This window comes from Pseudoliparis swirei, chromosome 21 (genome assembly GCF_029220125.1).
Source record: "Pseudoliparis swirei isolate HS2019 ecotype Mariana Trench chromosome 21, NWPU_hadal_v1, whole genome shotgun sequence".
Taxonomy (NCBI): Eukaryota; Metazoa; Chordata; class Actinopteri; order Perciformes; family Liparidae; genus Pseudoliparis; species Pseudoliparis swirei.
The window spans coordinates 13,829,960-13,898,751 of NC_079408.1; the positions used below are offsets into that span (position 1 = coordinate 13,829,960).

At 44.3% G+C, this 68,792-nt stretch overlaps 7 protein-coding genes across 10 annotated transcripts in view; 5 read left to right on the plus strand and 2 right to left on the minus strand.

The window, feature by feature from the left end:
* The first annotated feature begins 648 nt into the window (after positions 1 to 648).
* ndufs2 (NADH:ubiquinone oxidoreductase core subunit S2) lies at positions 649 to 8,581 on the plus strand. Its single transcript, XM_056442903.1, has 14 exons — positions 649 to 769; positions 1,595 to 1,698; positions 2,358 to 2,548; positions 3,205 to 3,325; positions 3,897 to 4,009; positions 5,106 to 5,180; positions 5,315 to 5,392; positions 5,483 to 5,568; positions 5,707 to 5,826; positions 6,795 to 6,924; positions 7,511 to 7,606; positions 7,841 to 7,924; positions 8,281 to 8,338; positions 8,402 to 8,581. Exons 1-14 carry the CDS (start codon positions 663 to 665, stop codon positions 8,437 to 8,439), a joined length of 1,401 nt encoding a protein of 466 aa, XP_056298878.1. The 5' UTR covers positions 649 to 662; the 3' UTR covers positions 8,440 to 8,581.
* A 227-nt stretch (positions 8,582 to 8,808) lies between these two features.
* On the plus strand, positions 8,809 to 16,107 carry fcer1g (Fc epsilon receptor IgFc epsilon receptor Ig). The gene is made up of 5 exons (XM_056442905.1): positions 8,809 to 9,007; positions 13,236 to 13,327; positions 13,978 to 14,025; positions 14,491 to 14,514; positions 15,101 to 16,107. Exons 1-5 carry the CDS (start codon positions 8,938 to 8,940, stop codon positions 15,152 to 15,154), a joined length of 288 nt encoding a protein of 95 aa, XP_056298880.1. The 5' UTR covers positions 8,809 to 8,937; the 3' UTR covers positions 15,155 to 16,107.
* Positions 16,108 to 16,452: 345 nt separating this feature from the next.
* Positions 16,453 to 34,299, plus strand: nectin4a (nectin cell adhesion molecule 4a). 2 transcript variants are annotated; one of them, XM_056442810.1, is made up of 11 exons: positions 16,453 to 16,776; positions 20,350 to 20,532; positions 21,235 to 21,402; positions 22,226 to 22,504; positions 23,106 to 23,223; positions 30,073 to 30,227; positions 30,327 to 30,486; positions 31,129 to 31,204; positions 31,461 to 31,523; positions 32,805 to 33,014; positions 33,551 to 34,299. In XM_056442810.1, exons 1-11 carry the CDS (start codon positions 16,728 to 16,730, stop codon positions 33,941 to 33,943), a joined length of 1,854 nt encoding a protein of 617 aa, XP_056298785.1. In that variant the 5' UTR covers positions 16,453 to 16,727; the 3' UTR covers positions 33,944 to 34,299. The 2 variants fall into 2 exon arrangements, with proteins under 2 accessions (XP_056298785.1, XP_056298786.1); XM_056442811.1 differs by having other exon boundaries at positions 33,554 to 34,299.
* Positions 34,300 to 36,667: 2,368 nt separating this feature from the next.
* LOC130211703 (ubiquitin thioesterase OTUB1-like) lies at positions 36,668 to 40,967 on the plus strand. Its single transcript, XM_056442651.1, has 7 exons — positions 36,668 to 36,728; positions 37,702 to 37,763; positions 38,430 to 38,528; positions 38,677 to 38,795; positions 39,099 to 39,183; positions 40,178 to 40,372; positions 40,623 to 40,967. Exons 1-7 carry the CDS (start codon positions 36,683 to 36,685, stop codon positions 40,818 to 40,820), a joined length of 804 nt encoding a protein of 267 aa, XP_056298626.1. The 5' UTR covers positions 36,668 to 36,682; the 3' UTR covers positions 40,821 to 40,967.
* Positions 40,968 to 41,637: 670 nt separating this feature from the next.
* On the plus strand, positions 41,638 to 44,360 carry cskmt (citrate synthase lysine methyltransferase). Its single transcript, XM_056443129.1, has 2 exons — positions 41,638 to 41,756; positions 42,650 to 44,360. The coding sequence occupies exons 1-2, from the start codon at positions 41,672 to 41,674 to the stop codon at positions 43,342 to 43,344; spliced, it is 780 nt and encodes a 259-aa protein (XP_056299104.1). The 5' UTR covers positions 41,638 to 41,671; the 3' UTR covers positions 43,345 to 44,360.
* A 1-nt stretch (position 44,361) lies between these two features.
* On the minus strand, positions 44,362 to 47,791 carry epdl1 (ependymin-like 1). The gene is made up of 6 exons (XM_056443130.1): positions 47,682 to 47,791; positions 47,397 to 47,431; positions 47,056 to 47,190; positions 45,549 to 45,735; positions 45,354 to 45,441; positions 44,362 to 44,726 (listed from the first exon to the last, which is right to left on the minus strand). The coding sequence occupies exons 1-6, from the start codon at positions 47,746 to 47,748 to the stop codon at positions 44,594 to 44,596; spliced, it is 645 nt and encodes a 214-aa protein (XP_056299105.1). The 5' UTR covers positions 47,749 to 47,791; the 3' UTR covers positions 44,362 to 44,593.
* An 8,387-nt stretch (positions 47,792 to 56,178) lies between these two features.
* alpk1 (alpha-kinase 1) overlaps positions 56,179 to 68,792 on the minus strand; it is a 13,430-nt gene continuing 816 nt past the window's right edge. The window contains exons 1-16 of one of the 3 annotated variants that reach the window (XM_056443124.1): positions 68,559 to 68,792; positions 67,147 to 67,210; positions 65,632 to 65,738; positions 65,219 to 65,373; positions 64,931 to 65,129; positions 64,668 to 64,727; positions 64,488 to 64,574; positions 64,337 to 64,413; positions 64,106 to 64,201; positions 63,503 to 63,610; positions 61,337 to 63,011; positions 60,277 to 60,424; positions 60,026 to 60,188; positions 58,660 to 58,846; positions 56,435 to 58,067; positions 56,179 to 56,213 (exon numbers count right to left, since the gene is read on the minus strand). The exon at positions 68,559 to 68,792 is cut by the window's right edge and continues 816 nt beyond it. In XM_056443124.1, coding sequence (XP_056299099.1) covers positions 57,868 to 58,067; positions 58,660 to 58,846; positions 60,026 to 60,188; positions 60,277 to 60,424; positions 61,337 to 63,011; positions 63,503 to 63,610; positions 64,106 to 64,201; positions 64,337 to 64,413; positions 64,488 to 64,574; positions 64,668 to 64,727; positions 64,931 to 65,129; positions 65,219 to 65,373; positions 65,632 to 65,737 — 3,261 coding nt within the window. In that variant the 5' untranslated portion in view covers position 65,738; positions 67,147 to 67,210; positions 68,559 to 68,792 and the 3' untranslated portion in view covers positions 56,179 to 56,213; positions 56,435 to 57,867. Of the gene's footprint in view, positions 56,214 to 56,434; positions 58,068 to 58,659; positions 58,847 to 60,025; positions 60,189 to 60,276; positions 60,425 to 61,336; positions 63,012 to 63,502; positions 63,611 to 64,105; positions 64,202 to 64,336; positions 64,414 to 64,487; positions 64,575 to 64,667; positions 64,728 to 64,930; positions 65,130 to 65,218; positions 65,374 to 65,631; positions 68,537 to 68,558 lie in introns of those variants that run through there. The other 2 variants (XM_056443125.1, XM_056443126.1) reach the window with 2 other exon arrangements.

Consider the following 68,792-nt stretch of genomic DNA (forward strand, 5'->3'; position numbering starts at 1 on the left):
CGAACGTACACGGGGTGTAAGGCATTGGGTGAATTAAAATATTATTAATATTAATATATAATGTTCTGCTTCCTTATGTTTGTCTTTCTGACAAATTCACAGCTCCAATTATTAAAAAACGTTGACAGGTACAGTATGAGTGTGTGGTCTTTTAGTGAGGATACTTTAATACCGATGATATTAAAATTATACATAATAAGTCAAATATGTGTGCGTTGTGCACATGACCTTCTCAATCTCACCTAACTGGAACCGAACCTACCAACTACCAACTCCAAACACAGGGTGAGATAAACCGAGAGCAAAGACAAATATGTTAACAAAACAGTAATGTATGATTTATCAGTTACTTCTGTTACCTCACAATTTATCTATGAGCACACATGAACACAGGTGAGCGCACCAAATGTAACTAAATGTATTTTACTGTATAACTATTTCACTTTTCCTCCTACAACAGTATTCTTATCATAAAGTAGTATTCCCTTATTTACTGTAAATGGCACGCCACGTTATAAACAAGTGAGCTACTGCATGTGTTTGGTAAACTTCCCACCGATAGGGGGCAGACACGCGCCTCACACGGGTAAGTGCGCCTGTAAAACCACAGAAGAAGACGTCACTTCTCTACGTCATAAGCCAGGGGTTGTCCGGTAACCAAGATGGCGGCCACGATGCTGAGGTCGCTCACCAAACTAGGACGTCCTTCAACAACATTTATATTAAACAATAGTTTGCTGAGCCCCGGCGGCACTATCGTGCAACACAGGTAGGACGACCAAAAAAACCGTAACCTGCGCGTGACTTGTGTGAGACCAACGGTCGACGCGTGAGGTTCACACACGTAATGACACTGTAGGAAAACGTTAGCACTAATGCTAAAGAAACCGACGTTGTCGCTCTCTCTTCGGACTAATTCGAGTCGCCTGCTACACTTTGCATCGTCTCTCTGAATGGAAAACGTCGGAACAACGCGCGCGTACACGCATTATCGCAATGTCACCCTTTGAGCGCGTGCACGTTGCATAAAGCATTAACCTAGGTTAGCTCCAGACTAACGGCAACCTCAGATACGTCTGAACTCACAAATTAACTGTTTAACAACATAACAATATGTGTTTGAAGGGTAAACAGTGGCTGTGTGACACAGTTCTAGCTCGATTAAAGACCGTAAAAGCAAATGGCACAACAAGTAAAGAAAACACGTCTCTTATAAACCTGTCTGAAGCCAGGGTGAGACCTCTGAAGGGGTTTTGTTCTTCCTTGTGCAGACTTGAACATACAGGTTTGTTATTGATGTATTATGAGACCGCAAGGTCAGCGGATACTTATATTCTGATGTAGCGGTGTGTTGATGGTCCAATAATGTGCATGAATAAACGCATGTATTCATACTAACATGGCCCATATATCTTTGTTTCGTGCTTCTACCTTATCAGCCGTCATCAGTCAGACCATCAACATGAGACTGAAGCCTCTCTGGCAACATGCAAGAAGCCTGAGAGGTGCCACTTCTCAAGCACTAGGATTATATAAGGCTGACTAACACAACTCTGCCTTGTGTTAAGTATACTGTTGTTATTGTTTTTGGCAGGCATAAACAATGGCAGCCAGATGTGGAGTGGATGGAGCAGTTTGCTGGAGCAGTGATGTACCCCACCGCCCTGAATAAGAATTGGAAACCACCCCCCTGGAATGGTACGACCACCCACACGCAGTCACACTCAGTCAGGGCTACGAGCCAAAGGGTTTATCTTCCTAACTACTAAAAGCCAAGTGTGAATACATATATATATATATGTATATGTGTGTATATATGTATATATATATGTGTGTGTATATATATATACATATATATATATACACACATATATATATATATATATATATATATATATATATATATAAATAAATAAAACATACCAGACTTTGTCAGGAATAGAAAGCCCAGTGTTTCCCCTGTTGTTGACAGTCCATCAATCTTTATTAAGATAGAGTCTGGTCTTCAGTATCTAAATTAATGTGTGACAACCAGATTCACAGCACACTGGGTTGACTACTTGGCTGTTTGTGCAACTTATTGTATGTTCATATGGCTACAGGTGGGATGATAGGAAAATCAAGCCAACATATTGTTCTGGATGATTTGACGTGCAGCGCCAAACTAGAACAAAAGAGCATTACAAATGATTTCACTGCAGTTGAAATGGACATACAGCATAGTTTTAATTGTTAGCCAAAAAAAGCTTTGTTCTTATTTGGATTAGAAAATCAGATCATGAAGCAAAACCCAGTTTTTTTGACTAAATGCTTTCATTTACTTTACCCTGGCCTGTTGTTCCGTTTCCTTCTCGCAGACAAAGACCCTCTTGCACATAAGGGGGTGGCCATCACGACCCTCAACTTTGGTCCCCAGCATCCTGCCGCTCACGGCGTGCTGCGTCTCGTCATGGATCTCAGCGGAGAGTCCGTCAAGAAATGTGACCCCCACATCGGCCTGCTCCACCGCGGCACAGAGAAGCTCATAGAGTACAAGACCTACTTGCAGGTACTGACCCACTTAGGTGTAGCGAGCGTGTCTGTATTATGTAACTCATATCTCTGCATGTACAGAAGGCTGCAAAGTCAGAACGCGTGCAGTCTGGGGAGTTTTTTTTTTTCAACTCACTTTTTAATTTTAGTTTTTAACAACATAACAATTTGTATTTTCATACAGTCACTTTATTTGACAATTTCCCAGTTGTATGTATTTGTCCACATGATATACAGGGAGAGTACAACACGCAAAGAACAACAAACATCACATAGTCCTCACTTCCAAGAAAAGAAAAAGAACGGAAGAAGGATAATAGTGAATAGATTGCATAAAAAAATTCTGAAATACAAATAAAATCTAATATTTAATTTAATTAAATAATGATCCTGGGGCCGTTTTGACTGTTCCAAAAAGACCGAACAGGAAATGGCAACGCAACTTATCGCCATATCCCATTTCATTATGTTCGTCACAACAACACACCGGGTACAATGAGCTGGATTCACTGAGAACAAGTAGATGGTGCAAGAATAAGGGAACATCTCAACTCTCTTGAAAAAAGACCAAATTAAACTATTGGCGTCAACGGGATGCATCAAAGGTTAAGAGGGCCTTCTATGATGCGTCGTGTGTTACATCATTCTTACCCAGTTCCTCTTCTGCGACAGGCGCTGCCCTACTTTGACCGCCTGGACTATGTTTCCATGATGTGCAACGAGGAGGCCTACTCTCTGGCGGTGGAGAAGCTGCTCAACATCCAGGCCCCGCCCCGCGCCGAGTGGATCAGAGGTACACAGAGGGGTCGGGAGGTCCGAGTGTTTTCAGTCAACCGATTTAAGGTCTTGAAAATGATTTTAAATTGTATTTAGATGTAGAATTCTACACAGCTGCTATTCATATCATATCATATCATACTGATGGGGATGAATAAAATTGATTGATTTTGGAGCGTGTGACTCTGATATGTGTGGCATAGAATTACTCACACCCCATTTGTTGTGACTGAAAGAGGTCGTGCACACCGGTGTCTGTACTTTGAGCTTCACTCTAAATGATATGACGACACCGTGATGAAACGCATCCATGCTGGTGTTAGTATTTACATCTCTTAACACATTTAATTAAAAAACACCAAAGCATTTGACTGTTATTAATCAGCTCCAACACCAACTCTGAGATAGAATTGACCGTTTTAATGAACGTTATCGTCTTCTCCTCTGAGTGATGGCAGCCGGGAGGGGAGCAGGCGGAGAAGATCATTCACTCTACCCCAAATAAAATGGTCCGTCTGTCAGAGCGTTTTCATCGCTTTGAACGGTTGTGTGTGTGTGTGTGTGTGTGTTCTGTGCTTTGTTTGCAGTTCTGTTCGGAGAGCTGACTCGCATCCTGAACCACATCATGGGCATCACCACGCACGCCCTCGACCTCGGTGCCATGACCCCCTTCTTCTGGATGTTTGAGGAGAGAGAGAAGGTCCAAGTCGTTGTGTCTTGTCTTGATATTCATTATTTGTTTACCTCTGTTCTAATGTTTGTGATACTTAACCTTAAAGTACCTCAGGAAAAGTAATTGAGTTATTGAAAAGCAAACTCTGTGTTCTCAATAGTATGTTTCAAGTAGGCTACAGCCGAACCCTCGTTCTGTTTTGGATCAATAGTAATCGAGTTAATAAGCGTGTCTTGTCTGATCAATACGCAACTGTGAAGTGCACGAATGGACAGAGTGATACAGACCGAAAACATTTTTTTGGGAGCACCGAAGACCCATTTTGACCCAGGAAAAACCCTGTGACTTCATCCAGGGGCATTTAAAAAGAAATTGGGAGCACTTTTTAAAAACTTGTGAAATAACATTTAATCTTTGTTCATAAATTATAAATATACTTATTTAGGCTCATTGTATGTGAGCAATTGTCATAAAAATGGCAATAATAAGACTATTAGGCAGTAGTCTACAGATTAAAATAGTTTTCTTAGATTATTTGAACAAAAAACATAAATCAGACAATCATATTTAATTGTATTCTTATTTCTTTGTAGCTATTTATTGTTATTACATTTTTTTAAACGACTATTAACAATTATAACGTTATTTCATCTTTTTTTAATAATTACATGATATTTATAGATTTTGTTGTTGTTGGTGTACCTACCTAGTCGAAGGCAATACAGGACACACACGACAAAGAACGCAAACAAAACACAATTACATTATCAGAATTATTAGAGGACATGATGGGGGCATCTTTTGCCCCCCCCCCTCTAGTGATATCAGGGGCAACATAATATTTCTTAGCGGCAGTTTTGCCCTTGTGTATTCCTGACGCTGAGCTAGCTATGAACATATACTTAGGGCTCAGGAAATATTCATTTGAAATGTGTGTGTCGTCATGGAGCTATTGCTCTGCCCCAAACATTCACATGCCGGTCGGGTCAAAACATCCTCCAGAATCAGTTTGCCCTCAGACCCACTCGGATACCCAGAGTGTCCAAATAGAGCATCTATTGAGTAGATTATCTTTTTCAGCACAACAATATTAAATGTACTACTTGACCTTGTTTTCTCTCAGATGTTTGAGTTTTATGAGCGAGTGTCCGGAGCCAGGATGCACGCTGCGTACATCAGACCCGGCGGTGTGCACCAGGTAGGAGAACTCCCCGGATACGGCCTGTGGCTCATTTTTGTGACCAAATGAAACGATTATGTCGTTGGAACGGCGGCGAATCGGGTTCGTCGACGGTAATCGCCGACTTGCTAACGATGCTCAATGCGCTCCAGGATCTGCCCCTTGGCCTGATGGACGACATCTACGAGTGGTGCAAGAACTTCTCCATTAGAATTGACGAGGTAGAAGAGGTGAGTGACCCCTCCACGGGCCCTCGACGCGACGCTGCGGTGACGAGCCGTCGACGACGATTCAAATCTGTTGCCTTTCCCTCGACGCAGATGTTGACCTTCAATCGCATCTGGAAGAATCGTACCGTGGACATCGGCGTGGTTACCGCCGAGGATGCCCTCAACTACGGCTTCAGGTAACCCACTGGGGAAAGTCAGAAGAGCCCCCCCCCCCCCTTTTTACTTGTCTTTTTTTAATCCGATTGACGAGCGTGAATGTGTATGCACTGGGATGTTCATCGCCACTCTCTCCCCCCCCCCCCCCCCCCCCCCAGCGGCGTGATGCTGCGAGGGTCCGGCATCAAGTGGGACCTGAGGAAGTCTCAGCCGTACGACAAGTATGACCAGGTGGAGTTCGACGTCCCCGTTGGAAGCAATGGAGACTGCTACGACAGGTAACACAATGACTACCGTACCACTGAAGAGGAAGCCGTGAGTCAGACATTTGAATTGCAGTGGCGTCTATTTCTATTTTTATAAAAGCTGCATTGAACCAGCATATAAAATACATGTTTATGCTAAATAAATCCTAGTTTATACGCAGATGCAGCTGGACGTGTGAAATTACCGCGGCGCGTTAGGGCCGTTGTCGGTGTGGAAAACCAATACTGACTGGGAGAAGGGCGTTATATTTATTCAATTTGAATATTCTCTGAAATAAGAAAATAAAATAAACTCAAATCGGTCTGTTTTTTTGGTCTGAATGAGCTCAGTTCACATCAACGTCTCTTCAAAGTCTGGATGCTTCTGATATTCTGGTGATAATTCACAAGTATTTCCCTTTACAAAACAAATCAGATTACAAAGAGGCGTCTTTAGCGTGAGGTCGATCTAATCTCGAAAAGTGAACGAATCTCTGACCAAAGAAGGCGTTTGAAGTTTGAAGTTCTCGCGCGCCGTCGGCTGCTCTTTGTAAACACGGCATTCAAAGAGTCTCTGGAGGCGTCGCCAACGGATGTCTGTGGCTCATACCTGATCATTGACGTGGATTATTTTTCTATCAGTCTATATATTGTTTTTTCAGGAAATGTATGCATATATAACTTTTTTTTGATTTCAGAGAATATTCAAATGTGTTACTTAAACCTCATAAATTCTGAGTTTCTTTCTCAGAATATTTCCCCCCTTCCGTGGCTCAGGAACCCGTTATTTATTTGACCTACAAGGACCCTGATGGGATGTAAAAATGAGCTCAATGCTGCTGCTTAAACATCTTAATTGAGGCCGCCATACAGGAGTCAACAGCACAGTGTGTGTGTGTGTGTGCGTGCGCCAACATGCCCATCCTGCCTCGTGGCTGATTCGGTGCCGCGCGGTGTTATCGGCGTCCGTGGCTCACGCCGCTCTCGTCCCGGCGGCGCAGGTACCTGTGCCGCGTGGAGGAGATGAGGCAGTCCCTGAGGATCATTCTCCAGGCGCTCAACAAGATGCCCGAAGGAGAGATCAAGGTGGACGACGCCAAGGTGGCCCCGCCCAAGAGGTCCGAGATGAAGGTGAGCCGAGCGGGAAGACGGCAGCGGCGGTTTAATTACGCTGCACGGAGACAGGGAGAGGGAGGGAGGGAGGGAGGGAGAGAGAGAGACGGAGAGGGAGGGAGAGAGGGAGACGGAGAGAGGGAGACGGAGAGAGGGAGGGAGGGAGGGAGGGAGGGAGAGAGAGGAAGAGAGAGAGAGGGAGGGAGAGAGGGAGGGAGAGAGGGAGAGGGAGGGAGACGGAGAGAGAGAGAGGGAGAGAGAGAGGGAGAGGGAGAGAGAGAGAGGGAGAGAGGGAGAGAGAGAGGGAGAGGGAGGGGAGAGAGAGGAGGGAGAGAGAGGAGAGATGGAGAGGGAGAGAGATGGAGAGAGAGAGAGAGAGGGAGAGAGAGAGATGGAGAGGGGGAGAGGGAGAGAGAGAGAGGGAGAGAGAGATGGAGAGGGAGAGAGATGGAGAGAGAGAGAGAGAGGGAGAGAGAGAGAGGGAGAGAGAGAGGGAGAGAGAGGGAGAGAGGGTGAGATAGAGAGAGAGAGGGAGAGAGGAAAAGAGAGAGAGATTTCCCCGCAGCTGTGGGACGCCCCGTGTTGTCTGTTCTTCTCTCCCTAGACGTCCATGGAGTCTCTGATCCACCACTTCAAACTGTACACAGAGGGCTACCAGGTCCCCCCAGGGGTCACATACACCGCGGTGGAGGCCCCCAAGGTGAGACCACTCACCAGGGTGTCATAATGCTGGAAGTTACTTCCCTCTGACTCACGTAAAGGTAACGTCATCTTTAGATGCCGTGTGAGACCTTGAAGAGTTTAACCGACACGTCTCCGGAGATCCTCTGCACACACACGCTTTCTCTTCAGCCTTAATCAGTTGGAAAGCCTTTCGGGACTTATTGTAATGTACATGCTTACTAGAGTGTGTGTGTGTGTGTGTCCCTCGCAGGGGGAGTTTGGTGTCTATATGGTGTCGGACGGCTCCAGCAGACCTTACCGCTGCAAGATCAAAGCTCCTGGATTCGCTCACCTGGTGCGGCTCACGCTGCAATATCCAACACACCGGGGGTCAATGACTCGGCACGCCCAACGGCTCGTCTTAAGGCGACTTTTAGATCATTACGTATATTTTATAAACCACTATAGAGCCATTCAAATGGTACAGAACCCCCCCCCCCCTCCTCCTCCTCCTCCTCCTGCTCATCTCGTAGCTCACGGTCATGCTCCGCTGTTTAACGTCGCCATTTTAATGTTGGCCTTCAAAGCTGAAGCTGTTCTTAAAGTGGCAGCAACAAACTGTTCAGAGTCGTTGGTGCACTAACTCTAATCCCATTAATCCTGAGCGGTCTCCAGTTATTCTGAATGCTCATGAATGTTTTCTTCCTCCAGGCCGGTCTGGACAAGATGTCCACGGGACACATGCTGGCCGACGTCGTGGCCATTATTGGTGAGAACGTGGTTATTGTTCCAGAGGTAACACTCGATACTGAGCCTCCTCTTCCTCTCACAGGTACGCAGGACATCGTGTTTGGCGAAGTTGACCGTTAAACCGCCCGCTGAGGAGCTCCTCCTCTCCTTCACACGTCTGTTTGTCAGCTCCTCTTCCTGAAGATGTTGAGTGATTACTTCAAATCAGTGATGTACAATGCTCAAAAGAATCCGAATAAATATTTTATGACCCAACAGAAAAGTAGTGCGCAGTCTCTTTCCCCCCCATCGCATCGCAATACGGTGTTGTTGTTGTTGTTGTATCTTAAACGCCGTTCTTTAAGCGGTGAACTAAGACCCCGGCCTCAGCGTGGGTCCTTCCTCTGGTTGGTGTGAAAAGGGGGCGTGGCTTAACGAGATCTGAGACGAATGGACTTCGAGCTCCGACCACAACTTCCCCTGTTGGCAGTGAAGCACGCAGCGCTCCAGTGTTCACTAGAACGCACAGCAGCACACACACACACACACACACACACACACACACACACACGCCACCCAGAAGTCGCCGTGCTCGCCGCGTGCCGGGCACTTCACCGGAGCACAGCCGTCCGCGTTACCATGACGACGTCGGGCAGGAGCCCGTTACTGGCGGTGATTTGTCTGTGGATGAGTTTTGGGAGAGCGTCCGGTGAGTTGAGAACTCGCACTCGGGACATTCTGTCCGCGTCCGAAGCTTCAGAAACGGCGAGACCGAACTGAAGCTTCCACGTCGACTGGCTTACCAGAAAAACAGCCATTATTTTTTCGAGATGAATTAGATGAAACCCGTGTTCTAGATTCTTATGAGTTTTGAAAATACTGTTTGATGCTGCCAGATGTTCATTTGATGCTGACAGGTGTTTTCTGGGAGACGTGTTTCGCCACATTCCACTTCCTGTCCACAGAGAAGCTGAACCGGTCGGTTCTCTCTCGTGGGTCTGAGGCCGGTGGGCACACACACACACACACACACACACACGCGTTGAACCAGTTCTCAGTCACGCACTTCCTCCGACATACACTGCAGTTTATTAGAGAAGTGACACGTTTATCATAATTTTCACTTATTTTCATAGTTAATGCTGAATGTATTACAATATTTTTTTTCAGTATATATTCTGTATTAAAGAAAACGAATGTATACATAATACATCTAATAATACATAATACACAACTTTAACAGCTGTCGGTTAAAGTGCAGTAAAACTTGTGTTGAAATGCACATATCGATACTCAAAAGGTGACGTAACATCGGGGCCATGAAGATATTACAGAAGGTTAACATTTCCCAGTTTTAAGAGAAAATTGCAGAATCCAGTATTAATTTAAGTCTTTTTTGTTTTTAAAGCAGGATTTAATGTTTCCAGCTTCTCAAATGTATGGATTTGCTTCTTTTGCTTTGTCTCCGTTATACAACTGTAATACGCAACAACTAGGAAGTAGAGATTGGCAATTTTCAATAATCTGAGGTTTTAAAACAACATTTTTTATTTAATTGATAATTTCCCACAGAACAGGACATTCTCTGACGTAGAAACACACCAACTTACAATAAATTAAACATAAACTGAAAGAGAAGTTTTACAGTTTTTTTATGTTATTAATTAATTCAGGAAATAATTGGGAGATTAATTGATAATAAAAATAACACAAGTTTAAATTGAGTGTGATTCAGAAATATATAGAAGCTGTGAGGTGTAGGAGACGTTACAGATGATATATTAGAGTTTTAATTCCAAACCACAGCTGACTGGCCTAATTCTCGTATCCGCGGTCTGAGTCGCAGGGGGGGGGGGGGGGAGGGGTTAAAAGAGAAAGATCTCACTTTAGAAAATATGTGTCCTCCATCCCCCTGTGTGAGCCGAGCAGTTAAAAAGATAACAGTTGCCTTGCCTTTTAATACATAAATACATAAAGCTGCACATAGACGCTGCATTAATGCCACTTTTTTTATCCTCTGAACAATCTGTTGCAGGGATTTATTTATTATAAGTGCACTGAGATAAATAAAAAAAAGACCCGAAGTTAGTTATTAAAGGGTCAAGTGGTGGGTCACACAGTGGAATATTTGCACTTAGTATCGCACCATCAGTTATTTTCGGGGGCTCACTCGTTTCCTTTGACCACACGCGACACGAGAGCTGAGGAAACCAAAAGGTGGAGATAACACAGCATCTCTGGAGGAGCCGCAGATCCGCAGATCAACAGATCAACAGATCAACAGGCGCTCACAACTTGTCCATCCAAACACTAACAAGCCAAATATGCAGAACATATGCCCGACAGTGTCCGTGGTGACGAGTATGAGAGAGAACAGATGTTTGTATTGTGTGTGTGAGAAGGGATTATCACACAGGAAATCATCACACCATCACAGATTTCTGAGAATTCGTGATGGAGGAGGAGGAAGGGGCAGAAGAGGACATGTGACCAAGGTGCTTTATTTCTGTACATGTAAGAAAATACATTTTAAGCGATATAAAAGAAATAAGTTCCAGAGTTACTCCAAATTACTATTATTCTTAAAATGTAAAACGATATTGTAAAAAGTTCTATTGAACAATGGTTTAACTGGCTTGAGTTAAATCTTTAAAACTTAAATTCAAGAAAACAAACAAACAAATGTGTATGTATATATATGTATATATATATTATATCATGATGACATATATATTATATATGATGATATATATATAATGTATGATGATGGAACATATATATATATATGTATACAGGACTGTCTCAGAAAATTAGAATATTGTGATAAAGTTCTTTATTTTCTGTAATGCAATTAAAAAAACAAAAATGTCATGCATTCTGGATTCATTACAAATCAACTGAAATATTGCAAGCCTTTTATTCTTTTAATATTGCTGATTATGGCTTACAGCTTAAGAAAACTCTAAAATCCTATCTCATAAAATTTTAATATTTCCTCAGACCAAGTAAAAAAAAAGATTTATAACAGCTGAGTGTTTGTCAAGGCTCAGGAAACCCTTGCAGGTGTTTCGAGTTAATTAGACAATTCAAGTGATTTGTTTAATACCCTACTAGTATACTTTTTCATGATATTCTAATATTTAGAGATAGGATATTTGAGTTTTCTTAAGCTGTAAGCCATAATCAGCAATAAATCAGAATAAAAGGCTTGCAATATTTCAGTTGATTTGTAATGAATCCAGAATGCATGACATTTTTGTTTTTTTAATTGCATTACAGAAAATAAAGAACTTCATCACAATATTCTAATTTTCTGAGACAGTCCTGTATATCATCATATATTATATGATGATATATATATAATATATATATATATATATATATATATATATATATATATATACAACCAGTGGACAGGGCCACAGGATTCCTTTCCAGTGGTTAATTAGAATGAGTCAATTAAACGATGCAATGAACTATAAATGTAATTAATTAGATACATTATCGAATAATCATTAAGTGTAAGTCGATTCTTATATTCTTAAAAAGTGATTCTTTTGGGAGGCTTTTAAGTTTGACTGTGTCTTCCCGTCATACATATGTCATCTCTTCTCAAACTTAAAAAAAATGTTAATTAAAACATTTACATTTTGTTGCTGCGTTATTTTCAGCAGCTTTTTGTGAACTAGAGCTTCCGATCAGAGCGTGTGTCTTTAGAGGAATCTAGTAACTTTTATTCTGAGTGATCATCTGATGAAAACGTATGAAAGCAATGGATTGTGAGATAATATAACAGGAAGAAGCGTGAACAAAAAAACTTTGAAAAAAACAAGCCTTTATTGGCTTTTTCAGTTTACGACATTTATTAGTTTTTCCATTTGGTCTCTGGACTGAAACATAAATAAAATATTTACAAGCACAAAACACATTAAAAGAGAATTTTGATTGACTCTCAAAATGGCGCTGCCTTCGCCGGCTGCTCGTGGCCAACAGTGACGACAGCGCTAACGGTTAAAAAAAAAACAGTTTAATGAAGTTAGAACAAATTTACCTAACATTGAATTTATTTTCTGATTATTCTGCTGAAAAGTTCACCAATAATCATGTGGTATGCACACGATGACAAAATGTCTACCTTCTGTGGTTGTCCACAATCCGTTTGGTATGGGTGTGAAGCTAAACTTTTATAGCGGATGCGGATGCACACATTTAATTTAACCTTTGAACAACAGATATCGGCGTGTGAGTGTTTTCAACTGAATGATATCCAGCGTGTTCCCATCTAGAGTCATTCGCTAAAACATGTCCGACTGCAGCTACATTACAGACGCAAAGTCTTTTTTATACTTCTTAATTTATAAAATATATGTTGTATAAATATTCTTTGTTGTTGTTGTTAACCTATACATGTTTGCACATTCCTACCGTATCACTTTATCCCTTTTTATGACTATTATTCACTTTACGTCGGACAAAGAGACAAACACACTTTTAATTTTCAGTATTTTCAACATTGGAAAATTATGAGTGAAAGAAGTGAGAAGTCTTCTTCGTACATCATCCGCCTTGATTCCATTCATCCTTATTTTTATTTATTTATTTAAAAGGCCCTCATATATAATTTGACAGATCATAAAATGGCGCACACCACCCGTCCCCCCTCTCCAAGTACCCTTCATGATAAAACAAATGGTTTCTTACGCAACGGCTGCAGTGGCTGATTGTTTCACAATCTCGAATGGTGACAGCGGCGTTACTCAAGAATCCTGTTTTGGAAAGGAAAACCAAAACAGCCGCAGAGCAGAAATACTCACATGATCAGCGGCAGCTAGAACACCAGATAGGTGTCGGCAAAGAAAAGGCCAGTGCTCGATGATGATGTCATCCTGTATTTACTTGACAACATGATAATGAGGTTCCCCCCTGTGTTCCCTCAGCTTCTCTCACGGAGCCACAGGTCTGCTACGTGCTGGATGGGATCCTGTTCCTGTACGGCATCATCCTCACGGCTCTCTACTGCAGAATCAAGGTGTGCATGTTATTCTCCATTTTTGCCTTTTCAATGGAAAACATGCATTAAAAATGGAAAATATGCATTAAAAATGTATCCCTCTGCACAGACAGAATCATTTAGAAGTATCTGGAACATTGTTGGTGTTAATGTGGAGCAGGTTGAATGAACAATGACGTAAAACCTTTTGATAGGATACGTGAATATCATATAATATCATATGCGGATGACATACACTATCAGTGCTACATTTAGATTTCCGTTTTTTTATTGTAAAATAATGAATACATGTTCCCAAAATAAGACTTTGATGAACTTGGGCTTGTTTTTTATTGATTAATTAATTAATCTACACAGATGCACTAACATATTTTACTAGCCAGCAAATAAAGGGTAGTTCTGTTTTTTATTTTTTTAAGTTACTAACTTTTAACAGTTATAAAAAGGCCCAGACCGTAGAGCTAGGCCCGCTTTTCTCCGGTGGTCTCCGGTGCTCGGGAAGCAGTACCCGCTCTGTCCACAGGGGCCGCCACAATCAACCGAACATGATCGTTCCTCGTGATAGCTTTGATGAAAACACAGCATGTAAAAAAAACACTATAAATCTGATGTTGAAACTACAGTGTGACACATGTAGCTGCTCTCAATAATAACAGCGTCTTCTACAGATCCGCAATGCTAAGGAGGCTGCAGCGGAGAAAACAAAGGGCAAGAAGGTACGCATGAAAACACAGAATAGACGTACACACGTGTTGCTTAAAATTAATGTAGAGTTAGAACAAGCTCGTGAGCAGAAGATACAACCCGCCACACACTGGAGTTTCAATGACAGACCTCTTTTTTATATTATATTTGTTTTATTATCATGCTTTAATTGGAACGCTAAAGAACTCAAGAGCCTGTTTAGTTGATAATTCATTTAAAACTAACTTGCTAATAATGCAGAGATGGAGTTTTTCATGTCTCGACCTGCATATTTTAGTCTATTATTTCCTTTTATTAGCCACAAACTGCAAACAGCTTCTCCGACAGATAGATAGTTATTCCTCTTTCTCAAGAATACATACCGAATATTTACGGAAACCCTCTTACAGCCAATTTACCAAGAAAGACCCAATGTCACAGTGTGTGTCGCCATCATTTCTACTGTCTCTAATATTGTTGTTTTCCATCCCTGACAGAATCTTGAAGAGGGCGTCTACACGGTGAGTTTTGATGCTATGAACGACGCAAAGGGATTAATTGAATAGATTATTCAATTGAAGAAAGTGAGATTGCCATGTCTTTTTTTAAATTATAAAGCAGGTCTAGGTGCTATGAGAATACTGCAAACGTCTTAAAACGTGTCTTTAAAACGAGCTTTTACGACTTCTGTCAATGTTATGATGCCACGGGGAGAATTGGCTCCAAGCTGTGTGTGGTCGACCCAGACAGTGGGTGTCATGGCGACAATTGAGTGTGAAGACGTCCAAAAGGACTAAAATGAACACGCCAACCAATCACAGGAGGGCTCTTATGGGCGGGGCTTATATGGGCGGGGCTCTTAAAGAGACAGGAGCTAAAACGGAGCATTTCAGACAGAGAGGGCGGGTATATTAGAGAGTATATAGAGAGTATATTCAGACAGACAGTGTGTGGGAAAATAATGTGTGTTTTGATAATTAAAGTGTGTAAACAAGTTATATTAGAAAACCTTAAAAAAAAACAAGTGTAGACCTGAAGATGTGCGCGATACGCCCCCTTTAAATGATAGTGTTCACTGAATGTCTCATTATCCCTCTTTCCTTCCAGGGGTTGACTCCTCGTTCCCAGGACACTTATGAAACTATCGGCATGAAAAAGTGACTCGTGAACGAAAGTCCACGAAGTGCACGTACCAGTGTTAGTTCCCCTTTTGCTTTTTGTAGAACGAGTGGTAAGTTAGGAGGGACGACACGGAAATGGGGAAGTTGAGCCCTCAGAAATGCATACCGTTGTTCTAAGTTTTTCTTATTCCATTTTTTAATATTTTTTACAGCTCTGTTGCACATATTTAATTGTGAAAACAGAGATGCTTCAGTCACATCTTGTATCGTCATTCATATAAACACACAATTAAATGTGGCGGATGGAGTTTTTATGTCCGGCGTTAGACATGCCAACTAACTTCCTAACTTTATTTGAAAGATATTAAAAGTATTCTACTTGTGTGCAAGACGGTAGAAGATGAATTACAGAGATACTGAGCAATGTTTCCTACACACCACAGGATGGCAGTGATAGTGTCCTCACCTGTTCACACACCCCCACCCACACACACAAACACACACACACACACGGGAGTCTGAAAGAAATCAAGAATAACATGCAGTGTAAAGATTGCAATGTAAACTGCTGCCTGTAGGATGCATAGAGCTGTTATACATATGGAAAACCTATTAAATGTTCAACTTGCTTATTAAGTAACTTTGTCTCTCTTTGAATTTCCATGTTAAATTAAAGAAAACCTGAATACATTATGTTTATATCAGTGGAGGTAGACCTCTGGTCGTCATAAAATAAGCTGACAGTGGTTTAGTAGATTAGATCTGTTAAAAAGTGTTTACGATGTCACAAATAAAGGAGAAAAGGATTGATGCGCATGATGAACTTTATGAGGGGTTCTAGATGATTAAGTCAGGATATTAAATGGCCCCGGGGCAGATTTCTGTTTATTCCCATGATTTGAATTATGAAAATCCTTCAAAGTGTCTCAACCGTGCTCACCCGAATGTGTGTAATGATCCCAATTCAACATTAAAACATTACTTTTCCTCTTATTGTTGTCGTGTCGCAGTCTTCTTATGCTACCCCGCCTGCGTCACTTGTACACAGTTTGAACTAATGTCTGCTTTTCACCTGCCTCTCCTCCGAGCGGAGCGTGTAAAGACGAGAAAATAACTGTCATGTTGCCTCAGCCGAACCGGAATGGTGGCTTTTTGGCCGCTGCGGTGCATGTATGTGCGTGTGCGACTGTGGGTAGGTCTGTGTGTGTGTGTGTGTGTGTGTGTGTGTTTGTGAGAGAGAGAGAAAGAAAGAGAGGGCGAGAGAGGGAGAGGGGGAGGGAGGGAAAGGAGAAGCTCAAACAGGTGTATCACAAACAGGTAAAGCTGCTCCTTCTTTTTTCTAAAGGGCACACATGATGGCATGTGCTTGACAAAACAACACCGACGCAGAGCGAGAGGACTTACACTTTCCACCGGGACCGAGTTTTTACAACGACAGAACATTTCACCTGGGCCGGGACGGGACTTTTGTATCGAGGATGAGAGCATGAGTCCGCCTCAGTGCCTCATGCGCGACTGCCGTCGAGGATACCACGACCGGGACTGATAAGCGTTGCTCCGGTGCTGACCCGCCGTCCCAGTTCGTGCACCAGTACCAGCCCCCGCCGAGGAGAATGACACCTCTGCCGACCGGCCTGTGTCTCTGTGTCCTCTGGATCTTTGGTAAGAAGGCTTTCCACCGCACAGACAGACATCTTAAATATTTTCGAGCGTTTACACCACGCCTGTGTCTCTATCCTGTCTGGTGTCGGATGTGATGTTCCCTCAGGGCCACGGCTCGCACGCTGACCTCAACAACAACATGGAGTGACCTTAATGAAGGCTGCTTGATATAGATCCTTTTCATACTTATACCCTACAATGAGCCTGTTCTTGCCCCCTTTGGTCATGTTTAGAAGAACATTACATGTCTTTAAGATGGGCGCTGTAGTTGTCTTGCTTCGGGAAGGTGTCTCAGCCATGTTCGGTACACGCTGGTGATGAGAGACGGAGCTGTGAAAGAAAACACATCTGGTATTTCTGGAAAAACAGGTTGCTGTTGATCAATTCCCCTCCTGCCTGATCCAGGGGAGCTGTGGGCCCTGCTAGGAGGATTATGTGTGTGCGTGTGAGTGTATGTTTGAGTAGGTGTGTGTGTGTGGGTGTGTGTTAGTGTATGTGTGTGTGTGTTGTAAATGCAACCTTAGGGTGACAAACGCACCACACAGAGTCATGGAAAAATACACACCTGTCTGCAGGGTACACTCATCCGTTCTGCTGGTAAATGCATGAATCACAAACTCACTGACATATCCGAACAGATTCTCCTCGATCAGAAATGGAATCAACATTTGTAAGAATTCCAGAGGGCGAGACTCGCAAAAAACAACAATACCCAGACACCCAAACACCCAGACACCCAAACACCCAGACACCCAAACACCCAGACACCCAGACACCCAAACACCCAGACACCCAGACACCCAAACACCCAGACACCCAGACACCCAGACACCCAAACACCCAGACACCCAAACACCCAGACACCCAGACACCCAAACACCCAAACACCCAAACACCCAGACACCCAAACACCCAGACACCCAAACACCCAGACACCCAGACACCCAGACACCCAGACACCCAAACACCCAGACACCCAAACACCCAGACACCCAAACACCCAGACACCCAAACACCCAGACACCCAGACACCCAGACACCCAAACACCCAGACACCCAAACACCCAGACACCCAAACACCCAAACACCCAGACACCCAGACACCCAAACACCCAGACACCCAGACACCCAGACACCCAAACACCCAAACACCCAAACACCCAAACACCCAGACACCCAGACACCCAAACACCCAAACACCCAAACACCCAGACACCCAAACACCCAAACACCCAGACACCCAAACACCCAGACACCCAAACACCCAAACACCCAAACACCCAAACACCCAAACACCCAGACACCCAGACACCCAAACACCCAGACACCCAAACACCCAAACACCCAGACACCCAAACACCCAGACACCCAAACACCCAAACACCCAAACACCCAAACACCAGACACCCAGACACCCAAACACCCAAACACCCAGACACCCAAACACCCAGACACCCAGACACCCAAACACCCAGACACCCAAACACCCAAACACCCAAACACCCAAACACCCAAACACCCAGACACCCAAACACCCAGACACCCAGACACCCAGTCCTGTGAACGTGGTCCAAGTGGCGTTGGCTGTTCTCAATGTCTGACGGGAAATCCGTGTGAATCAATAAAGCCACAAATGTGACGGAGAACCATTGTATGAATCTCCACGGTACCCAGTGGATGAATCATAATCATTTCGATGACTCCCTGACTTTGTGATGTTTTTTTTAGACATCCATTTCCCCTTCAGGATCAACCGCCTTCCCGATCCCTTCAATTTCTTATCTTCAGGTCGACATTTTCAAGACGTCAAACACAGACGTCTGACTTTCTCGACCGACGGCTGATGATATTTTTTCCATTTGGTTTTGGGTTATCGTAGAAAAAAGAAAAAAATCTCTGTTGCAATCAAACAATTATGATGTGTGCAGATGAACTGCACGGTGACATACTTTAAAAAGTAGATATATAGAGAGACTGAACATATGGAGTTGAGACAACCGACCCTGCAAGAGATGAGCAGAACACATTATAACTGCTGTAAGCACGATAACTCTGATGCTTATCAGGAGAGTGATCACAGATAAACGTTTTCAAGAGGACATTTTTGACTGACTAGCTCATCCTGGAGGCCCCCGATGGAGAGGACCGCCCCCGTGTTGTACTTCATCTTGCAGACAGAAGGCCTGTGGCGCTGTGCACGGGTTCATCGGGAGGAATCCACCTGCGAGCTGTTTTTGTCCTTCAGTGTCAACAGTGTCACAGTCATGTGAAAATTGCCCCCCCTGTGAAAGGGAATCAATCAGCAACAACAGCACACGCCTGGTGCCAAGAGCAGCGATATAATTACGTGAGGATGAATCACCTGTCCGAGCTCTTTGGGTGGCGAGCGTTCTGCCGGCGGATCTTTCACAACACAGAATTAGATCTTCGACGGTTGCTAAACGAACCCTTGTGCGACGTCTCGTCAACCCGATGCACGCAGGTTGCAGGAATCGGCATCTCGAGCCAGAGTGTGTGCGTGTGCGCACTTTGTGAGATTGCTAGTTGACAGCAAAAATATATAATCTGACCCCCCGCCCCCCCCCGACCGTCAACGCCCGGCAGATAAATTGCAAAATGAAAAAATAGAGATGCACGCGATATGGCGTTTGTGGTTTATAGTGTCGCAGTGTGAAACACACACACACACACACACACACACACACACACACACACACACACACACACACACACACACACACACATGTGTGTATGTTGTGTGCCTTGTGTGTTTCCTGAGTTGAAGGGCTCACTCGGTCCAGCCACTGAGGTAAACCTCTTTCAGTTTGCAGCGAACGCTTATCTCGAACAACGAGTTCCGCCACATAGCTCCACTCCCCCCCCGCCCCTCGTGGTTTTTTTTCTGACAGACATCTTGTTTTCTCTCTCCTCCCTCGTGTCCGTCTTCACTCTCTCTGAACCCTCGGCCGCGCTCCTCTCGGCTGACGTTTGCACTCTCGCAGCCTGAGATATGTGTTGACGTGATGTGGCACACGTGGCACTCAAAGGCACACGTGACCGTCATGAGAAGCACAGAGAAACTACAAGGACGACACACACTTCATTCTCTGCTCAGGTAGCCATCGCGACACGATATCTCTGCAACGCTATTAATCGACTCCTGCTATAATTATGCTCTGAATGTTGCTGAGAACCTTTAATTAACTTCACTGACAAAGAAAAGCTCCGACCAAAGTGTATGTGAACTGGAAAGCTCAGCGAAGGTAAAGGCTGGACCACATTCTTCAGTGGGAAGTGGACATTCTTTTTTAATAAGAGCTTCTTCCTCATATGGTTTCTCTATTTTGAAGTGAGCAAATGCACAACAAGAGGAGTTTTCCTGCACTTTTATTCTTCATATTGTGAAAGTAACTACAGGTTCAGACTGCAGGTCAAAGGTCACTCTCAGGGAGCTGGTGAGGCTGGAGGCCGTCACTGAAACAAGCCAATTTCAGGATCTCTCAAACGACTGATTTCAGGCGGATCTCTTCCTCCCTCGACGTATACTCACCTCCTCCTCCTCTCTTCTTCTAGTGACGGTGACACGGGGCAACTTTGTGGATCTCCCGCTCAAAGATCCCATCCTCTCCATGGCGGAGGAGGAGACCGTCCTGCCCTGTCGCTACCAGCCCACTGGGGGCAACACGGTGGTGCAGGTCACCTGGTACAAGCAGAAGCAGCAGATCATCACCGCACACCACGTTAATGGACAGACAGGTCAGTGCATGGGACACTGGCCCCGCCTCCTGTGGCCTCCTCTCTTCAAGAGATATCTTCACACTGAACAACGTGCCTCCATCTTTATCACAGCATTCGCTCTTCTATGCTCATTACAGCGAGAAGATATTAAATATTATAATACAACTGCTGCAGGAAACTAATAGAGCTTAAAGGCAGCGGTTTAAAAGAATGCAAGTGTAATTTCAAGCAGGAGTGCAGGTATGAAAATCCCCCCGCCCCCCTAAAAAATCACTCAAAACTCTGCACTTTAATCACTTGTATTCACTTGTTTAAAATTGTATGACGTATTTATAGTATTTATATAGATATAGTATTTATAGTATTTATATATATAGTATTTTTAATAACTGTACGTGAATCTTTATGTTTACTTAGTATAAGGAAATGTCTTGTCTTATCTGTTGTGCCTGTGCACTTTTATATGTTTCACCGTGGGAGAGTGGGAAACGTCCTATCGATTCCTTTGTATGTCTTAACATGTGAAGAAATTGACAATAAAGCTACGACTATGACTACATGTGTTTGGAACAGGAAGTGACGAAAGAAACCCTTAAGGTCCGTTTTTAAACGTGCTGGGCCTAATTTTTGTTGTAGTCACATCTGATCCTCTCACACATGATCTTTTAACTCTCTCTCTCTCTCTCTCTCTTTCTCGCCATCTTCTCCGCCTCTCTGCAGCATTCGGGACGTGGTCTCAACGCGTGCGCTTCAAAAACAGCGAGCCCACGCTGGACTCGTCTCTGGTCATCATGAGCACGGAGGTCTCCGATGAGGGGAAATACCTCTGCCGCATCAGCACCTTCCCCTCCGGCAACTTTGACCGAGACATGTCCGTCGTGGTGTGGAGTGAGTCACCCGTCTTCTTCCTCCTTCCTCTCGTGGCCGTGCAGTAGAAATAGATTTTTTTTTGTTGGCTCAGTCAAGTTCGTCTCTGGTGCCAAAATGTCGCCCAAGGAGGAAATCTGATAGTAGTTGCAAAAGACTTGTCAGCCAAAAGGGGAACCGACATGATCTTTAATCCGATAAGCATTTTAGAGACACTTTGTTTCTGAAATTACAACATTCCTTTATTGTTACCAGCAATTTATCATATTTGTACATGTTTAAATTGGTTAATTATTCTATACTTTTATCTTTTTCTTACACCTGAAATGCACGTTGTGGTATTCCACTCCATTTATTTCCAGGGTTGTCAAAGTGTCCCGGAAGGCTCGCTGAAGGAAGTCATAATAAAGGTTTAACCGTAAGCTACGGGCTAATTTTGAACATGCCATTTCAGTATTTTTTCAACCTGACCGCGATAATTGAATAAATAACAAGTTATGTTATTCTCTGTAAAGAAGTAACACGCACAGTTAAAGGCAAAAAAAGATAAACTGAAATAGTTAATATTATAAAGTTATTTTTTAACACTTACAAACAGGAAACCCTTGACACTGAGCCCCGCCCACTTTCAACAAATATGAAAAGCACAGAAAAACCCCACAAATAACGACACCCCTTAAGGGAAAATGACTAAAATAAGACGTGTCTGATCATGTAGGATAAGTATCAGACACCATTTGACACAGCATGGTGACAGTTTACTTTAAGTCTAACGCCAACTGCTAAGTGTGTTGACTTTGCATTGTTATCTTCACTCTGACCATCGTGACCTCCCCCCCTGCAGCCGTTCCCATCTCCTCCCTGGACCCTGTGGTTCTGGTGGAGGGGCAGTCCTACCGACAGGCCGCCTCCTGTCGCTCCGTGGCCCGCCCGCCCCCCCGCCTCACCTGGGACACCGACCTGAACGGCCAGGCGGTCGACCGCTCCTCCGACAACGGGGCGGTCTCCTCGCACTTCTCCCTGCACCCCCTGAGGAACATGAACGGCAAGACGCTGGACTGCCTGGTGTGGCACCCCACCATGACGGACCCCCGCAGGCTCACCAACCAGCTGGTGGTGCACTGTGAGTACCCGTCGTGTGCACAGGGAGGGGGGGGGGGGGGGTGAGGCTCAGTTGCAGAGGGGGTTGGGGCAGTGGTTCGGGGAACAGGCGCCGGGGTAGAGGCCTAATTGGAATCCGGTTGATTGCGTGGCTACGTGTGCTGGTTCCAATCCCCCGCCACCACAGGGTGCTTTACACAAAGTAAAGGTGTTAATGAGCCCCTTGGTTAAGAAGGAAAAGGACTCATTCAAAACATGCACATGCACCTGTTTCAACATTTGGGTCGCACTTCCAGCTTCACTTCAAATGACTTTGCTCTCTTTATTACTCCGCTTTATTTGCATTTATTTACTCTATTATATTCCCTATTGCAAAAAGTTGAAGGAGAAACATCTAGAAAGCCTAATGCATGGCCCGTGTGTGGTTGCAGGACATTATTAGGGGCATACGCCTATGAACTTTTGTTGCTGTATACTCGCTTACTCGTAAAATATTACATTCATTCGAAGCGTTCTTTCATCAGTTGAAAGGCTGGACCCCACCGCCGCTCCCCGTCTTCGCTTCCTTTAGTTCAGAGTCCTTTAGAGTCAAAGCTGATACAATGTGTGTTTTGTCCTCCCAGTCCCTCCACACGCAGAAGTGTCTGGCTTCAATGGAGACTGGGCTGTAGGTTTGGAGAACGTTGCCCTGAGGTGTGTGAGTGGAGGAAACCCCAAACCACAGAGTTTCACCTGGATCAGGTACAGTAGGCCCCGCCCCCTTCACGTCTGTCTGCTCCATGTGTGTGTGTGTGTGTCTGGTCACTGTTACTTTTCTCTTAACTTAAGACAGTAATTACACCAATGAGGCTATGTTGCTCAAATCCCACCATTGAAGGGTACAAGTGGTGTGTTCAGGGCACTCGGGTCATCCTCGTGAGCTAACATGAAAACCAGACGCAGTAGAAACGCCTCCAGGTGATTTGGCGGTTGTCATTGTTTCCTGCTCTTCTTACATGTACCTGTGTTCTCCAGACTAGACGAGGTGTTTATCACAAAAAACATTGACGTGCAACGTAAACTGGGATAACCGGTTTAGGGAAATTAACTCGTGCTTCATTATGAACTCAATTTAAATACAGACGCTTGCCAGTTTCATAGAGTTGTATTTGTCTGGCAAATACTTGCAAATTGGCTGATTACACTGTGCTGACAGTAAATAACGAAGGAAAAGTGATGTAACTAAAGTAAATCTGCATAGTAACGTCTTGAAGACTGTTTATTTGAGCAGTTCGGGGGCCCGTTTGGGTTTCCATGAGTGGGTCTCTGGAGCCATGACACACACATACCTGCTGATCGGCTCCTGCCACCTGTTAACAGCACATTGATTGACAGCAGAGGCCGACCAGTAATGTGCGGGGAATGCAGCGACGAGCTCACGTAGACAACGCACTTCTTAAATGATCAAAAGGCCGTGAATGCAAATGTTCAAGAAGATAAGATAGAGATGAGAAGATTTAGTGTGTGTGTGTGTGTGTGGGGGGGTCACTGAATAATTTGCTAGAAACTATAACAAGGTGCTGTATCAAATCAACAGATGGGGACAAATTCCATAAATAAAACCAGCCCACGCTATCATGGGCCAAGAGAAACTCTGATTGCATTGTGACACACAGCAGTGCGATTCATATTTTTGCCAGCTAGTCAGCTTGAGCCGAGGTTTGAATACCCGAATACATTACGACTTTGCCAGTATCGCTCCTGTTCAGTTTTCTGAAAGCTTTTCCGATGATTTACTCGTAATTTAAGATATACATGCAAACTGAGTTCAAAGGTATGGAACAGTGTGGGCCAAATAAAGGATTAACTCATCTGAACTTGACATGATTGAACTTGTAATGTGCAACAGGACTGAAGCGTTTCGGTTGAACACCTGTAGAATCCAGACGGCCCCCAGTGGGACAAATGGTTATAAGCATGTGCTTAATCTGGGTAATGGTTAAGAGGAACTCCACGGAAGATGTTCTCCTTTTTTTTCCGAGGGTCTTGTTAATGGATTCTCGTCATTTACAGATTAAACTTTAAATTCAAAGAACCCTTTCTACATGGCTGGCATTGCCACATGCTGGTCCTGCGGCCTCGATGGAAACTGAGAGGCTCGGGTGTAGAAACATGGCCGCAGCTCTCCACCCAGACGCGGGTCTGACTCAGAGACCCGACTCCCTCCGCTTGAGTCACCCTGTGTCATTCGTTCGCCGTTTCCCTTTCGGTGCGTTTGAGATATTCTCAGGGTGTGGTGTAGAAAAAAGAAGAAAAAAAATGGTGAGCCTCAAAAAAAGTGACTGGAAGTCTCTCGCATGCAATCGGGAGAAGTGACAGTTAGGCCCCAAGGGAGGAATTCACCTGGCTGTTAAATGTAAAAGAAAAGTAAAGAAAGAAAAAGCTGAGTGTTAATGATTTTTCAACAAAATGAAAAGCCACGAGTGAGGGATCAAAAACTTTCAAAGCATAACATAACCCGACCTGATCATGGCAAAGACCAGACGACTGACAGGAACACTGGACACGAGAAGACAGGAAATAGCACATGGTAACAAGACACAGGTGGGACTAGGGGGGCGGGCTGACACTGATGAGCATAGGCATGTGATGGTGGGTGAGAAAGAAACCTGGCCTGAAAGAGAAAATGAACAAAATGAAAATGACCTGAACCTCCCTCTCTTGTCATCACAGCAGTACAGTACCCCCCTCTCTCCTCGGCCTGATGATAAAGTCCAGTCTACCAGGAATGCTTGCCCCTCCCCTAACGGACGTGGAGGGGCTGGAGGCACGAACAAGTGTGCTTCACACACCGCTTGATACTTACTACGTAAGGGTTGTGGGCACTCTGTCCCTGAGTTGCACCCACCGCACGGGTTGATGACTCGACTGTAGGAGGAGCGACCTCGATGAGCGCGTCCAAAAAAGCCATCCCAGGCTGAACTGGAGAGAGAGACTGGCGACCAGCCCAAACTGGAACCTCACCTCTTCTCGTTGTTAGGAAAAAGGAGGCTGGAAACCGCTGACGGTGGCACCTGTGAGTCACAAAAAAACTTCAGAAGGAAGAAATGAATTGGACCCTGACAGAAACAATGTCATTACGTAGTCTTGCCTCTGGATGAGGAAATCCACAAAACAAAAATCCATCGAAATGTGTGACCGGATGGGATCGGGATCGGGCTGCCGGCTGAGCAAGCCCATCTTGACTTGAGTATTACCTTTACGCACACACCGGACACACATACAGCGGCCACATTTTTCTCATTTTTGGCCACCAGAAACGTTGTTGAATGAACACATTGTTCTGCTACTCCCGGATGTGACACAGATGAGTATGCCCAGTGAGTGAGCTGAGTGGAGTGAAGAGCCCCAGGAGGAACAAGAACAAAACAGGACACGACACTGGCGCTGATTTGGATTCATTGCCCTCTTTAACCTTCGACTGACTCTGCCTGGGAGGCTCCTCTGTCTTGGGGTTAAGGTGGAAGATGGGTCTTGCTCTTACAGTGGTTCGTCGGGGATCGTACGAGACAGACAACACTCGTTTTTTTGATTCTGAGGGGGGGAAAAGAGAGTGAAGTTAGTTGAAACTAGAAAAGTGTCCACCTGGCCTGTGGGGGAGGAGTTGAGTTTTCCTTTCTTATATATTCTTCTTCTATGTTTGTGATCTGTCAGAGTGAAACAGTTCATGTGATAGTGTCTCCATTCCAGCCAGCCCTTTTTCCAGCTAACATTCCTTTGTTTCCTAACAATTCCTTGTTTCTGCCGTTGTCCTTCCCAGGTGGTAAGCAACACACATGGATGTGTTGTCTGCATTCGTTGTCTTGAGCAGATCAAATTCCTCATTATCCTCCTCACCTCACTCAATAATGGATCGGGGAGCTGGGATCTGGTGAGTGGGGGAGCGAATGTGAATCTATCTCTGGAATCTAAAAAAGCAAAGCAAGATCCGATCCTGGGGGAGCTTGAAGAAGAACCTAGAGAACAGAAAGAAGATGCAGAAGCAGCAGAATTCTAATAAACTTCCCAACTTCTAGCAAAGACTAGGAAACTAGAAACCTTTGCTTTCCTTGGTGTGGGCCACTGGGATACTGGGGATGATTTCACTGGATATGATTGGATTTGATTAGGTAGTGGGTATCCTAAGAAGACTTCTAAGACACCATGGAACTGTGTTCTCTCCTTCTGCCTTTTGATATTCCAGTAGTTTAGTTTCTGCAAAACTTGGCGGATGGACATGGTTAGCGTGCGTAGCGTCTGGGGAGAAAAAAATATTCAAAATTCCCATAAAACCTCATTTCACAAAGCTTGAAAACAGCCGATTGCATTGCACAAAAAAAGGCATTACCAAGTACTATGTGACATTCTGAGTGTTGAATCCAGTCTTCCCTCATCCCCTTGTTTTATTTCTAACCAAGTGATATGCATTTCAAATCCAACAACTTGGTGAATATCTTGTTGAAACAGTTCAAAGCAAAATGACATGTGGCAGAGGATAGCGTTCTTCTTTCACCACCGTAATGTCATTAGTGTATATGCATCTCAGAGAGGTCCCCTTTTTCTTTTCCACAAAAAAAAAAAAACTCCGGGCGATGGCTGGAGACGATGAACCTGATGATGTGAGAGAGTTGAGATCCATCATCCATTCATTGTTGCTCTCTCCTCTCGTCTCGAAAGTCTCCTTGGGGATGGGGGGGCAGTGCGGAGATCAATGAGGTAGCGACAAGGCTTTAGACTTGTAAAAAGCTTTTTAAATCATGTTGCGGTTTACACCTGCCTTACAAATCCTCTATGGGTAACTGTGAACAACAAGCGGGCGTCTTAAGGCACTGGCAACAGGATGATTGACTAGGCCCCAGTCTATAAGGCTTTTCCCCCCCCCTGGTCAACAGGTCGAGGAGGAAGTCTGCGCGAAACTGCTCACCAGCGCCTCTTTTCCTGGGTGAGCACGATCTTTCCCACGAAGCGAGTTGATGATGACCTGGCCGCAGGTAAAACAGCAACCCTCCCCTCACGGCGCTGCCTCTCCTCCCTCCAGAGAAAGCCTGGTTCACCGGAGTCATTCGGAAGGTCCTCTGATGGTCCGTAATATGAGCTGGAAATCTCCGGCTGGCGGCGCGACCCTCTCGAGGCTGGGCTGGGAATAACATCGACGACGTCTCGGCGCTCCCTCTCTCTCTTTTCTTCTCAATTGGGATCCGGATGGCCATGGCGCGATCCAGAGGGATTCCAGATCCCGCGTGTCTCCTTTGGCCAGCTGGTCCAGTTCGGTCCAGTCCGCCCTGTCATCGGATCACGAACATTAAATCGGCCAATGAGTAACATAGTTCGGTGTCTAGCTGTACCAGAAAGGCTCTGCAGAAGAGTCTCCGGAAAATCTCTCTCCCCGGAAGAGCAGCCCGTAATGGAGGAAAGGCTGATGGCTCGGGGTGGCTGGAGTGCAAATTTCCTGAACCCCGCCTGCGTCCTCCTCAGCTCTTGTATCCCCGCTGACTTTGTCCAGTTTTTTTGAATGAAAAATCGCCACGCCTGTACAGGACGCGCGAAAGCGCGTTTGAAGGTCAGCTGGGTCCATAATGGTCAGTTCGTGTTCTTACGACCTCTCACGACCTTGAAGTAGGACCCAATTGTACGACCCAAAGACAGAGATAAAGTATTTGTATTTTTTTTTTTTTTTGGTTCTGATCAAAACTTTTCAAGAGCATAACATAACCCGACCTGATCATGGCAAAAAACAGACGACTGACACAGGAACACTGGGAGACAGACCAATCAGGGCGGGCTGACACTGAGTGTGGGTTTTTTCCCTTCTGTTTTGAATTTGCCAGGAGACGATGTACACATTACTGGTCGCCAGTCACAGGGGCATACATGTGAACACACACACACACACACACACACACACAGAGACACATGTATACATACAATACGCATTCAATCAGCCCTCAAAATCCAGAGTTTTGGGCGACCTCTCCTTCCTCGTGAAGGCATTTCCCATGAACACACGCACAGATACAAATGTGCTGCTGTTGCAGCGGGCGGACCTGTTGGCTTTGTCAATAAAAGGCGGCAGCAGGTGAAGTAATAGCCGGTGTCACAGTGTCGTGTTGCAGCTTGCGCCGAGAGCAGACAGGTGAGACGGTTTCGCACGAAGGAGGGAGCTCGAGGGAGAGGGGGGGGGGGGGGGAAGAAAAAGCGAAAGGGATGAGCGGCCCCAGAACAGAGGCGAACCAGTGTGTGAGCAGGATTATAGGATGGTTGGGGCGAGCCAGGGGGCGGAGAGAGGAGGAGGAGGAGGAGGAGGAGGAAGCATAACGTGTAGGTTTGTGTGAGAGCCATGTGGCGCAGACGGCTCCTCTCCTCCGCCGGGGGTCGATGCCTGACTGCAACAGCCGGTGTGTTTCAGGGCATCCTATAGAAGAGGAAATGCGGCCGCCGTTTCTGGGGCAATGCAGGTTGATGATGGTCGTAATAGGCGTAGATTATAACGTTGAGTCATGTTCCTCAAAACAACAACACTGAGGCAACACCCTGCACTGTGTCGCTCATCCGATGTTACCAACACATCTTCCATGAGTCACAACTGGCTTCAAGCATTTTAGGGGGCATTGTTGACGCAAGGAAATGAAAAAAGAAATGTCAATGAATATAAGCTTCGCCCGCTCATCGGTCACGTGGAACAGAGACGAATCGGAGGAGATTAAGAAGGCAGAAACGGGGGCGTGGTCAGTGGGAAGTGCGGCGGAAAAGACAGGGTTGTGTACTTTTAATAGCGGGGGAGGGTTTTGAGTATTTATACTCGTCTGTCTGTTGATGAGTCCCACTTGTTGCCTGAGAGGATAAACATGGACTCGTTCTAAAACTGCTTCGATACTATACACATCAATTAGTGAGTGTTGGGTGTGTGCTGGGAACCAGTTCGGCAGCATGTATTTGCCCGAAATGGTTCAATCTGGCAGAAAGCAGAACATTCTTTAAGCCCCGGGCTCCGGATTAGAAGTCAGATATAATAGAGGGCATGGTTTACCTTTTTAAATTATTATTTTTGGTTTCATTGGGGATATTTATGCCAGTGTTTGTGTTTTTTTTATCGAAGCTAAAAGGTGAACTTCCAAAATTGTAGGAAAAAAATAATACTCACAATTTCGCCAAAATATATTTAAAATGTTTTTAATTTTTAATGTAATAAACTAGGAAATGCCTTATTGAGATTAAAAATCTCCTTTACAAGAGTGTCCAGTAACAAATTACACATTTTCAGATAATACAACATAAAACAGTGACAGACAATATATAAAAAAGAAAGAAATACTTTCTTTTTTTAGATCACAGGATGAATAAAACCAAAACTAATACTCAAGTCATCATAACTCAGTTCACCCAGGTGCACATACCTCCGTCAAAGAAAACATCTACAACCAGATGAACCTCCAACTCTTTCAATCTATGTGAAAAACACCGAAAGAGACACATATTTGTGTCACATTTATCAACACAGACACAAATGTAAAAGCCCAAATTGTCCCCATAGTGAGGCTGGAGGTTAAATCTGTGTCTTGTTTCTGAATGCAGGATTGGGGGAGAGCTGCCCGAAGGTGTCATCCCCCACCCTAATGGAACACTAGCTTTTGGGAGACCCCTAAGCCAATCAGATGGAGGCACCTACCAGTGCGTGGCGAAGAACGGCGTGGGCGTGGGGAAGGCGGAGGTGAACATTGGTGTGGCAGGTACGACGACAGCGACGTCATCGTCGTCGACAGCGCTCTGACTCTGGGAATAAATGCATCCGTCTCATCCACACCGCTCTCTTCTCTCCGTGTCGACAGAGTCGTCGCCGCCCAGCAGCCTGATGGAGAAAATGCTGATGATCATCATGGGGGGGGTGGCGGGGGGGCTGCTGATCCTGATGCTCATCGTGGTCATCACCCTCACGTGTCACCACAAACGCAAGAACAAGAAGCTGGAGAAGGAGCTCACTGTGAGGAAGTATGTGGATCCTCTCTTTTTCTTTTGTTTAATGATTTGAATCAAGACGAGATGAAGCCTTAATTATACCCGCAGGGGAGATTGAACGAATGATAACAACTAAGATTGGAGCGGATAAGGGCTATTAAGCATATTGCATCTGAGGGTTGCAACAGTAGAGCGAGTCAAGTTGAATTAGAGGAGCACAGAGGGTCAAATCAAAATGATAGACGACATGAAATGACATGAAAAATAGATTTAAACACTAAATAAAAAATGAACGACGTAGAAAACGTACACAGTGAAGAAATCATTGAATCCTTTAAGGATTCAAGATTTTATTTTCCATTTGTGCCTAGACCAACAGTCCAGACCCGGTGGAACTCTAATGCAGGCCTCTCCGAGTCAGCAGTTTATAAGTATCACTATAATAATAAATAAATAAATACAAAATATAAAAGAATACACTATACAGCAGGTATTTGTATATATGTATATATGTAAGGATACACTATACAGCAGGTATTTGTATACATGTATATATATAAAGATACATATGTATATATGTAAGGATACACTATACAGCAGGTAGATGTAGAGTTTTTAATCGTTTTAATTTATAGATAGTAAATATATTTGATCTCCGTCTGTCGTTCCTCACAGGGAGGAAATCAGCACTCTCTCCAGGCAAGCGTCGTTCAGGAGGGTGAACTCCGTCAGCACGGACGCCAGAGGAACGGTACCAGACCCAATTGTTGTTATTATTCGGTCCCACTGCAGCGGAGTGTGTTCCTCCCGTGTGTCTGAGCGTATGTTTCACTCGACGGTTTATTGGAGGATCTGTGTGTCGACTGTGTGAATGCTTGAACGCTGTGGCAGTCACGTGATAAGATCTGGCGTGTCATTCGTCAACGAGCGAGTTGCTGAGGAAGTTTCGACTTTCTTTTCCTCCCCGTGACACGTCTGAGCCAACCCTCTGCTCGGTGTCATTGCAGACGGAGGAGAGCATTCCTCTGAGGGCGGAGGGAACCATGAGGACCAGCATGTCCTCCCTCGGGGTGAGCAGATCAATCCAACCCCGCGAGCTTTACTGGCCTGATGACGGGCGGCTAGAGGGCATTTTGGGATGTTGATGATAGTAACGACAACACATTCTATTGCTGGAGACCTTTGAGATACTTTGTGCTCCTTTTGTTTCTGGAGTTTGACTTTTCAATTTCTGGAAATGTTTTTTTACTCCAAAATGTCAAACTGTCCGTTTCAATTCCATCTCCGATGTCACGGCACATAAATCCCAAAATGCTGAACTGTTGCGATAATTGATGAATTAACACAAGAAGCAAAAGGAAGTAAGTAAGGGAGGAAGGAAGGAAGTAAAGAAGTAAGGAAGTAACTAAGTAACTAGGTAATAAAGTAATGAAGTAAGTCAGTAACTTACTAAGTAAAGAAGTAAGTAAGGAAGGAAGGAAAGAAGGAAGTAATGAATGAAGGAAGTAAGGAAGTAAGTAACTAAGTAAATAACTAAGTAAGGAAGTAAGTAACTAAGTAAAGAAGTAAGTAAGGAATGAAGTAAGGAAGTAACTAAGTAAGTAACTAACTAAGTAAGAAAGTAAGGAAGTAAGAAAGTAAGTAACAAGTAAATAACTAAGTAAGGAAGTAAGTAACTAAGTAAAGAAGTAAGTAAGGAAGGAAGGAATGAAGTAAGGAAGTAACTAAGTAAGTAACTAACTAAGTAAGAAAGTAAGGAAGTAAGAAAGTAAGTAACTAAGTAAATAACTAAGTAAGTAACTAAGTAAATAACTAAGTAAGGAAGTAAGTAACTAAGTAAAGAAGTAAGTAAGGAAGGAAGGAATGAAGTAAGGAAGTAACTAAGTAAGTAACTAACTAAGTAAGAAAGTAAGTAACTAAGTAAATAACTAAGTAAGGAAGTAAGTAACTAAGTAAAGAAGTAAGTAAGGAATGAAGTAAGGAAGTAACTAAGTAAGTAACTAACTAAGTAAGAAAGTAAGAAAGTAAGTAACTAAGTAAAGAAGTAAGTAAGGAGGTAAGTAGTTAAGTAAGGAAGGAATGAAGTAAGTAAGTGAAGTGTCACAAAGTTCAGTTCAGTAGTCAATAAAACATTTTTTTCAATAACAGGCCAAAACATTTCGACAGTTGAAAGATTAAAGTACAATACACTGTAAAGGATGGTGCAGTAAAAAACACAAGGAAACAGATAAAACAGATAAATAAACAAAGCAGATAAAAGGCCAGAGAACATGTGACGAACCAAACGGCCGTTTGGAGCCTCGGCCCGGTCCGGGCGGCTCATCCTGAGTCCTGATGTCCCCGCGCTGCAGGAGCAGGCCAACTGCAGGGACAGCCCCTCCACCGTGTCGGGGGGCCGGGGAGGAGGAGGAGGAGGAGGAGTAGGAGGAGCGTTCGACTACCTGGGCCGGCCGGTGCTGCACAACAACACGCGCCGGGGGCGAGACAGCAGGCCTCTGGACCGAGAGGAGGAGAGCCGCCTCCGAGTGGAGACATACGTGAGGAACAGCGCCATTTCTTTCGTAAGTGTGCCTCAGCGCCAAAGCCCGATCACACCAAGCGATGTCCCCCTGTGCTCCTTCCCCATGTCAGTGACGGTGTGTTGCATTGTGGGTAGTTTTACCAGACATTTGTTCCTTTCCTTGCACAGCGATGCCATGTATAGAACGCTTTTGCAACTTCTGTATCAAATCCGTTCTTCTTTTTTATTTTTTTTATTTTAGATGATGTTGCGGAGGCTTATTTTCTCTTGGTATTGTTTATTATTTGTATTTTTGGATGTCATAAAAAAAAAGTATTCTGTTTTTAGTAATTGTTTTAATTATTTTTAGTTTGAATGAATCTTGAGATTTCTAGCCAGAAGAGGGCGGAGAGAAGAGAGCCAGTGCTCTCTTTCTGTCTCTGTTAAAAAACAGATTGTTCCTACTGTGTTTTAATATTGTTATTATATCGAGACACTTGAATAAGAGGAGAGTAATTATTTTGGAAAGAATAAATGAATAGATTGATGTAAGAGTTGCCTGCTTGATGCAACTGTGTGCACTGCGTGTCTTCCCAGCAGGAAACCCGTTTCCACCCTCCCCTCCTGCCGTCGGCCTTCCAGTTGGTGCAGTCCACCGAGATCGTCCGGCAGCTGAACGGCAGCGCCATCATGCCGGCGGACGGGGGTTCGAGGCCGGGAAGCGTCGCCAAGAACCACCAGCAGCCTCCTCTGAGCCGCAGCTACCCGGCGGTGACGGATGACGAGGATGAAGTGGACGAGGGTCTGGGGGGTCCCGCCAGTCAGGAGCATCCCGACGACCAGTACAGCGAGACCAACAGCTCCCAGGTGTCCGAGGCGCACAGTACCCGCTACCTGCAGACTAACGGCACACTGAGGCCCAAACGCCAGCCGAGCCCCACCGTGGTCAGTCCTCACGCCTCCCTGGTCCACAAGGCCCAGATAGTTTAGCGAGGGCAGCTGGACAAATAACACGTGAAACGGCAAGACTGCGGGTACACAGTAAATGTCTGGTGAACAATCTGCACCGCGACGCCAGCTTCTTCATTGTGTGGGAATATGGTGCAATCGAATAACATCTTAAGCGGGGGGGGGGGGGGGGGGGAGGGGAGACTCTACTCTGAAGCATCTCCTGGACATTTGTGGAATTCAAAATGTCTGCCGGGTGCTCCGTATTGCTCAGGGCGACTGGCACGAACACAAAAACAATGTCGCAATATTTCCAGTGCAGCTACCACGGCGTTTATTCGCGGACACTCTTCCTCGCTTGTCTTTCGTCATCTGTTTTTTTTGCTCTGTAACGAACAGGTGAATGCAGCTGACATACCTTTTATTTGGGGGGGGGGGGGGGGGGGAAATGGGTACATCGGGAACGCACATTGCAACACTTCTGGAGGGAGGATCTCTGCTGTCATCGGGTTCAGTGCATCGGTGACTGTGCCTGTGTCGAGTTGCCTAACACAACTCGGCCTGACACAAACCGTGGGGTAGTTCCTGTCACGCCACACCTGCAACGTGCATACCTCCACATTGTCTTGTGTCTTTGATTTGAAGCACTGGGACATGTTGGATCAGATAAAGGCTTCAAGCAGACACAACACGACCAATGTGTCCTATACATGGGGTGATTTGGCAATCTGTAAATCTGTACAAATATGCAAAGGTTTTCTTTAAAAAACAATATTGTTTTTAAACCCAAATCCTCAATACGGTAAATATTAAAGCATACACATAGTTAATACACCCTGTTCCATCTCCTATGTGAGGATGGTATGTTTAACATGCACACACAAGACATAAACACAGGTGTGTCCATGTATGTTGTGTATCTCCATGTATGCACACACGTGAACGCTGTAAAAAGCGACCATATGTTTGTCATGTACATTATTAATTTCTTTTTTTTGTGTCTGTTGTTTTTTTACTGATCACGTACTGCTTTAACACTAGAGACACACAAAGGCTGCCACGCGACGCGGCCGGCGGTATCTGTATGTGTCTCCCACCAGCTGGATGTTTTTCCAACATCCCAGACAAGACGATGCTTTTAAGGAGAATTTGACATAAACCGGTACAGATTTTTAGTATTGTGTCAAAACCAGACATGTATTATTTATCTGTAGCTTAATAGCAGTGGATATGTTTTATATACATCAGTGTTGGGTTCTGTTACGGCCCCGATGTGGGGAGCCAAGTGCCATAGGGAAAATAGGAAAAAAAACAATCACTTTTGCTTTTTTTGGCAAATATGAAGTATTATTTTGTTCTCCACACATGTATTACATAGTTCGATTTATGTTACCTTCTGTAAATACAACACAAATATGGGTTTTGTGGCAAAGGCAATGTACCATTCGACGTACTGGCACCCAACAGGTAAGAGCAACAGATAAGTGGTGTTTTGTGTGAACGTGGGTTGTTCTTGCTGGAGACAGCGCCCCCTGATGTTTACTGCTGGAAAGTGCAGGGACCTGAATGAGCCTAATGCAAAACGACAGAACGATGAAAGACTCTGCATTCCACTGGGATCTGGCGAAATTATCCTCCCGGTCACTTGCCCGAGATTTTCATTTCTTTAAGAGGTCTTTGTATGGGTATCAGTTTGTATTGATGGGTTTGAAATAAACGTGCATGGTTTTTGTAAAACGTTGATGTTAAACGTACTGTGTTCTGGATCAAATAGGAGAGATGACACTGAAATGTATTTTGTCTTGCCAGCAAATTTTCTGTTAAGACTCCAGTTTAATTTTTGCAGGGATTCAGGTGCATTAACCATTCCTCGAACTCTGGGTGCGTAGCCTATGTGTCCTGTTACGTTATGCGTTCATGCATTGTGTTTGAGTTAGCACATGGTACAAATTAATCCAAAACAAGACACAGTGTTTGCATAACATCCACTAAAAACTCAAAACTGGATTTCGACACAGGGTCATACAAGGCAAGAACATAATTGGTAATAATGTATGAGCACACCCCATTTTGTGTTATAATTTTAGTTTTGCCAAACATACCTTTACCAATCTAATTTACAGTAAAATCACAATACCACAAACCAATGTACAACAAAGTAAACACAGTGGGGCCCCTTGGGGTCTGGGAGCCTATAGGGGCACCACTTTGAGGGGATGGTGATCCGGCCCTGGCCCTCTGTCCAGGGCCCTACTATGAACATGAGGTAGTGTTTGGATGTTTCTCGCAGCAACAGTTCAACGAAGAGTTTTTTTATTTTTTATCATGGGCTACTTCAGTTCGATCACAATGGGAGAACAACATAAACAAGATTGTGTTTATAGGTTCAAAGCCCATTCTGTTCATAGGGCCCTTGACATGAAAGTGTGTACCACTACGCCCAAACTCAACTTGTAGTGCAGGGTTTTTTTTGTTGTTGAGAGCAAAGGTTTTTGATTTGCAGCAACAAATTATAGTTACATCAGAAAAATTAACAATTAATTTACTTATAAACGAAAAATCTGCTCTTAAAACTTAAAAGAAAAGAAAAATAAAGACACAAATCTACCGTAATACTGTTATACTTTCTTTTTTTGTAATCACTCAAACAAACAAACACACACACACACACACACACACAAATATACAAACAAAACAAGCACGAGATACACGAATAGGACTCGCCCGGAAGTGTGTAACGATGAGGTCATGCAGAAGGAGGAAACAGATCTCTCAGCTAAGATGGCGGAGGAGCAGCAGAAGGAATCATCACAGGGAGAGGTGGAGGGTGAGAGAAACACTTCACGCACTAAATAAGGTCGGGACGCTGGCGAGCGGAGCCCCCGGAGGGTCCGCCCGGCCGCCGGCCTCTCCGGTCCGGAGGCTGTCGACACGCAGCGGCGAGGGGGCGACGGGCCACGGCGAGCGGGCTAGCGGCTAACGGTAGCTAGCTAGCTACCAATGCTACACAAAGAGAAACCGCTTGTTTAGATACAGACGGGGACGCAGCACGTGACAGTCCCGGAGTGTTTTACCTTAGGAAATGTGAAAACTATACGTGTCATATTACATGTAGGAGTCGCCCATGTTTGGTGGGTAACACGACCGCGTTCGTCGAGACGGGGATGTGTGTTGTTTACGCTCAGGTCGAGCTAGCCGAGTGACTGACGCGAGCTGGTGTTGTGGATTAAGTTGTTTTCGTGTTAACTGCTGACTGGCAGCACGCGCCCGTTGAGGCTCGTCGCGACAGCGCGCGATGGGAAAACAGGAGGAGAAATGGTAGTTTTATTCGCGCATGCTTCATTACATTAAGTTACGTGTGCACCCGTGTTGTTATGTGTGTTGTTTACGCGACTGCGTTGTTGGTTGAGTCCTAATGTCAACAAATGATCAGAGGATTAATTATCTCACCTCTTGAGTGTCTGATTTTACCCACTTTGATAAAGTGTAAAGTGTCTGCACAGGTGGTTCCTCCACCTGAACCGTGGACAGATTTATTTGTGCGTGAACAAATGTATGATCCAAGATACTTCTGATCCGTTTGTTGTTGTTCTTTTTTTAATAAAATGAAAAATCACCTCTGCATTTTGATGATGCCACGGTTAATCCAGCTGTATTGTTCAGGTTACATGGGTGCATGTCCTTATTTAATGGAGTACTGCTCTGCTATTTGCTACTTACTGCCTTTATATAAATAAATAATTAAATTTTAACACTATTCTAATCTAAACTGACCCATGTTCCTTCCTGCTCTGCTTCAGGGGGGAACTGCCTCGCATATGATGAGGCCATCATTGCTCAACAGGACAGAATTCAGCAAGAGGTGAGATATCCATTTTTATTGAGAAGCAGAAAAGTTCATTTTCAGTTTTTTATGCGGCGTTTCACACCAAAAGCTTTACTCGAGTGAGTTTACTCGTCCGACAAGTTGTGGTTTATTTCATTCGCTTCATTTGCGCCTTAGAGGGGGCGGGGCTTATCTCTGTGGCTTTACTCCGTGGAAACGGTTGTCATCTCCGCCATCCACCACGGAAGAAATAAACACTATTTCTGCTTCATACTTGTTGTGGACATCCCACAAACGTTGTAACATCAAGCGCCCTCGTGTTTGGGTTCATCCCATTAATATCGTATATATATATTTATACATAACATCACCCGTAGGCTCACACAGCTCGGTGAGTTTCACCGACGACGTCTGAATGAGTGCCGCTTCCATGTAAAATGCAAAAAAAACCAGTAACTAATGTTATTGACCTTGACCTGTTCAGAAAACTATGAAATTATTCGGCACAGCTATTGCCTATTATTACAAGAAGTTATTTTATGAAACAACCATGATACATCCTATATGGAAGCTCTGTATTGCATAGATTTGTTTGTTTCCTTTGCTCAGACTACAAGAATAGAGTTGGGTCAAGACGGATGCACCCACAAGCGACGTGTCTTTCCATGCATTCCCTCATGATGTCTTTGTGTGTGTGTGTAGATAGCCAACAACAGCCCCTTGGTGTCGGACCGACAGAACCTGGCGGTGCTGCAGAGGGAGTACGCTGAGGATGACACGGTTTACCAGCTCAAGATCAAGGTCAGTCACTCCGCGCCGCCTGCTCTTAAGTGACTGCGCCTGTCCTCCTCCGCAGTCCAGGGTGTCTGTTCATCCGGAGCGTTGCTCACATACTCCAATTCAGTCTTTGTGTTCGATTTGGTATCATTCTTTTCTCCTTCCGCTGCAGGACCTACACAAAAAATACTCGTGCATACGCAAAACGCGACCAGACGGGAACTGTTTCTACCGAGCGTTTGGCTTCGCGCATCTCGAGTCGCTGCTCGACGACAGCAAAGAACTTCAGAAGTGAGTGGAGCAGTTTGTGCTGTCGTCGCTATCGGCCGCTCACACTCATTGAAGTCTGTTTTGGCACAGCTTTGTTTTCCATTGACTGAACTCATTTACATCATTTTTTTAATACAAATCTGTCACAGGGCCAGTTGTGTGTGCAGTCACTGAACAACTAGACGTTGTGTTGTCTGTTGAACCAATATGTTTGTGCACAGAGATATTTGCCTGTTTGATCCGCCTTCACTGTTCTCCATGATACTTCAAATCTGACAAACACTGGGGGCCATAATCTCAGGATTATTGTATTTACCTCTACAGGTTCAAAGCCGTTTCAACTAAAAGTAAAATGGACCTGGTTAACGAGGGCTTCACCGAGTTCACCATTGAAGACTTTCACAACACTGTAAGTTTCTTGTGCAGGAAATATTACACTCATTGTTCATTGACTTATTTTTACTGAAAAACTGAAGTAGCATGAAGTGTTTTTTAAAAGTTTCATTCAAAAATGACTTTCTGATCACAAGTGGAAAAGTTGTACCGTAAGGGTTTGGCGAAATGGCCAAAGCCCTCTGGCATGGCATAGGTCATTTCATATCTTGATATATATATATATATCACGATACAGCATCTTTCTTTTTGGTTGCTCCTCTGTGAACATGACAAATACAGAGTTATGAGGATTTTTCTCTGATTAAATCAGAACTTATGACCATGTAAACTCTTTCAGCTATTGGGCAATCATAAATACACATTTCCAACTGTACACTGACTTTTGTTTACATAGTTTAGTTGAGTTTATTTCGATCAGCAAAATATACAACAATCAAAATTCAACAAAAGAAGAAAGTGGCTGACCGAAAGGATCGAGGCTGAAGCTGTTTAGCTTATAAGTGCCCTAACCTATGATTTCTCAAAAAACTTATTTCAAAGAACCATATATATACATACATACATATAAATATACATATATACATACACATATATACACACACATACACACACACACACACACACACACACATACACATACATAAAATAAAAACAAACAAACTTTTCAAGTTTCGATTTTCAACAAGGTGTCCCCATTAACCGTTACTTCTTATGTTTCATCAATGCTGTTACGTCTATACTTCTAACATGCATTCACACACTTACAGAGTAAGCCGATTAAAACAATACGTTGATTTTCCTACGGTGGGCTGTTCCCGTAAGCCGAGTGTCCATTTTAATATCCTAATCAATTTGAGTTTACATGTGCTTGTTATTATGAGTTTCGATGAGGCGACTGTGTGTCACAACATGACGTCATCGCGACACAATTCCATTGAAAGGCCACAAATGATCAGGCTGAATTTTGAATGATGAATTTTAATTCTGTGACTGTCTTTCCTCCCAAGTTCATGGACCTGATCGAACAGTGTGAGAAGCAGCCGAGTCTGCAGGAGCTGCTGAACTCCTTCAACGAGCAGAACATGTCGGACTACGTGGTCGTGTACCTGCGGCTGCTCACCTCGGGCTACCTGCAGCGGGAGTTTGGGTTCTTCCAGCACTTCATCGAGGGAGGACGCTCCGTCAAGGAGTTCTGTCAGCAGGTGCGTGGTCTCGTCACCTTTTCCCTCGTTTGCCAGTTTGTGTTATTAATAGAAAAAATACTCACCGCCGTGGAAAGTTCTCATTATTCCAGTTGTTTTTTAGCATGCACGTGAATATAAAAGAGTACAGTCAGCCTTTGGTGAATTACAATGTTTAATGGGTGATTGCAGTGTTTAGTATCTCACCATTAACGGTATGTGAATACTTACTGACACTTAATGTTTTGTTCTTCTTTTGTTTTTTCTCCAGGAGGTGGAGCCCATGTCTAAAGAAAGTGATCACATTCACATCATCGCCTTAGCCCAGGCCCTGGACGTATCCATCCTGGTGGAGTACATGGACAGAGGAGAGGGAGGAACAGTCAATCACCACGTTTTCCCTGAAGGCGGCGACCCACGCATTTTCCTCCTCTATCGACCCGGCCATTACGACATCTTGTACAAATAACACTCCTAACCCCAGCCCACCTCATTCTCCTCCTGCTGTACGATACAGCTGTGGGTTAAAAAAAAAAAAGCAGCCACATTGATGAAGGATACATCTGTGTATGAGACTACACTCGTGTATTTGAACTAAATAAAAGATGAAATCACATTACATGTCTCCCTTACGCTTCTCGGCCCAAATTCCCAAGTCTACCCTCAGTCATCGTGACATGGTTAATAAAAAAAATCTTTGGAAAAAGTAGAAGTGAATCCAGGCATTTAGAGTTGTACAGGTTTTTTTTATTTTCTTTTGTGGTTGTAAATGTTATCTACTTGCTTTATGTTGGATTGTTTTCCTTTATTACACTGTGTTTCATTGAGTTTTATGAAAGGGATTTACATCTTATCTCTTTTATTTTTTCTTCTTCCTTTTGGTTAGATTGACCGTAAAAGTACAATTCCTCTTGGCGAATGAAACTAATAAAACAATGAAATTGTTAAGCAAAATTAAATGAGCCCCATCAATCCGTGCTGGCATGAATTCAACCTATACAACTGTATTAGTTACTTGTACCCATTGCGCATATTTATTGTGCTTTCATTATACAGCAACGATAATTTTTTACTGAAATTACTACAGCAGTTAACAGTTTGGGGTATACTTTGTTTACATCTGGATGTACACATGCGCAGGACGCGTCACAGCTGCTTGCGCAGCCCTCTTCAAAGATGATCGTCTACTAAAACAACAGACGCTAACTCGTTACCGGTTTCGCGGGCGCCGGTTTTCTCTGCTGCTTTTGCGACCGAGAGATGTGAGCAGAGTGAGAGGTCTGTCGCCGGAGGAGACCGAGGACAAGCGAAGGAGGAAAGATGTCTCCGTTTACGAAGTCGCTGACCTTGTCGGCCGGGAGGAGAGCGGCAGCCTGTGCAGTGCGGCGCCACTCCTCTCTCACAGGTGGGGTCAGTCGTCATGTTTGGCTGCACTCGCTGCACGCTTCTCGGTGTTGTGACAGTAACACATGGCGAAGCTCGGCAGTCAGATAGCTTAAGATAGCTAAAGGCTAGCTATAACGCTGGAGTGGTTATATATGAGTAGGTTAGTTACGTTACCGTCTGTTCAATCGCTTCTAACGTCTTCGTTTGACTTAAAAGTTTGTATTAACATCTTCACAAGGGGAGCATTTAATAACGGGACTGTAGTGTTTGTAGCTCTGCTTCACGTTCACTCGTGACCCGGCACTTACCATCTTACTATCATTTCAATGGGCGATTGAAACTTGAAAAGTTGAGTCGCTTCTAAGGACCCAAGACAATAATGTTATCAGAAAATATACACTTCCGGTCAAAAGTTTTAGATCACTTAAATTTTTTCCAGTTTTTATTGAAATGTACACAGTTTAATTTATTAATGTACTCTGAAATTAAAGCGTAAAACAAATAAGCGAATAAATAAAAGTTATTCCTATTGCAGAACAGCTGCAAGTTGTTAACCCATTAATTGTTCCCTGAAAAAGGCACTTTTGTATAACTCTGAAATGAACATTATTTTTCAGTTTTTGCTAACCAAAACTTAGCAGTTTGCCTCTGACCTTTGTCCCATTTCAGGTTATTCACTTTAACTTCTTACATTTCAATAAAAACTGTAAACATGGGGGAAGTGTTCTAAATCTTTTTACTGGTAGTTTCTAAAATGAGCAACGACATATTAAATTGACATATTTCAAACAATTTTTTAAAACAAAGTCCCTCAAATAATGCCGAGCATGGAGCCACTCCGATAAGTTGCGTCCGTGTTTTCCTGCTGAAGTTCACTTCCGAACTCACAATCCCACCTGTGCTTCTGCCCAGCTGAGCTGATCGAAAACATGGACAAGAAAGCCACCTGGGACCGCTTCTACGCCGAGAGCAGCAGCGGGATGAGCGCCTTCAAGAACTTTGAGTGGTTCTTTGGCTTCGAGGCGGTCCGGGACTTCATCATGCCCCTCTTGCAGGCCGCGCCCCGCCCAGACGGCCTGCTCCAGGTCCTGGATATGGGCTGTGGCACCTCTGCTTTAGGGCCCTGCATTTACCGGCACTCTCCTCTCCCGGTCCGGGTCACCTGTGCAGACATCTCCCCCATAGCCGTGCGACTGATGCAGGAACAAGTCCGAGCCCAAGCCCTCCGAGCTCACAGTGCTTCCTCTCGGTTGGAGTTCGTGGAGCTGGACTGCACGCGGCTCCACACGCGCTACGGCGCTCGCAGCGTGGACCTCGTGGTGGATAAGGGCACCACGGATGCCTTGTTGAGGTCCAAGGCCGGGAAACGGAAGGCGGCTCTGGCGCTGCAGCAGTGTTTGACGGCGTTGAGGAGCTCCGGGTCTCTGCTCCAGTTCTCCGACGAAGACCCCGACGCCAGGCTGCTGTGGCTGGAGACGGAGGCGGGCGGGGTGGCGGCAGACGTCGGCGTGCACGAGGTCGGGGAGCTGCGGGGAATGACGTACTACTGCTACCGAGTGACTCCTCGCTCGATTGAGGAGAAACCTCCTTCATCTGGGTGGTTGTAATACTTCTACGTGTAATATAAAACGAGTTTTTCATGAGGCGCAGACACGACCCGGAACGTCGGAGCCACCTGGACCTCCACGGTCCGGAACTGAGAGAGAGAGATCCGGCCCGAGTCAGACCGCGGAGACAAGAGATTCACTTGTTTAAAAGTAACCGGAAAGGGGGGGAAATATGATATTATAAAAGCTTTAATTTGTGTGTTAGAATTACTTTTGCAGAGCTGGCAACACAGAGCTTAATAAAGTCTGAGTCCGAACTTAAGATCCTCCAGTTTCTGGATCTCAAACCACTTCAACTATCTAGATGTTAGGGAGTCGGACTAGTGGGTCGGTGGTTCTGTTCGTCCCGGTCTCCTCTGGTCACTCCCCAGAGCTGCAGTCCCCAGACCAGCCACTAGATGTTCTCAGACTCTTGCCAGTCCTGGTCCCATGACGTCACCTGTCATCAGACCCTAGAACGCCTATAGATCCACTTTAATTAAACACCTGAATGGATTTTCTGCCTGCTTTCTCTACATTCGGGTCCAGTTTGGCGTTTCCTGAGTCGTGTCCGTGTTTTAGGAAACGTTGCAGCACCAACACCTCATCGTGTTGGTGCTGATGGAGTTGAGCAACACATCTGATAAGAGTGGTGTATTATGGGTTTGCACAACTCCGCACTGCTGCAGGCGTGTGAGGACCTCACCTGATGAACTCACCTGTCGGTATTAGAGTCTGCAGTCTCATCCTGCTGACAGCAGAGACTCGGCGCCCTCTAGTGGACCGGAACAGCAACTGTTTATGTTGTATTTGGGGATGCCACAATGGGAAAGTTCAATATGACAAAAGACATTCACCATTAATAAACACAATATCTGTAATGCATTTTCTTATTTATTTGATTATAATAATTTAGGATAGGAATATATAAGCTTTTTTTTGTTTCTACCTGCACCTTTTCAGTCTCTGTTTTGTATATTATGTGGAATCATATTGTATTGTCATGATTGACTGAATAAAAATACACAACAAGCACAGTAATTTTTTTATTTTTTATTCTTCAGCGCTTATGAATAAACATGACATAATGCTCACACATCAGCAGGTTTCTTAGCTTTCTAAAATGTAATTGTTGATTTGAAAATAGACAGAAATATGGAAAAAACCTAATATTGAGTTTGACATTACACCTTGCAGGAGTACACGTGATTCACCACGTCACAAAGCTCTGATTCAGTAGCGCCGCACTGATTCATCTCCAACGAGGCGCTCACAGCTTGTTGAGGAACAAGCTGAGGAAATCGGTCGGCTCCTCTTCCTCAACCTTCACCCCGGCATTCAGGCAGTAGGCCGGCGGGTTGAGCTGCCCGGGGTCCGAGATCCCCACCACGTTGTTGAAGAAGCTGGAAACCAGAAAGACGTAATGACATCATCTCATATTCATGATTGACAGACGTCCCTCTGTCCTTCGCGCCCGTTGTGGAGGTGAACTCACTCAGGGGAACATGTACAGATTATTTAGGGGCAGTTTCTGCCCCACTGACTGAAATCCAGGAGCATTTAAAAATTGGGGACACTTTTTGAAACTTGTGAAATAACATTTAACCTTTGTTCAAAAAATAATAAATATACTTATTGAGGCTTACAGGATATGAGATATTGTCATAAAAATGGCAATAATAACAATATTAGGCTGTAATCTACAAATTAAAAGTGTTTTCTGAGATTATTTTAACAAAAAACAAACAGAAAACATAAATCAGACTCATATTTGTATTCTTATTTTTTTGTGGTTATTTATTGTTATTAGATTTTTTTAAACAATTATTATGAATTATAACTTATTTCTTAGCATTAAAAAAATATATTTAGTGATTTATTTGTTCTTTGTAAAAGAACAACGCTATTAAATATCAGAACTATTAGAGGACATGATGGGGGCATCTTTCGCCCCGCCTCGTCATATCAGGGGCAACATGATCTTTCTTAGGGGCAGTTTTGACCTTTGCCCTGGTGTGTTTCTGACTCACGTGGTCACCATCCATCCGAACTTCGGCGTGTGGTACACGGTGCTGATGGGAATACAACCGAATTCAGTCACCGTGCTCATGAACTTTCCTGTGAGGCCAGAGATGGAAAAAGAAAATATTAATAGACCCGAGATGGATGATGGATGGATGATGGATGGATGGATGGTTAAGGTAGACCTCCACGTGTTCTCTCACCTGCTTTCTCGGGCAGGTCTCCCATCCACGTGTTGACCAGCAGTCCTTGTCCGGGTCCAGACGAGCTGCCCAGAATAATCTGACCGGCCAGAGTCGCGTTCTTGGGGATGGCCATCGGCTGGAAGTCTCCCTTCAGAGGCATCTTCTTGCAGGTGCGGTCATGTTGGTTGATCTCATACATGACACGCTGGTGGAGGAGGATGACGATTGCTTATTTTTGTATTAATTTCACGTTTCTTCCACACTTATATATAATATAATGATCTCCTGTGAACAGCAAGTCAATCGAGGAGGAAAGAGGGCGGGAGCAGCGTGTGATGAAGCACATGCCTGTGTGACCTGGAGGTTTCTTATGCTCATAAACCTGCTCGTCTGGTTGCGCTGCCACATCTAACTCGTGATTCATGTGCATTTATGAGTGAAAAGGAGTTTCAGTATCTCTTAAAAAGAAAATCACTATGTTTCACCAAGATGCAACCCATATATATAAGTTTGAAACTAAGTTAAAGATACCCTGTGAATAGAACTATTTGAATAAATGTTGTACTAGAGATCTGTTTATGAACTTATGACTAACAACGTTGGTGTTGCATGGTTGTTTGGATTTCTTTTTTGCTTCCTTATTTAGAATTATTTTTCCTTATGGCCCTTCTTGGCCAGATGCATGGTTCATTTTTACTTTATTTGGATGTTTTATTATTATTATTATTATACATTCTTACTTTTGAGGGTTGTATTTCTGTAAAAATAAATAAAATATCAAGTATATAAAAAAATAAAATAAAGAAAAGAGAGGAGTTTTAATGCAGCGTATTACTGTCGAACGATTTGATATTAAATATTAGAATATCTCTAAATTCTGCTCTTGCCATGTTGCATTAAATCTGTCTGTTCACACGACTACTTCCATTTACTTTATATATTATTTTGATGGAGACGGATTATTGCGGTTCCTGTGAACTCCAACACATCGACGTTTAAAATGCCTGATAAGCGAAGCACCGCTCCTCAAGTAAATCATTTGCAAGGTCCACATCAAATTTGTACTCCCATAATAATATAGTATAATATAATAATATAAGCCCCTCTGCACTTCTCCATGGCAACTCGGCCCATAGCGGACATTAGAAAAATAAAGATACACACTTAAAAAAATGCGAATGTAATTTCACAATAGCGTTGTCCACATATGTTTGTGTTATGACTATAAAGTTAAAAAAAGAAGCAAAAATCACTTTTCATATGAAAATATCCATATTAATTAAGAAGAAAATGGAGACTTGAAAAGACTCTACGCAGGTCAACTATACGTTAAAATTTAAAATAAGTCCCCTGAGGGCTCCTGTCCAATGATGACTCTTACTCCTCGTGTGTGTGAGACAACACATCACTCATTCAATCCGACTGTGGGTTCATATTGCTCAGTGGGGTCACATGTATTTGCCTCTGAGTGCTTCTAATTCAACAAAAGGGTTATTGTTCATCTTTTCTCGGTGCCAGCGGTCACCTCTTTGTAGAGCAGCAGAGCGTCGTAGGTGAAGGACTTATTCTCGTACGCGCCGATCTCCATCACCCGGATCCGCTGGCCCAGAGCATCGTACAGGTACTTGGCGCCGGTCCACAGCTTCTCATTCTGTGTGGACTGGAGAGAAGAGAGAGAGGGAGAGAGAGAGGGATGACATCGCCCTCTTTCACACAGTCACTCTGCTTTGTGACGCTGTGGGTAGCAGGTCTGTCCTTCATTCAGGGGGTTGGCGGGTTCAATCCCCGCCCTAGTCGATGTGTCCTTGAGCAATTAACCCTGAATGTCTCCCTGCAGCAATAACAATGTGAAGTCACTTGACTCACCACGGTGAGGTCTCCGCTCAGAAGGCGAGGACTCGCTGTGTTGAGGGAGAAGAGGAGCGACGTCACACACACATTTACATAAGTCTCATTCAGCATTGGACACAGTTGCCGTGAACCGTTTTCACTTTTATCACTATTATTATGACTCACTTCATGTCGGACAAGAGACAAACACACTTTCGATCTTCCGTGTGTTCAACAAATGGGAAATTGTCAATAAAGACGACGTTGAGCATTGAGGAAAGAATACGATGTCGTGAGAAAGAAGAGATGAGTTGTACTTACAGCACGGGTGAGGCCTCTGGGCCAGGCAGCCTGCCAGGAGGCACGTTACCACCACAAGGAGCTGCATATTCAGGACTCCACACACACGCTCACACACACTCCACACACACTCTGGTGCTTGAAAGGAGGGCTGCTTCCTTATAAACACACACTCAGGCTTCAGGAGGAAGTCCTGCCTCCTGGGTTTATGTTCCACCCCGCTGCTCTCGTGGGTGAAAAGCTGATCTAGATTAAAAAAAGCCATATACACACCTCTCCCTGCAGAGGAGGTGCACTTTATGTTCCCTCTAATAATAATAATAATAATGATGCATTTTATTGGTATTACGCTTTAATAAGGTGATCACATGAGAGCAGAATCGATAAATCAATAACAAGAGAGATTAAAAACCACGAGAAACAAAAACACACATATCTATCATCACAGGTTAAAAGCTGGTTGTTAAAATAGTCTAAAGTGCAGAGTTGGTGGAGAGAATTCCAGAGGGAGGGGCGATAGAGGAGGACCCCCCCCCCCCCACCCCCCCAGAGGGGGCCTACACATGATCATTTGCATGTTAATACTAGTGCTGTGAAAAATAACGCGTTAACTCAGTTAATCCAATTACAGGTTTAACTAGTTATTTTTTTTAAACGCATTTAACGCATGCGCAGAATGAGCTTCCAATCCGTCTGTTGTTGGTCGTTGGGACGAAAAAAAAGTCACTTGCAAAATGAGCTTCCAATGCACCACTTCAATCTGAACTCTGTCCGCTCTCATGCAGACGGTCTGTTCATCGGTAATGATCCTTCCGCAGGTTCACCTACGGAAACCTTGTTACGACTATTACTTCCTGTAGATCAGGGTCTCAACACGTCGATCGCGACCTGCCAGTCGATCGCGGCGTAGTGTCGGTAGATCGCATGACATTAAAGAGATTGGCCCGCCCCCTGACATGTTCTCTATAGCACGTCTTTGTTCTTTTATTAAACTAAACGTCTGTTGTTGATCGTATCTCCACAGCAGCATGTCATCTCTGTCTCTACGCGTTGCGTTAACACTTATCGATCTCCGTCTGGCGCGCCACAGAGCTCCGTGCGCGCGCATCGGGACCGAGCAAAAAAAAGTCACTTGTCAATCTGTCCACCTTTAGATTGTATCATGGTGGAGTTAATGGTTGACAAACAAGAGAAAAATGCTCTGTTTAACCCTCCTGTTACCTTTACATTTACTAACATATTTTACCCTCGGGGTCAATTTGACCCCAGCAATTAAAACCTGCAGAAAATTATTAGAATTAATATTGTTTCCCAAGTTTAAGTGTGAGGTACTTTATGTTTGTTTGTTGACTACCTAAATAGCCCTTTAAATAAATAAAAAGTTGATATTTCTGATATGTTTGACACAGTGAAAAACAGCCTGGGGTCAAATTGACCCCAAAGAACACCGACATTAAACATTGAATGGGGTCAAATTGACCCGAAAGGTAACAGGAGGGTTAAACATTCTGTTTAGGATGAAGATGTATTAATGTTCCATATGGAAGAAAACTGCTAAATAACTGCTGAGTTGCAGCACCATTGTATAGAAGAATGTATAAATGTATATATCCGTCTTTTGTCATAAATCTCTATGTTCTCACAAAATATACCGAGAATATCGGTAATATGTGATTAATCATGATTAATCCACAAAAACCTGTGATTAACCCGATTAAAATTTTTAATCGTTTCACAGCCCTAGTTAATACATATTATATCTGGAAACATGATGTGCACGATACAGTTGTTACATTTAGGAACAATACACAACTTCCCCGTGTGCTGATGCCCTTCTCATAAACATCACGCAGACGGCGAGGTCAGCGGCCAGTGGGTCAGGGGTAAAGAACGTTTTGTTCACACAAGATGGACGCTGATAAACCCAGGAGTGGATTTTCAGCTGGAGAGGGAGGCTCGTGACTCCAGTGATGACATCACCGTCATGTGAGGTGGAGGTGTGTGTGTGTGTGTGTGTGACTGTTGTACACAGGTCACCTGCTTCTCCTCGTCTAACCTCTGCATTACCTTATAGATTCACTCTGGGTCTTTCTCTCCATTTCATTCAATATTTGCATTTAAATTACACATTAAAGGTTGAGTTCATACACTAAAGGTTATCTGAAGTTTTTCCTGTATGTATATTAAGGTTATAATGCAGTTACTATCAACGCTGACTACATTCATCTGCTTGTTTTTTGATCCTCAGGCACCAGAGTGATAGAAGGGGAAAAACAGCATCATCAGCATTTTACAACAGAGTTCCATCAATGAATATATTTCACAAATGTACGTATTCACATTAAAATGGTTGCCTGACCTTCTAACAGGTGTTCATTCCCCATCGTGTAGGAATGAAGAAGCTGCATCTTATTTTCTTATATTTGACGTACACACGTTAAAAGTCAGTGTAGCAGCTCCATGACCACTACCCGTGGGTTTCCCCCCCCAGCACCAAGGATCAGCCCGGAACCACGAGGTTTTGTTGAAAGCCATGATTTATTTGTCAGCAAACAACGCACCAGCAGACCGCACACTCTGCGCCTCTGCTCACTCTCCCTTCCCTCCAGCTCTGCTGCCCTTTTATACAAGCAGCATCGGCTGCTGACTGATTGCCACTCAGTCAGAGCAGCTGACTGATTGGCAACCAGCCAGCAGCCGAGGCCAGATTGGGGACAGCTGCCACATATCCCCACCACCCGATTTAGGCCGGGGCTCCATCCGGCCTAACCTACTCCCCCTCCCCCCCCCATGAGAGCTTGGGCGGAGGAGGGCTCTGGGGGACCGGGCTCAGGACGTGGGGGCTCTGGAGTCGACTGCTTAGGATGTGGGGGCTCTGGGGTTCGGGACGGGGAGCTGACGCCCGCCGGGCCGGGGAACGGGGAGCCGGGACCGGCCGGAATGGAGCCGGAGCAGCGGTAGCTGGTACCTCCGACAGGACCCGGGGATCCGGAGTCGGCCCTCCACCGACGGGTCGGCGGTCGGCAGCTCCGACGGGTCCCGGACCTCGGGGGTCGGCAGCTCCGACGGGTCCTGGACCTCGGGGGTCTGCAGCTCCGACGGGTCCTGGACCTCGGGGGTCGACAGCTCCGACGGCTCCTGGGCCTCGGAGGTCGGCAGCTCCGACGAGTTCTGGACCTCGGGGGTCTGCAGCTCCGACGGGTCCTGGACCTCGGGGGTCGACAGCTCCGACGGCTCCTGGGCCTCGGAGGTCGGCAGCTCCGACGGGTCCTGAACCTCAGAGGTCGGCAGCTCCGACGAGTTCTGGACCTCGGGGTTCTGCAGCTCCGACGAGTCCTGGGGCTCTGGGTTCGGCAGCTCCGACGGGTCCTGGGGCTCGGAGGTCGGCAGCTCCGACGGGTCCTGGACCTCGGAGGTCGGCAGCTCCGACCGATCCTGGACCTCGGTGTTCGGCTGCGGGTCACGGGGAATGGGAGTCTGCCACAGCGCCGGCGGGTTTTGGAGGGTCCCAAGGAACCGGCGGCTCTCCTCCGCCTGTGCCCGCCCCATCTCCTCGATTCTGGCCAGTATCCGGCCCAAGCTGCTCATCAGCTCCTCCTCCTGTTCTGGCTCCATCCCTTTCAGGCACTGGGTTCCAGGGGGCCCCACGTTGGGCTCCAGTGTAGCAGCTCCATGACCACTACCCGTGGGTTTCCCCCCCCAGCACCAAGGATCAGCCCGGAACCACGAGGTTTTGTTGAAAGCCATGATTTATTTGTCAGCAAACAACGCACCAGCAGACCGCACACTCTGCGCCTCTGCTCACTCTCCCCTCCCTCCAGCTCTGCTGCCCTTTTATACAAGCAGCATCGGCTGCTGACTGATTGCCACTCAGTCAGAGCAGCTGACTGATTGTCAACCAGCCAGCAGCCGAGGCCAGATTGGGGACAGCTGCCACAGTCAGTTTGGTTATTTCCCATTTGTTATGAAAGTGTAATTTGAATATGTTGAATTTGCATCGAAGCTGAAGAGTCAAATACGGTGAGCATTAGAAACCTGGATTGATGATTTCATCATGAATAAAAAACCCTGGACATTCGGCGACTCCTCGCCGCTACAGGAGATGCGGCGGCTGCCGTAGCGCCGGCAGCCGGAGCAGCCGGCAGACGGCGTTGCACTCGGGCCCGTGCTGCTCCTCCAGGAAGAACCGGAGGCCTTTGGCGGCGTAGTTAGACGGGCCCCTGGGGGACCTGGTGGAGTGGATCTGGGGGTCCGTGAGGTACGTCAGACCTTTGCCATTAGCCGTCACCCAGCCTGTAAAAAAGAAAAGGACACACTTATATATATAAAACTAATGATTAAAAGTTTGGGGTCACCCAGATAATTTGGTGTTTTTACATGAAAACTCACTTTTATTTATCAAATAAATTGAAAAATGTATATAAAATATAGGCAAGACATTGACGAGTCTTTCATGAGGCGCAGACGCACGAGACACGACCCGGAACGTCGGAGCGCAGCAGCGGGACTTCTTCGCCAAACTGGACCTCCACGGTCCGGAACTGAGAGAGATCCGGCCCGAGTCAGACCGCGGAGACAAGAGATTCACTCGTTTAAAAGTAACCGGAAAGGGGGGAAAATATGAGATTATAAAAGCTTCAATTTGTGTGTTAGAATTACTTTAGCAGAGCTGGCAACACAGAGCTTAATAAAGTTTGAGTCCGAACTTAAGATCCTCCAGTTTCTGGATCTTAAACCACTTCAACTATCTAGATGTTAGGGAGTCGGACTAGTGGGTCGGTGGTTCTGTTCGTCCCGGTCTCCTCTGGTCACTCCCCAGAGCTGCAGTCCCCAGACCAGCCACTAGATGTCCTCAGACTCTTGCCAGTCCTGGTCCCATGACGTCACCTCTCACCTGTCATCAGACCCTAAAACGCCTATAGATCCGCTTTAATTAAACACCTGAATGGATTTTCTGCCTGCTTTCTCTACATTCGGGTCCAGTTTGGCGTTTCCTGAGTCGCGTCCGTGTTTTAGGAAACGTTGCAGCACCAACACCTCATCGTGTTGGTGCTGATGGAGTTGAGCAACACATCTGATAAGAGTGGTGTATTATGGGTTTGCACAACTCCGCACTGCTGCAGGCGTGTGAGGACCTCACCTGATGAACTCACCTGTCGGTATTAGAGTCTGCAGTCTCATCCTGCTGACAGCAGAGACTCGGCGCCCTCTAGTGGACCGGAACAGCAACTGTTTATGTTGTATTTGGGGATGCCACAATGGGAAAGTTCAATATGACAAAAGACATTCACCATTAATAAACACAATATCTGTAATGCATTTTCTTATTTATTTGATTATAATAATTTAGGATAGGAATATATAAGCTTTTTTTTGTTTCTACCTGCACCTTTTCAGTCTCTGTTTTGTATATTATGTGGAATCATATTGTATTGTCATGATTGACTGAATAAAAATACACAACAAGCACATTAATTTTTTTATTTTTTATTCTTCAGCGCTTATGAATAAACATGATATAATGCTCACACATCAGCAGGTTTCTTAGCTTTCTAAAATGTAATTGTTGATTTGAAAATAGACAGAAATATGGAAAAAACCTAATATTGAGTTTGACATTACACCTTGCATGAGTACACGTGATTCACCACGTCACAAAGCTCTGATTCAGTAGCGCCGCACTTATTCATCTCCAACGAGGCGCTCACAGCTTGTTGAGGAACAAGCTGAGGAAATCGGTCGGCTCCTCTTCCTCAACCTTCACCCCGGCGTTCAGGCAGTAGGCCGGCGGGTTGAGCTGCCCGGGGTCCGAGATCCCCACCACGTTGTTGAAGAAGCTGGAAACCAGAAAGACGTAATGACATCATCTCATATTCATGATTGACAGACGTCCCTCTGTCCTTCGCGCCCGTTGTGGAGGTGAACTCACTCAGGGGAACATGTACAGATTATTGAGGGGCAGTTTCTGCCCCACTGACTGAAATCCAGGAGCATTTAAAAATTGGGGACACTTTTTGAAACTTGTGAAATAACATTTAACCGTTGTTCAAAAAATAATAAATATACTTATTGAGGCTTGCAGGATATGAGATATTGTCATAAAAATGGCAATAATAAGAATATTAGGCTGTAATCTACAAATTAAAAGTGTTTTCTGAGATTATTTTAACAAAAAACAAACAGAAAACATAAATCAGACTCATATTTTTATTCTTATTTCTTTGTGGTTATTTATTGTTATTAGATTTTTTAAAACAATTATTATAAATTATAACTTATTTCTTAGCATTAAAAAAATATATTTATTGATTTATTTGTTCTTTGTAAAAGAACGCTATTAAATATCAGAATTATTAGAGGACATGATGGGGGCATCTTTCGCCCCTCCTCGTCATATCAGGGGCAACATGATCTTTCTTAGGGGCAGTTTTGACCTTTGCCCTGGTGTGTTTCTGACTCACGTGGTCACCATCCATCCGAACTTCGGCGTGTGGTACACGGTGCTGATGGGAATACAACCGAATTCAGTCACCGTGCTTATGAACTTTCCTGTGAGGCCAGAGATGGAAAAAGAAAATATTAATAGACACGAGATGGATGATGGATGGATGATGGATGGATGGATGGTTAAGGTAGACCTCCACGTGTTCTCTCACCTGCTTTCTCGGGCAGGTCTCCCGTCCACGTGTTGACCAGCAGTCCTTGTCCGGGTCCAGACGAGCTGCCCATAATAATCTGACCCGCCAGAGTCGCGTTCTTGGGGATGGCCATCGGCTGGAAGTCTACCTTCAGAGGCATCTTCTTGCAGGTGCGGTCATGTTGGTTGATCTCATACATGACACGCTGGTGGAGGAGGATGACGATTGCTTATTTTTGTATTAATTTCACGTTTCTTCCACACTTATATATAATATAATGATCTCCTGTGAACAGCAAGTCAATCGAGGAGGACAGAGGGCGGGAGCAGCGTGTGATGAAGCACATGCCTGTGTGACCTGGAGGTTTCTTATGCTCATAAACCTGCTCGTCTGGTTGCGCTGCCACATCTAACTCGTGATTCATGTGCATTTATGAGTGAAAAGGAGTTTCAGTATCTCTTAAAAAAAAAATCACTATGTTTCACCAAGATGCAACCCATATATATAAGTTTGAAACTAAGTTAAAGATACCCTGTGAATAGAACTATTTGAATAAATGTTGTACTAGAGATCTGTTTATGAACTTATGACTGACAACGTTGGTGTTGCATGGTTGTTTGGATTTCTTTTTTGCTTCCTTATTTAGAATTATTTTTTCCTTATGGCCCTTCTTGGCCAGATGCATGGTTAATTTTTACTTTATTTGTATGTTTTATTATTATTATTATGCATTCTTACTTTTGAGGGTTGTATTTCTGTAAAAATAAATAAAATATCAAGTATATAAAAAAATAAAATAAAGAAAAGAGAGGAGTTTTAATGCAGCTTCTTACTGTCGAACGATTTGATATTAAATATTAGAATATCTCTAAATTCTGCTATTGCCATGTTGCATTAAATCTGTCTCTTCACACGACTACTTCCATTTACTTTATATATTATTTTGATGGAGACGGATTATTGCGGTTCCTGTGAACTCCAACACATCGACATTTAAAATGCCTGATAAGCGAAGCACCGCTCCTCAAGTAAATCATTTGCAAGGTCCACATCAAATTTGTACTCCCATAATAATATAGTATAATATAATAATATAAGCCCCTCTGCACTTCTCCATGGCAACTCGGCCCATAGCGGACATTAGAAAAATAAAGATACACACTTAAAAAAATGCTAATGTAATTTCACAATAGCGTTGTCCACATATGTTTGTGTTATGACGATAAAGTTAAAAAAAGAAGCAAAAATCACTTTTCATATGAAAATATCCATATTAATTAAGAAGAAAATGAAGACTTGAAAAGACTCTACGCAGGTCAACTTTACGTTAAAATTTAAAATAAGTCCCCTGAGGGCTCCTGTCCAATGATGACTCTTACTCCTCGTGTGTGTGAGACAACACATCACTCATTCAATCCGACTGTGGGTTCATATTGCTCAGTGGGGTCACATGTATTTGCCTCTGAGTGCTTCTAATTCAACAAAAGGGTTATTGTTCATCTTTTCTCGGTGCCAGCGGTCACCTCTTTGTAGAGCAGCAGAGCGTCGTAGGTGAAGGACTTATTCTCGTACGTGCCGATCTCCATCACCCGGATCCGCTGGCCCAGAGCATCGTACAGGTACTTGGCGCCGGTCCACAGCTTCTCATTCTGTTTGAACTGGACAGAAGAGCGAGAGAGAGAGAGAGAGAGAGAGAGGGATGACGTCGCCCTCTTTCACACAGTCACTCTGCTTTGTGACGCTGTGGGTCAGTGGGTAGCAGGTCTGTCCTTCCTTCAGGGGGTTGGCGGGTTCAATCCCCGCCCTAGTCGATGTGTCCTTGAGCAATTAACCCTGAATGTCTCCCTGCAGCAACAACAATGTGAAGTCACTCGACTCACCACGGTGAGGTCTCCGCTCAGAAGGGGAGGACTCGCTGTGTCGAGGGAGAAGAGGAGCGACGTCACACACACATTTGAGTAATATGACATAAATCTCATTCAGCATTGGACACAGTTGCCGTGAGCCGTTTTCACTTTTATCACTGTTATTATTACTCACTTCATGTCGGGCAAGAGACAAACACACTTTCGATCGACGTTGAGCGTTGAGGAAAGAATAAAATGTCGTGAGAAAGAAGAGATGAGTTGTACTTACAGCACGGGTGAGGCTTCTGGGCCAGGCAGCCTGCCAGGAGGCACGTTACCACCACAAGGAGCTGCATATTCAGGACTCCACGCTTCAGCCACACACACACACACACACTCCACACACACTCTGGTGCTTGAAAGGAGGGCTGCTTCCTTATAAACACACACTCAGGCTCCAGGAGGAAGTCCTGCCTCCTGGGTTTATGTTCCACCCCGCTGCCCTCGTGGGTGAAAAGCTGATCTAGATAAAAAAAAGTCATATACACCTCTCCCTGCAGAGGAGGTGCACTTTACGTTCACTATAATAATAATAATAATGATGCATTTTATTGGTATAACGCTTTAATAAGGTGATCACATGAGAGCAGAATCGATAAATCAATAACAAGAGAGATTAAAAACCACGAGAAACAAAAACAAAAACACACATATCTATCATCACAGGTTAAAAGCAGGTTGTTAAAATAGTCTAAAGTGCAGATTTGGTGGAGAGAATTCCAGAGGGAGGGGCGATAGAGGAGGACCCCCCCCCCCCAAGAGGGGGCCTACACATGATCATTTGCATGTTAATAAATATTATATCTGGAAACATGATGTGTACGATACAGTTGTTACATTTAGGAACAATACACACAACTTCCCCGTGTGCTGATGCCCTTCTCATAAACATCACGCAGACCGCGAGGTCAGCGGCCAGTGGGTCAGGGGTAAAGAACGTTTTGTTCACACAAGATGGACGCTGATAAACCCAGGAGTGGATTTTCAGCTGGAGAGGGAGGCTCGTGACTCCAGTGATGACATCACCGTCATGTGAGGTGGAGGTGTGTGTGTGTGTGTGTGTGTGTGTGTGTGTGTGTGTGACTGTTGTACACAGGTCACCTGCTTCTCCTCGTCTAACCTCTGCATTACCTTATAGATTCACTCTGGGTCTTTCTCTCCATTTGATTTAATATTTGCATTTAAATTACACATTAAAGGTTGAGTTCATACACTAAAGGTTATCTGAAGTTTTTCCTGTATGTATATTATGGTTATAATGCAGTTACTATCAACGCTGACGACATTCATCTGCTTGTTTTTTGATCCTCAGGCACCAGAGTGATAGAAGGTGAAAAACAGCATCATCAGCATTTTACAACAGAGTTCCATCAATGAATATATTTCACAAATGTACGTATTCCCATTAAAATGGTTGCCTGACCTTCTAACAGGTGTTCATTCCCCATCGTGTATGAATGAAGAAGCTGCATCTTATTTTCTTATATTTGACGTACACACGTTAAAAGTCAGTTTGGTTATTTCCCATTTGTTATGAAAGTGTAATTTTAATATGTTGAATTTGCATCGAAGCTGAAGAGTCAAATACGGTGAGCATTAGAAACCTGGATTGATGATTTCATCATGAATAAAAAACCCTGGACATCCGGCGACTCCTCGCCGCTACAGGAGATGCGGCGGCTGCCGTAGCGCCGGTAGCCGGAGCAGCCGGCAGACGGCGTTGCACTCGGGCCCGTGCTGCTCCTCCAGGAAGAACCGGAGGCCTTTGGCGGCGTAGTTAGACGGGCCCCTGGGGGACCTGGTGGAGTGGATCTGGGGGTCCGTGAGGTACGTCAGACCTTTGCCATTAGCCGTCACCCAGCCTGTAAAAAAGAAAAGGACACACTTATATATATAAAACTAATGATTAAAAGTTTGGGGTCACCCAGATAATTTGGTGTTTTTACATGAAAACTCACTTTTATTTATCAAATAAATTGAAAAATGTATATAAAATATAGTCAAGACATTGACGAGGTTGGAAATAAAGATTTTTATGGTAAATATTAATGTTGTTCTTCTTGTGGCTCAAAGGAAGGCCAGTTTTATAGCTTCTCTTAGCATTATAACTGTTTTCAGCTGCGCTCACATAAAAAGGGTTTTCAAGGGTTTTCTACCCCTCCGTTAGTCTTCTAAGGCGATAACACAATGTACCATTAGAACACTGGAGATGGGCCTCTATACACCTCTGTAGGGACTTCATTAAACACCAGAGAATAGTCATTTACACATTAACATGTAGAGAGTATTTATGATTCATTTAATGTTATCTTCATGAATAAAAACAGACTTTACTTTGAAAAATAAAGACGTTTCTAAGTGACCCCAAACTTTTTGAACGGTAGTGTATATACTGAATATGTGTATACCTTTTAAATGACGAGATTTGGAATACACACACACACACAAACACACCTTGCAGGTCTACAACGACTTCCTGGTAGTCGGAGAGCAAGCAGGTGAAGTGTCCGAAGGCGAGGCCGTATTCGGTGGCCTCGAGGCTCGGGTCCTTCTTCACCGTGTTGTTGGTCAGTTTGACAAAGTCCCCCAGCATGTAGGGCTCCACCGTCACGCAGCCCACCACCCGATGCCCGCTCAGAATCTATACGCAACATGCAGAAAACAAAGAGGTAAACATCAACAGGCCCGTCTTTAACATGGCTGTATGATATAATCATCTCCTATAATCCAGCGGCTTTACTCACTTGTTAAAAACATTCACTTGAGAGGTATTCAGGCCAAACTCCCTCATGAAATGTCTTCCTTTGGGCCGGAGCAGAGACGATAAAGAGAATACTTGCCGCTAAACTATCATCATTTCCCATTTAAACAACTCATAGTGCACTACAAACTAATAAAGCACACCGTATTGGCTCAACTACAGTGAGCAGAGACTTTATTTATGGCTGTAAACTGAGAACTGGAGGGTGCACTGGAAGTACGTTAGAATTTAAACCGACACATGCGCCGCTGCAGGCCGCCCTGCACGCTGCCGTCTTATAAAGATATAGATATATACTTTTATTAATCCCCAAGGGGAAATTAGTTCTCTGCATTTAACCCATCCTTAGTTATTAAGGAGCAGTGGGCTGCAGTGATGCGCCCGGGAAGCAACTGGGGGTTCAGTGCCTTGCTCAAGGACACTTCGACTTGCAACTAATGGGGAGAGCGGGGATCGAACCGACAACCTTGGGGTTGCAGGACGACCCTCTTACCCCACTGAGCTACAGCCGCCCCCAAAAAAATGTATAAGTTATGCATTCGTGTGAACGGGGTCCTATTAAAGTGGCAATTATGAATGATGTAATATTAATACTAATGCAACATACTAACTAAGTCTTTGTGACTCCGCCCACCCCCCTCTCTACTTCCTTCATGGATCATAGAGGTCTGGATGGTGGTCCATGCCTACTACTAATTATTCATACACTCATATTCATTAAATGTTTATATAACGCTGTTCATCTGGTCACATGACATCTATTATTCTGTCCATCCTGGAGAGGGATCCTCCTCTGTTGCTCTCCTGAAGGCTTCTTCCCTTTTTTTCCCCCGTGAAAGGGTTTTACACTATCTTTTGGGAGTTGTTCCTGATCTTATGTGAGGTCAAAGGTCAGGGATGTTGCATGTGTACAGACTGTAAAGCCCTCTGAGGCCAATTCGCAAATTGTGACAGATAAAATAAACTGAATTAAACATCTGGTTCATCTATTTTCCTGAAATTCAGTGGAATGAACACATTTATTTGGTGGTTTCCATGGCGCCTATGATTTGGCCTCACCAACAGTGCTTCTGAGGGGATGAAGAAGATCTGAGCCATCACTTCCTTGTCGTAAAGGCTCTTGTTGAACGCAGTCACGTAGTGCTGGGCTGTCATCTGTCTCTCCACATCTTTCAGGTGGACCTGGATCTCCTTTGGCTTCAAGTAGTCTTTCCCCACATAGCTGAGCACATACACACAGACAGACGACGTGACACTCGAGTCGTTAGGTTCCTGGCTCAGGTTGCCCCCGACAACGTGCAGCTGCATACCTGCTCAACCTTTCCTCCTGGTGTAAGAACTGCACCCATATCGCCTCTCTCTGCTTCCCCTCGACGCCTATCGGCTCCCCGATGTAAGCGCAGGTCTCCCTGGCGGTCCACAGGCCCGTTGCCTTGGAGAACTTTAATTGCAGAGCGCCTAATAGAGACGACAGTCAGAGATCAGAAGACAGTTGTTATATTCACAAGGTCCAGAGTGTGAGATATTGGAGGATCAATTTGCAGAAATTAAATATATATATATACACACACACATATTTTTATTTATTTATTTTTATATTTATTATAGGTTTATGTGAAAACACACATATATATATGTTTAAAGTTTTCACGACTGTCTAATATGAAAATATGAAGTGTTTTTTCGTTTAAATAAATACAAATATATGTATATGTAAATATAGACACATATTTATTTATTAATTAATTATTATATGTTTGTGAAAACATATATATATATATATGTATAATGTTTTTACGACTGTATAATATGAAAATAAGAATCGTGTTTTTTCGTTGAAAAAAAAAAATGCATGTATATATATATATATATACACACACACACATATATTTGTATTTATTATATGTTTTTGTGAAAACATACATAAACACATATATATATATAATGTTTTCACAACTGTATATTATGAATATAAGAATCGTTGTGTTTTTTCGTTAGCTAAGAATGAGCTCTTCATATCGACAAGTTGTAGATATGAAGAGCTGTTGTAGACTACAACGTGTCCTCTTCTACAACAGAATCCGCCATGTTGCAGTTCTCCAACACGCTTATTGGACAATTATAACTTAGTGCCCAAACCTAGTTTCTACATAATAAACACTCGCCGCGAACTGACCTTATTCGTGCTGGTTTCGATGCAAAGGACTATTTCCTCATTGAAGAAAATATTGAGGTCAAAGTATCACCAAAGTCATGGCAATTTATCCATTACACTTCCAATCCAATGCAATAGGCTACTACACATTGCCCCCTGGCTAACAAGATGTACCCATCATAAAGACAAAGTTCAATATGGGAATTCAAACTTACTATGGGCAGTTCTGTGTGTCTTGAGTTTGAATTGGGTCCCGTCACTATGAAGTCTCTTCAGCAGACAATCGTGGCAAACTCCAGCCAGGAGGGCTTGGTAATCCTGCTGGGTCAGCACATATGGACTCCCGGGGCCCACGTCAGCGACAGCGCCGAGCTTCAGGCAGCTGTAGCACACGGGGTTCTTCATCAGAGGGTCAACTCCATCTTCTGATGGAGCAACTTCCCCGCGTTGGTCTCCACTCTGATGCTCCTCCACTACCTCAAATGAGCTCCCTGTGGAGGGTTCAGTGGAAGCACACTGCTCTGGGGCCAACTGTGGGTTTGCTGAGGAGTTCTTGGTCGCAGCTTTTACAGATACTAGGTCACCATTAGGGCTCTCCAGAGGTCGTGGCCTGGACAAGTCTCCAGATGTGTGTTTTTTGTCCGTGGGATCACGAGCTGAATAATCGGTTTCAAAATCAAGGGTTTCCAAGAGGAAGAAGCTCCTCTCAACCTCTGCTGACTCGCTGCTTCCTGCTTTTGCTGGTCTTCTGATGGTGGGAGAGTGCAGGTCAGCTGAAATGTTCACCCATGACGACTGGGAACCAGAACTGTCACTGAGCGACCCGGAGGGCGGCGTTCCAAGAGCTAGCTGGGATAAGGTTTGAGCTGGAATCTCGTCAGTGCCCAGCGTCTCTCTTCCAGCTCGGAACACTTCAAATTTCTCTGAATCGCCAATCGCATTGGAAGAGGAAGTGGCAGTTGGTGCAGGTCTCGGTACAGTTTGGGAACCGACCGCAGACTGGTTCCCATCAGCCAAATGAAGCATACCGTCTGACCGATCATCATCATCATCATCCTCGGTGGTCGGATATCTCTGATTTAGCGCATTTCCCTCACGTTCCACGGCAACGCTGCTGCTGGGCCTAAGAGACCCTGAACCGCTCAAGGAGAAGTTCTGCCACGAAGAGCCGAGGTTATCTGTGCTTCCCCGAGTGGTAGGCAGGTCAGGCCTCTGAGGTGGGGGCACAGCAGTTGACTTTGAACCCTTCTGTCGTGGCTCCTCTCCTCCGGGTGACACCTTGCAGGTCTCGGTGCTACATCCTGTGTCGAGCGTGCCGACGGTCGCACTAATACACGACCCCTCTCCGTGCGTCTGGCCCGCGGTCCTCCGGCAGTGTGCGACGGTCGTCTCGCACAGCGACGCGCGGTACTTTTGGAGTCTCTGCGTCACCTTGGCGAAGCCTTCCAGAGTGAACTGGACCGACGTGACCGTGATGTCTCTGTAGCTGTCGGGGATGAAAGACCCCTCGTCCGAATTGAGGAAAGGCTCCACGCGCAACAGCTGCTTGACTTGGGCGACACTGCGCATGATCTCAGCACAGAGGTCCTTTTTGTCTCGGGCGTCTGCCTTGCAGTAATCGTAGAAATTTGCTAAAGCTCTTTGGCTCGCTTGAGTCGCCTGCGCCACAACCTCCGGAGGAGTGCCGAGCCATTTGTGAACCACGGCGAGGGAGTAGGCCGCCTTCAGGAAGGCGTGGAGCTCCTGCTTGCTGGTGACCAGCTGGCCCTCTGCTTTGGTGAGCAGGCCGATTGAAAAGGCCTCTCGGGCCTGCAGGAGGAAGGACTGCCGTTGAGAGGCCGGGCACTGCACTGAGAAAGTGTACGACAACAAGCAGGTCCCTTGAGTTGCCTGAGGAGGGAACAAGAGGCCAGAGAGAAGCAGAAGAAAGCAATAAGTAAGATATTAACCTCCGAGGTATGTCATGAGGAGGGATCCTTCAGTACCAAGTCTACGCCAACATTCTGAAACAGATGTGAATGACACATCTGTGTTGAAATTGGTAGGACAGCTAGCAACGTTAGTGGTTAGCAGTCAGCACAGGTTGCATAAATCACATTATGATGCGTTGGAAGTCTATTCAGTAAACATTGCTATTGGATAAAGGTCAATTATGACATTTTGGTGATGTGTTCAAATGTAATCTTGTAACATTTAATTTTTGAAGAGGATCATTCGTGATTATGAATACATTTGAAAAAAAGTGGGTATTGAGAATTATGGGATTACGCTGGTATTGTTATCGACTACTGCATTTCTGGTATCGGGACATCACCACAAAAGTCAGATTTTCATCAATATGTTATGATGATTTACGTGAGGCAACAGTGAGAAAGACTCACCACATTGGTCAACACGTAGAGGGAAGTGTACTGGCTGTACACCACCGCCATCTTAGCTGCCTGTGCAGCAGAGAGGAGACGGTGACTTCGCTCCCCCAGCAACGACTGCTGCAAACAACCAGGAAGACACGGACGAGGGTTACACGAAGCCAGTGTGGCAGCGGGGTGTTTAGGCTCGGCTGCAGAGTGGGTGGAGCGGGGCGGTGGTTCAGGGAAATGGTGTTGGGACGAGGTCTAATCGGTCTCAGCTGGTGGTTGATTGTTAATCAGCCCCAGCTGATTGAGAGGAGAGCTGAGTCTGCAATCTCAATATAGGATATTACAAATATATCACCCGTGTGCTCATCTTTGGTCCTTGGGGGGAGAAACCTGCATGTGACAGCCTAGAAACTGTTAGAGCCAGCAATATATATATATATATATATATCTTTTTTTAAATTAAATATATATTATTAAATATGTATATATATATATTATATATATATATTTAATAATCTATATATATATATATCAAATATATAATCTAATATATATAAATATTATATATGTATATAATATTATATATATATTATAGATTAATAAATAAATTTGAGATAAACTTACCAAATCAATATCTGGATTAGTCCTAAAAGCGTGGAAGTCCTTATCATTCATAGACACCAGTATGTTGGCCAGTATGCCAAGAGAGGTCCCAATGCCCTAAACAATGCACAGACATGCAGAGCTCAGGTTATTATAACAGTGTGGCATGTTTACAAGCTCATAATACGGCGACTGTGATTGTAATATTATGGATATAATATAAATAAATTGAATTGAATATTGTGGTTGCACCTTTTTATCAGGTTGTGGAAGTGCGTAGTAGCAAACCAGAGAGGCCCAGATGAGCTCTGCAGCCTCGAGCCACAGGCCTGACGGAGCAGACAAGAAGCCGTCAGTGTGTGAGCGGAGTGAACTCTTCTTTCGTTCAGGAACCAAGACTTACCGAGCTTTTGCAGAATCGTCCCACGTACTTGAATGCCAACGGCCTGCACAAGAGCCCTGTCACTTTCATGGTGGTACACCCAACAACCTGGAGGAGAAAGCAATGACTTGCTTTTCATTTAGCTTGTAATGAACATTATAATCCATTGTTAAAAGGCAATAGGAATGTCGTGGCACGTACCGGTGGCGCCGCTGTTGTTAATCAGACTGCTCAGGATGGATTCTGCCTTCTGTAGTTTGCCTGGAGGGAAGATGATTGTAATGATTATCCAGCTCTTTATCTCTTTATTGTGCAATGAGGATTTTCACATATGAGTTTCTATGTTATTTCCAAAAAAACAATGAACAGGATGATTTAGAAAATGTGAACTCATCCATTCACGTATACACAGTACCAGTGGCTCCCCATAACATATCACATTATAATCTTGATTAGTCGTGCACCAGAGTTAAAGTGGAGCCTGGCATTCCGCATGACCAGCTGCGGGGCCACAGGAACGCCAGGGTGCCGTCTGTGGAGCAGCTTGGTGATCTTCAACAGCCGGCTGGACTCGTCCGTCCAGTAGAGGAAGCGGTCGACTAAGAAGACGGCCGCCAGCGCCGCGCGCCCCTCCCGAGCCACGATGGACGCCTTGAGAACGGCCTGGCGACGCAAGCGAACGTAAACATATCGGTTATGTTCGGGAAGTGAACACCGCGGGTGAAACCGTCTCTCAGCCACGTCGTTATCACCAGGAGCCGGCTCAGGTGCTTGCCGACGAGGTCGCTGAGGTTGGTCTTGTCGTCGACACCCACTGACTGCTTGTACTGCCACTTCTCGGGCACAAAGGGCCACTTCATCTCCACGGCCTCCTGCAGGAGGGAGGCCAGTTCTGCACAGAGCGAGTCTACAGGAAACAAGTGGAATCAATTTAATTATCTGACAATGCTTGAGAAAATGTGTAGGAGATAATAACATCACTTAAAAAGGTAAACAATGACCTTTTTAGCCCTCACATTCATGTAGGACTCCATGGATTCACAGAGTAAAGGATGCTTTTAGAGCTGTCTTTAAACCATCTCTTCTCTTTTCTACTCTAATCCCAATCACACTTCCTCCCATTCCCAAATGAAGAATGAACAAATAGCACCATCTTCTGCCTGACCTCTGCATCTACAGTAGTTCAGCCTCTCCGCCTCGGTGGGCTGGGTGGAGCGTTGAGCTGCTGCGAGGCACTCCTGCAGCACACCCCCCACCTCCTGGCTGTCCATGCTGGGAAACAGAGGCAAAGTTTAGTTTATTAGTTTTGTTTATTAACTGGATCCCTGTTAGCTGACGCCTTAGCGACCGCTAAATTTCTCGGGGTCCACAGAAAGGAGACGACATGGAATACATACAAACATGCAAAAACATGACGTGAAACTGTGACAGCTGTCCCCAATCAGTCAGCTGCTCTGACTGATTGGCAATCAGTCAGCAGCCGAGGCCAGATTGGGGACAGCTGCCACAGAAACAAACAGAACAAGATAAATAAATAAATAAAGTGCAGTCGAGGACTCGGATGTATATGTTGTGCAGTACGTCAGTCATTTATACAAAGAAATATCAGATGGCTACAAAAAGGGATGGAAAATGTCAGAGTTGATATCAAGTGGATGATGATGCCTCTTTAAATCATTTTTTAAAAAAAAAAATAATAATTACCTGTATGAGATATATGATGAGGTATTAAATTCCAAGCAGTAATTGCACGATACAAATCTACGTTTGAGGAGGTTTGTTGGGGTTGGAGGTTATAAAAATTGACCTGAACTAGCGTTCCTTGTGTGATGTCTCTGTTACATGTATATTTTAACTGATTGAAGAAATAATGATTTCCCCTGAATTGACCCTTCACCCCTGTTCCTGCATTAACATGATTCAAGGAGAGGAATCCCACTTAAAGACCAGGCTGCAGGTCTGCTTCCAAACATCAATCAATAATCAATACCACGCAACACACACGCACACACACACACATACACAACACAGACACTGCTAAGAGGATCATTATTGTCGTATGATTTATTTGAATGTATTCACCCCCTCATTCATACCTATGTATGTCTTTACTCATTATTACTGCTGTCCAAACAGACTCTACACAGCTGCAAAAAACAAATCACAATAAAATAATAATAATACAAATCTCTCTCAAAAAATTAAATAAAAATGTAACATGACAAAAAGAAAAGCAGACTGTTTTTAAAAATTGCTTACAGAGTTACACTCCTCTCTATTTAACAGTTAGTACACAGTAAATTCCCCAGTGTTAAACATTCATTGTCAAAGTATATAGACCATTTCAGAGTTATTACAACAATAGCAAGAATAAATACAATTAACTTAGCCCCGAGTGTTGTACAAATAGAGTTAAACATGTTTTTGTAAAATATTCAGTGTTAAAGTGAACTGACTGTCAGAGTGATGACAACTAGAACCAGAGTCCCCCAGTGATGATGACAACGTTCACCGTTACTCTGGGAAGCTCCGCCCCCTCCTTCTCCTTTCAAATTGAGTCTCATCACACGCGTTTTAATTCTTGAAAGACTGCGGTAAGTTTCTCTAAATCGCTTTTTTATATAAAATGCTGATATTCTAGCAGAAGCAACATTTTAGAATAACTATGAGTTCAACTTACACTCCAGATGCTTGTGTGTCTTGAAATATCGAATTCCAGACGGCTAACGTGACCGAGTCAAAAGCTGCACAGTAGAATTGGCATTGTTAAATTAACACTTAAAGACTACATTAACACTACATTAACACTTCTTTGTTTGTGTTTTGCTTGTGGTTTTGTATGTTTTTTAAAATGATTTGTACTATCTGGACCTTGAGTCTGTAATAAAAGTTTGATGATGATGACTAAAGAAGTGAACATATGGTCCCTATCTAGTGTAACACCCTGTTAGTTCTGTGTGTTTCTCCAGTGTCTCTTGATTGCTCATTGCCTCCACCTGCCCTCAGCCATGCCTCTGCCTCCCTGATTGCTAATGCCCTACACCTGTGATTTCCCCCCTTATATATACTTCCATTCTTTCCTCTGGCTTCCTGATTGCTCATTCTCTACACCTGTGGTTTCCCCCCCTTATATATACTCCCATTATTTCCTGTGTCCCCTGCCAGATTGTTGTCATTAATACCTGTTGTAAATTCCCCGTGTGAGTCTTTAGTGTGACTTCACCTTCTACCTGAGTTCCATGTTCGACTTTGTCCTCAGTAAAGAGAGTTCTTTTGTTTCACCGTACCTGGTCTCCTGCTTACAGCGGGTTAAAGTAACACTGAATATAGTGTTAACATTTCAGAGTTAATGCGACTCTGGGAAGAGTTATTATTTTTCTCGACACTCCACTGAGAAGTGTTAATTTTGATTAGCATCAGTCCAGAGTGTCAAATATAAATGACATGTAAATAACACTACGAGTGTTATTTATATTTGACACTCGGGACTGATGTTAATCAAAATGAACACTTCTTATAACCAGTTACCAACTTGCGTAAACTCTGAAATGTTAACAATATGCTCAGTTTCACTTTAACACTCGATAGGGACCATATGTCCACTGGCTGAGTGCTAAAATGTACTCTTTAAGTGTTAAATTGACACTTTAATTACTAGTGTGTGAACAAATAGTCTGAGTGTATTAAAATCAGCATGTTGTGATGTATAATAGTGTACAAGTTATTGTAGGCGTGTAGATAAAACCCAAATCCATTATAATGGATTACGTGACCCTATGATGATGTTTTATAGGACGTATAGGAAACTATTTTCACATTTCAGATTCACAAACACTACACAGACTGGACATGGACAGTGAACACGTCATTGTTGTTCGTGTCGCCACTTTAAGTCAAAGTCTAAGTCAGCTTTATTGTCAATGCTTCCATTTGAAGAAGATATACAAAATAATCAAACGTTAACTCTCTCTCTCTCTCTCCTATGTCTTTTATTATTATCATTATTATCATTATAATTATTAATATTCTTGTTCTTCTTCTTATGGCTTGATTAAACTCTATTTTCATAAACAGTAAATGAACAGCACCTACCCTATAGCTTCAAGTTCGCCTCTTTCCTGGTTGGGCCGGACTACACACTGCTGCCTTCAAGTGCTGTCGGACCTATGCCAACTCCCATTTGAGAGCGCACGTTCCGCGAGTCCTCGCGCTCTCACGTGTGATTACGTGCTTCTCAAACTTCCCACCTGGCAGCGATGATAAAATAGTTATAAACAGTAAATAAACAATTGTATATATTAGATTACCTTGTTAATACACACTGGA

What these genes read in the sequence shown, in the direction of transcription:
- ndufs2 (XM_056442903.1), top strand. Translation starts at nt 663, where the DNA reads ATGGCGGCCACGATGCTGAGGTCGCTCACCAAACTAGGACGTCCTTCA. An exon ending in CCGCGGTGGAGGCCCCCAAG is followed by an intron (nt 7,607 to 7,840) that starts GTGAGACCACTC and finishes TGTCCCTCGCAG; the next exon opens with GGGGAGTTTGGTGTCTATAT. An exon ending in CGACGTCGTGGCCATTATTG is followed by an intron (nt 8,339 to 8,401) that starts GTGAGAACGTGG and finishes TTCCTCTCACAG; the next exon opens with GTACGCAGGACATCGTGTTT.
- fcer1g (XM_056442905.1), top strand. Translation starts at nt 8,938, where the DNA reads ATGACGACGTCGGGCAGGAGCCCGTTACTGGCGGTGATTTGTCTGTGG. An exon ending in GAGTTTTGGGAGAGCGTCCG is followed by an intron (nt 9,008 to 13,235) that starts GTGAGTTGAGAA and finishes GTGTTCCCTCAG; the next exon opens with CTTCTCTCACGGAGCCACAG. An exon ending in CTCTCTACTGCAGAATCAAG is followed by an intron (nt 13,328 to 13,977) that starts GTGTGCATGTTA and finishes CGTCTTCTACAG; the next exon opens with ATCCGCAATGCTAAGGAGGC.
- nectin4a (XM_056442810.1), top strand. Translation starts at nt 16,728, where the DNA reads ATGACACCTCTGCCGACCGGCCTGTGTCTCTGTGTCCTCTGGATCTTT. An exon ending in AAGGAGCTCACTGTGAGGAA is followed by an intron (nt 30,487 to 31,128) that starts GTATGTGGATCC and finishes CGTTCCTCACAG; the next exon opens with GGAGGAAATCAGCACTCTCT. An exon ending in CCAGCATGTCCTCCCTCGGG is followed by an intron (nt 31,524 to 32,804) that starts GTGAGCAGATCA and finishes CCCGCGCTGCAG; the next exon opens with GAGCAGGCCAACTGCAGGGA.
- LOC130211703 (XM_056442651.1), top strand. Translation starts at nt 36,683, where the DNA reads ATGGCGGAGGAGCAGCAGAAGGAATCATCACAGGGAGAGGTGGAGG. An exon ending in ATCACAGGGAGAGGTGGAGG is followed by an intron (nt 36,729 to 37,701) that starts GTGAGAGAAACA and finishes GCTCTGCTTCAG; the next exon opens with GGGGGAACTGCCTCGCATAT. An exon ending in TTGAAGACTTTCACAACACT is followed by an intron (nt 39,184 to 40,177) that starts GTAAGTTTCTTG and finishes TTTCCTCCCAAG; the next exon opens with TTCATGGACCTGATCGAACA.
- cskmt (XM_056443129.1), top strand. Translation starts at nt 41,672, where the DNA reads ATGTCTCCGTTTACGAAGTCGCTGACCTTGTCGGCCGGGAGGAGAGCG. An exon ending in GCGCCACTCCTCTCTCACAG is followed by an intron (nt 41,757 to 42,649) that starts GTGGGGTCAGTC and finishes GCTTCTGCCCAG; the next exon opens with CTGAGCTGATCGAAAACATG.
- epdl1 (XM_056443130.1), bottom strand. Translation starts at nt 47,748, where the DNA reads ATGCAGCTCCTTGTGGTGGTAACGTGCCTCCTGGCAGGCTGCCTGGCC. An exon ending in TGAGCGGAGACCTCACCGTG is followed by an intron (nt 47,191 to 47,396) that starts GTGAGTCAAGTG and finishes TCTTCTCTCCAG; the next exon opens with TCCACACAGAATGAGAAGCT. An exon ending in AGACCTGCCCGAGAAAGCAG is followed by an intron (nt 45,442 to 45,548) that starts GTGAGAGAACAC and finishes CTGGCCTCACAG; the next exon opens with GAAAGTTCATGAGCACGGTG.